This window comes from Gigantopelta aegis, chromosome 6 (assembly GCF_016097555.1).
Source record: "Gigantopelta aegis isolate Gae_Host chromosome 6, Gae_host_genome, whole genome shotgun sequence".
NCBI classification, from domain to species: domain Eukaryota; kingdom Metazoa; phylum Mollusca; class Gastropoda; order Neomphalida; family Peltospiridae; genus Gigantopelta; species Gigantopelta aegis.
In genome coordinates, this window is record NC_054704.1 from 27,617,340 (window position 1) to 27,672,853 (window position 55,514).

The window sequence follows — 55,514 nt, forward strand, 5'->3', positions numbered from 1 at the left end:
GTTACAGGTTTGTAGATTAAGTAAACTTAGTATTAATTTTCACGGGGTTGAAACTAGGGTCTGTCCCTTTTTTATTAAAGATATTACTAAGTATCTATTAGACATGCCGGTCAAAATTGTTAATTAATTAAAAATATCACATTGAGTTGTCTGCGTATATCAAACTGCCCCTTTTCCCCTTTTTGGGACTAAATAATAACTAAGGTTAGATATTAAAATAAAAGTATTCCCCAGTACCTGTCCCAGATCCGGCCGGTGGCTATTTCAGCTACCTGACCCGAGGTTGACACGACTGGACCTTCAGTGGACACGGACATAAATAACCATATAAATTTTTTCTAACAATTCATTGGAATAAGGTACAAAATAAAATTCTAATCTCTTCAAAATAAGTAGGGGAACCTGAAATATTAATGTTAATATCAACTATTAGACCGCACATACGTTCTGACCACAGACATCCTAGTAAAGAACGTTCAGGTCTGTTTATCAACACACCGAAACACATTCCATAGTTTGCATGTGCATCACGCAGTGGCCCCGTACACGTGCGTGGGGTGTCATTCTCGATTTTGACAATTTCCAGGAAGTTTGATTAATCACTGCGGAACATTATTTCTGTCAATCGTTTTCATTCTGTTGATCATACAGTTATTATTGTTTTGTTTTTAGTCATTTTTATTGTTTGAATATACGATTTACTGATAAAAAACCGTCTACTTTCAAATTTCACTTCTGACTCCAATCGTCCTTCATAAAACCTACTGTAATACTGAACTACCGGTTGTAATGTTTGCCCAATTAATTCACTATTATCATATAACCATTCCCCACAGCTAATATACCTTACAATGTTGGCAATTGTAAATTCTTATTAGAGTTCCCCTACTTTTTTGAAGAGTATATAAACTATTTGTAAGCAGGGGCTAATTTGTTCCACATTCCAATTTTTTGTTATATCAAATAAACCTGTTAATTCGATAAAAACAGAATATATTTGGTTATGCACTCACATGTACGAATACACAAATTGATGATGTGGATGGTGATTTGAATACTGTAACCTATTTTATGTAACCCAGCTCTTTGGGCCGCATGTTCGAGACAAGGGTTAACCCCAGTCATGCCAGCAACAGTAAGAAGTATTTTGTATACAGTGTTCCATAGACAGGATAATATATACCAAGAACTTGGACGCAGAACAGTACTGGAGATATATCTGTCTCACTCAGTTACATAAAACTACTACGCAGATTTCAATTATTTTCTCATTTTGATATTGTTGATATCGTATGCTATTGTTATTGATATTGCTCTTGTTCTTGTTGTTAAATTATTGTTACTATGACCAATCGTTCCTCAGACGGTGGCTATTGGACTCATTTAAATCCTATGGCTAGGCAATTTTGAGACTGTTTTCGCTTGTAGATATTGTTGCTGTTGCTGTTATTGATGATGATGATGATGATGATAATGATGATAGTGTTATTACTGCTGCTGTTATGTTTGTTCTTATTCAGCTATTGATGTGGTTCGTGTATGACATGCTATTAGTCAGCTATTGCTTGTTGTTGTTATTGCTATTGTTGTTGTTGTTATAAATCTGAATAACAAAACCATAATACGTTATCAATGCGTGGTGTGGCCTTTTTGTTATACACTGATCGTTGTAAGCAAGAAATGATGCACGTTTAATAGAAAGTAAATTCAGTGTATCTTTTAAGACTTCATATGAGGTTGTGAGGGTTTTTTGCTATTGAATTACTTTGTCAATTTTGTCTCACTAAAGTGATTAGAGATCATTAATGCGATCTAGTTTAAAACACAAGACAACAGTAAGAAAAACAAAACCTAAAGAGCCAAATTTATACAGCTTGTTTTTAGCTTACACGTATGTAACTACATGCATTTACAATGCTTAAAGGGACATTTCTGAGTTTGCTGCATTGTAAGATGTTCCCGACTAATAAAATATGTCTACGATTAAACTTACATATTACATATATTTTCTTGTTCAGAATATCAGTGTGTATAGTCAATGTGTTTCTGGTCGTCTTAATATTTCTAAGAAGCCCAAACTGGATTTTGTCTTTAAATAATTTCGTACGTACGAAAAAAAAACAAAATTGGAAATAAAATGAAATTTAACCCAGTACAAATATTAGAACGATCAGAAACATGTTTAATATACAGCCACTAATATTTTATGCAGAAGAATATATTTGATATGTAATTACAATCGTTAAAAAGTCTCTGTTAGTCGATAACATCTTAAAAATTGCAGGAAAACTCAGGAATGTCCCTTTAATCACTTTCGTTTAACAAAAACAAGCTTCGTAAATTCGGCCAATATTCTTTACACATATTTTCTAGGTAATGAGGAATGAGTAAGCTATAAAAAGAACATTTTGTGTATTAACTTTAAATTCATATTTTATTAGCCAATTCATACAAAATGTTCATGCAACTATATTACCTTGTTCTATGATATGACTTGTTGTACTTGAACTTCAGTAACATGCAGTTTAAATGCAATATATTATGTGAATAAAACATTTTCTTTGCTATTTGATTTTATCATTTATTCGAATAGATGTGCTTCTCTGTAAAACTACAATATATTTGACAGCAGTGTGTGAAACAGACAAATGTAGCACCGTGGTAGACAGCTCATCTGAGGTTAGATGCGTCACAGAATCGATCGTACTCAGTGGATTCTGTAGTCCTGCGGCAGAGGCTGAAAAAGAGCCTTAGTTTTTGAGTAACCGGGGCCGGAAGTATAACATTTGTCACTGTGGCTGGTATTAATCTCTAAGGTGTGGAGTTTACGAAAATATAAGATGATATTTTCTAAAGTTGTAACGAACAAGATGGCCGCCAGTTCATAATCAAAACTGTATATCTTCAGAACTATAGCACTTAGAAATGTGATCTTGGTGTTAAAACAGATGTTTATGGGCTCAATGAGTTCATTAAAACTGTTTCTAATACTGTCAGATATTGTGTTGACTAGTGGATGACCAAAAGGACGGTAATTATGGTATAAAAATCTAAAAATATTTGTAACATGACTCAAAAAAATATAATTTTATGTCAAATGTTAGGCTTAGATTGTTGATAAGTAGTTGACATGTTTAAACGGACATTCCTGAGTTTATTGCAATTTTTAAGATGTTATCGACTAACAGAAATTTGTTAACGATTGTAATTACATATCAAATATATTTTTCTGCATAAAATATTAGTGACTGTATATTAAACGTGTTTCTGATCGTTCTAATATTTTTACTAGGTTAAATTTAATTTCATTTTGGAAAAAAAATTGTTTCGTACGTACGTAATTGTTTGAAGACAAAATCCAGTTTGGGTTTCTTACAAATATTAAGACGACCAAAAACACATTGAATATACAGACACTGATATCCTAAACAAGAAAATATATTTAATATGTAAGTTTAATCGTAGAAGTATTTTATTAGTCGGAAACATCTTACAATGCAGCAAACTCAGGAATGTGCCTTTAAAAAATTATTAAAATAAACTATAACTGCAAATTGTAAATAATTGTATAAAATAATAAATCAAGATACCGACATCTATCATACTATTGATCATTGGTTCCCCAGTGAAAAACGTGGTTGTAATTATATACCCATCAGCATCCACAAACACCTAACCACTAAATCCTGAAAAAATAAACGAATGGATAAATTAGTGAGTGAGTGAGTGTTTGAATGAATGAATGAATAAATGAATGAATGAATGAATGAATGAATGTTTAGTAAATCTCCAGCACAAGAAACCTTGAGGGTTATTCACAAAGCGACCTAAGTGTGTTGTACATAATACATAGTACACACTACTGTCCTCAGATTAACACTCAAAAGACAGGGTGGGACGTAGCCCAGTGGTAAAGCGCTCGACTGATGCGCGGTCGGTCTGGAATCGATCCCCGTTGGTGGGCTCATTGGACTATTTCTCGTTCCACCACGACTGGTATATCAAGGGCTATGGTATGGTTCATATAGAAGATTCCTTGCTACGAATGGAAAAATACAGCGGGTTTCCTCTCTAAGACTATATGTTACAATTATCAAATGTTTGACATCCAATAGCCGATGATTTATAAATCAATGTGCTCCAGTGATGTTGTTGAACAAAACATACTTTAACTTAACTGACATAACTTGTGTTGGTGGATCTACAAATGCAACAAAATCATCTGGTACATCCCTTTGATACATCTGCATGCTGCTGTACACGGTTGTCCAATGTCAAGACATGATCACTTTGAAGTACATGTGTATATACAAAGGGTCGACTGGTGCACACCAGGATGATCAGCAATTTTGGATCAATTAATGCATGAAGAAAGTTGACCAGTTGCAGTTGATTGCAAACTTGGGAACACAAGAGATATTGTTTTAGGAAGTAAAGTTGGCAGCCACCAAATGTTGTGTCCCTGTATGAAAATGTATATTGCGCTTCGCTGAACAATCATGAATATTAGATTGCCAGTAAGACAAATATGCTTTCAAATGGTAATTCCATGATAAAGTTGCATTTTCACAAAGTTTTCAAATTTAGTTCACCGACAAATCTGCACATAAATGAAGTGTATAATTCCACTTTCTGAAACAAGCATAGTGTTCAGTTCATTTTTAAATTGGCTTACTAGAATATTGACAAACCATATTCAAAAACGTTTTATGGTTTTGTAGGGATAGAATCTTGTCAATCACATGCTTTTGTCCAATCAGTTACACTAGAAAATTAAGCAGTATTAAAAGTGAAAGAGATATGTCTCTCAAAACTTACCTAAATGCAGAATTGCAATATGTAGCTAGTCAAAGGGCTGTAAACAAGTATCATATCTTTCAAGCTGAGATAGTGATTAAAACGTCAGTTCGCTCTGTCAAAAGACATGGTCCGTAAACGTCCGATATGTCTTCCTGACAAGACGAATCAAGAAAAGGTTTTCTAATTTTTAGAAATATAAATACTTCCTATTTAATATGTGATAGACCACACCATTATTTGGTGGGCGTTTTTAAAAAAAAAAGATTCTCCTACAATTTGGGAACTATTGATCAAATGTCCCATAAGTCATGATGGAATTCACCAAATAAGCTGCCCAAAATGAAGACAGCTTTAACCTACATAGCAGTGACGCCTCTTCCGGCTGATTGCATTGCGAGACGTCACCAAACCCAAATGTGAGTTTGGAAATGCTGATAAGTTTGGCTCTGAAAAGATAAATGTTTTATGGGTGAGTGGTACCCAAGCTAATGAACCAGGTTTGCTGAACAACCCGATATAAAAGTGACTGATCATTTCTTGTGCTTCAAAATGATCATGCTTTGAGAATGGATAACCATGCACAGCATCAAGCAATAAATGAACCGGATGATTATGTTGTGTGTGAAGATGATAGAGAGATGACGCCGCCAGTGTTCCAGATGATAACTAGTACGTGGATATGAGGACGGTATTATGCATAGCACTGTGTACTCAATTTATATCTTACCCTCAGTGGCTTTCGTGTAATGGATTTGTTAACAATTCATTCATTCATTCATTCATTCATTCATTATTCATTCATTAATCATTAATTCATTAATTCATTATTATGAATGAATGAATGAATGAATGTTTAACGACACCCCAGCACGAAAAACACATCGGCTATTGGGTGTCAAACTATGGTAATGGAAACAAATAAGGTGATGATCAACATCAACAGAAAAATTCAAGATATAAATAAAAACAGTGTAAAGAACTGTGCAAAAATACAAATACAAATATCACAGACAGATACTGACTTTTACTCTAAACTTCAATTTGTGCTGTATTGGCCATTCTCAAAGAGAATTTTACACCCCTGCACCATGGTGAGGTTACAGCACGCGCAGGGGAAATTCATTATTAATTCATTCGTAGTTTAGGATTGTAGTTGTGGTAACTTGTGAGTGCTAATAGCTCTATAATGACAACAATGCTTACTCAATGACCAATCAATTGATCAATGATATAACATATATACCTCATCTTGATTTATCATTTTAGACGAACAGTTAAAATTTTAGGTTAAATTTTGTTTTAGTATTCTTCAAAACATGTCTACTAAATTTATCAACCATTAAAATTTAATATTTAACATAAAAGGTGTCTTTCCAACACAAATTATTAGATTTTCATGCCCCATTTTCGTCAGCCATTTTAACTGTTTGACAACCAATTACCTGACAGTATAACAAACCGTTTTGATGAAATTACTGACATTATAAACATTAGTTTTGATACCAAGATCACCTTTCTACGTGTTATAGTTCTATCAATATGCAATTTTGTTCGCACCAACTTTATAAAATGTCATGAACTCTACATCCCAGAGATTAATTTCTACCATGGTGACAAATGTTATACTTCCGGCCCCGGTACACTTCACTTTTTGGGGCCTCTACTGCAGAACTACCTGGGGGGGGGGGGGGGGGGGGGGGGGGGGGGGGGGGGGGGGGGGGGGGGGGGGGGGGGGGGGGGGGGGGGGGGGGGGGGTGGGGGGGGGTGTGGGTGGGGGGGTGGGGCGGGGGGGGGGGGGGGGTGGGGGGGGGGGGGGGGGGGGGGGGGGGGGGGGGGGGGGGGGGGGGGTGGGGGGGTGGGTGGGGGGGGTGGGGGGTGTGGGGGGGGGGGTTTGGGGGGGGGGGGGGGGGGGGGGGGGGGGGGGGGGGGGGGGGTGGGGGGGGGGGGGGGGGGGGAAGTTTCAGTCCTAGGCAGTACGTCACGGCTAATGTTACAAATCCCATGATATGTACTGTTCTTTATACGCTAGAAGCTAATTTATGACTATTTTAACTAAATATGGTGTGTCCAGGCGCTTATGCATACATTTTAGAAGAGGATGAGGGGATAAACTGTGGCTAGCGAAATTTATGAGTGGTTAAGACATGCTTTCCCGGAAAGGTATTGAAAAAAGGTTTTGCTTGATCAAAGGCCCAGCAAACACATAACATTTGCAAAAGATTTTAGTCACAACATTTTGCATATTATAACATTTTAATAATGTCTTAGAAATGTGTTAGGTTTTTTTATGACATTTTCAAAAGCTTGATTCAAAACATTTTCAGTATAACATTTTAGTGATGTAATTGAAATGTTTTGATTACATTTTTAAAAGGTTTCATTCGAATCATTTTCAGAATAACATTTTAATAATATTATAAAAAACGTTGACATATATTGTTTCCTACAGTTTTGGCTTACGACACAAGTCCGTACGAATGATATCTGAAGTTGGAGGGGGTGCGTGTGGGGGCACAGTCTCTAGTGGTTGGCACAAGCCAAGTTTTATCTATATGTATATAGTAGGAACAAAACGTACATTTTCGCCCTCAAGTGGGGGCATAGCCCCCTTCCGACCTCGGTTCATACGGACCTGCAACAAAACGTTTTTTCGAGCGCCCTCGTTAAGAAACTGTATGATCTCTGATTTTAAAATGATCGCTCGTTGCTTGGTCCGGCATGCGTACAAAACCATCCTGAAAGTTGTATTTTTTTACGCGGGATTTGACGTTTTTCTTCAGCTTAGATCGCGGAATCAGACTGGATATTCTGCATATTTAAGTAAGTATATATCGTTAAAAAACATGCCGACACGAAAACGCGTGACGCCGTCTGCTCGTCTTGTCACGTGGAAATGAACATTTTAGTTACTGGGGACGTCACTTTGCATATAATGATATATCCCAAATAACAATAAACTAAGGTCACGACGCTTTTGTGTTCAGAACTCTAGAAAACTTTCAATGTAAAACCATTATTGGAAGTTTTTTTCTTATGATTATGAATGCACATAACTGTTTTTGAAGAAATATTGTAGCATAGCACTTTCTATTTCCTTGGTACTTGACGAAAAATCGACTCCGAATAAAAAATTGTTTTCAAACATAACACACTTTTTTGTTGTTTTACTATTAAATGATTAATGTATATTGTAATACTAATAGCACACAAATCGCCTTAAATTATAGCTTTTAATGAGAAACACTCTTGATGCTGTGATTTACAGATGCACAGCCACAGGGGGAGAACTCTTAATTACCACGGTAATTAAAAATTTGTACAGAGGCCCATTCCAAATTTTTTTTTTTAATAATGTTACCTTGCCATTAAGACTTAAGAGTGATCATCCAGCAAGTCATTGGATAAGTATTATTAGAAATGATAATCTATTTTTTATTTTGTTTAACATCCAGTCAGCATGGTGAGAAAATGATCATGTGTTAGCATACAATTTTATATTAAAATTATGCAACCTTTTTTATTGTGGCTCCATACAAGCTGTACACATCATTACAAAACTGGCGTCAGACAAAATGTCAACATTATCAATCAGACAACAGATTTGTTGCAACAAGAAACTTGGGCAGTAAATTCAAAGGGAAATATTCTCATATTTTTAATCAATCATGATTGCAAGGTTTGTCAAAATCGTGGATGATTTATATTTATGTATGGTTTAAACAATATTTATTGCCGTCAAACTGCGGTTTGGGATTGGCCAACAGGCAAGAGCCTATATTAAGGCCTCTCCCTACATTTATAAATACAAGTTTGATACATCAAGATGACAGAAATAGTATAATAATTTAAATAAATTCAAATTAGCTAAGATGAGAAGAATGGAAGAGAGAGAGAAGAAAGGAAAAATAAAAATAGATAGTTGATATGATATTATTTAGTCACAGTAGGGAAGGGAGAAGGAGGAATAATGAATGGTTAGTTATCGAAACGTTTGCTATTAATTATAAAGTCTTGAACAGATTTAAATATAACACTATTTTCGTGGGTACTAAAATTTGTGTCACCAAATAATAAAGTCTTGCAATTAAGATTGTGATATTTTGACAGGTGAGTATTACGAATTACATTATATAGTGGACAATAACATAAAAAATGTTCTGCATCTTCAATAAGATGTCCACAAGTACAAAATGGACTGGCACTTACGTGTCTTGCAAATTTATAACCATTTAGATCGCTAGTTCCCAAGCGGAGTCGACTATGTAATATCTGTTGCCTTCTATCACCATCGTAAAAGTAGCACGGTACAATTGGGTCTGATTTATTTAATTCTGATTTAAATCTATTTAACGATGAAGAATTCCTAATATCGGACGTTATATTATTCCATAATTTAACTGCGGAAGGAAAAAAGGAATTCGCGAAAAGTTTAGTTCGACAAAAGTATGTAAGGAGGCGATCTACATTACGAGTGTAATATGGGTTTTTTTGCAGAAATGGGGCGTGGTAATTGTAATGTGGGGAGCAAGTTATTAGAGAGTTTATACATCATACATAGTTTATGGCGACTTCTCCTTTCTGATAAAGATATAAAACCAGTTTCGCTATATAGTAACTCATGAGATGTTCCCCGAACAGAACCACAAATTGTACGCAAAGCGTCCAAGTGTATATTTTCAAGATTGTATGCCTGTTGGAGACTACAATTATCCCAAAGAATATCGGCATAATCAAAAATGGGAAGAATAAATGATCTATAGATTTTTACTAATGATTTTCTAGATAATCTATATTTAAAGGATCGAAGACAATTTACCATTTTACTGGCCTTACTTACAATATTTTGTATATGGAAATCCCATTCCGCAGATTTCTGGAATGTAAGGCCCAAGTGTTTATGGACATCAACCTCTGATACTTGTACGTTGTCTAAAAATAACTTAGGATTGCTGGGTTTTTTAATTTTTCGGCTAAACAACAAGGTTTCGGTTTTTTCGGGACTGAACTTAACAAGCCACCGTTTAGCCCACTTGTTAATATGCTCTAAGTCAGAGTTTAAAATATTACAACATAGTTCAGGATTTTCAACAGTAATAAATAATGAGGTATCATCAGCGAACAATCTAATATTTGAAGTAATCCCATTAACAATATCATTTATATATACCAAGAACAAAATAGGACCAAGAACAGAAGCTTGCGGAACACCTGCGGAAATGGGTTTAGTATGAGAGAAATGGTTTTGTAGTACTACACATTGACTTCGATCAGATAAATACCTTTCAAACCATAATAAGAGTTTTCCCGAAATCCCAACAGTTTCTAATTTATAGATCAGACCCTTATGCCAAACTCGATCAAATGCTTTGCTTATATCGCAAAATACTGCTCTAACTTCTTTCCCTTCATCCATAGAATGACAAATAAAATGATAAAAATCAATTAGTTGATTAACAGTTGAATCGCCAGGAATAAAGCCAGACTGGAATTTTGTTATGGTGTTATTTATTCTAAAGAAATTGAAAATGAGCTTAAAAATGCATTTTTCGAAAAGTTTGGAGAGATTACTTGTAAGTGAAATGGGTCTATAATTACTTGGTTCATGAATACTACCCTTTTTATGAATAGGATTTACGTTAGCAAGTTTCCAAACTGAGGGGAAAATGGAATGGTGTAATGATAGATTAAACAAGTGTGTTAGAGGGTATGAAAGTTCTTTAGCTAGTAACTTAAGTAATCTATTGCTAATAAAGTCGGGGCCGGATGATTTGGATGTATTAAGGGTGTTTAAGATATCTTCTACTTCGGATTGTACTAGCTCTATTTCTATAAGTGGATCAACTGTAAGGTCTACTGTCGGAAGCTCTCCTTGCGGGCAGTGTAAAGTAGATTGTTTAATAAAGAATTCATTAAAAACATTGGCTATCTCCTTAGGATTATCAATAACGTTACCATCGACAAGCAGCGGTGTTATAGTTGAACTAATACTCCCACGATTTTTAAAGTGAGAATCAACAAGTTTCCACCAATATTTTGTACCAATATCGGTTGAACTGTTAATTTTATTGTCTATTTTCTTAAAATATTCTGATTTGGCTTTGCGTACCTCCGATATTACCAAGTTACGTGTTTTCCTAAAGTTGTCCCAGTCATTAGGAGTATTATTGTTTTTAGTTTAGCTTTATTGTGAAGTTTATGTCTTTGTCGCATTAATCTTCGAATGTTGCCATTCATAAAAGGTTTATCTCTAGGTCGGACAGTAACTATTTTATAAGGAATAAATGTTTTCGCTGAATTTAATAAAACGTTAGTTATATTTGTCGTTATTGTATCAATGGACTCCGATTGGAAAATGTTATCCCAGTTAAAACTTGAAATAAATGTTTTTAGACCACAAATATCGGCAGAAGGGTAATCCCAGATAGTTCTTTGAAATGCATGTATTTTGTTCTCGTGAGGTCTAGGACCAATATGAAGCACAACTGGAGAATGATCACTACAGAAAGGAGTAAGAACATTGGAAGATACTATGTATAATGGACAAGAAACGAATATCAGGTCGAGCGTACTTTTACTATTTTCTGTAATTCGTGTGGGTTCTTTAACTAATTGGGACAATTGAAATCGGGCACACAAATGATCAACTTTAGGATGGGCACGTTCGAAAACATTTGCATTAAAATCACCAATCATAATGACTTTGTTAATACGATCATCAATACCACTACTAAACGATTCTTCAATTAAAATCCACGATTCGGTAGTACTAGATGGTGCGCGATAAAAAGTACCTAATAGGATTTCACATTTATTACGGTTCAATTCCACCCAGAGAGCCTCCAGACCGGGGACATCCATATCTTCTCTATGTTTAGGTATTATATTGTCTTTTACATAAACCGCTACTCCGCCCCAATTATTATATGTCCTATCGTTGCGATATGGTTAATATTTATGTATCAAATTATATGAAGACTTGGTTCATAAATAGAATCGCATATATAAAGAAATGTTAGGTGGGGCTTCAAAATGTTTATTCCGTAAATAGTAGATACCTCGGTAATTTGTAGCCCGTGCTGTGTGGCTAAATTGTACTATTTTATAAAAAATGGATCCAAGGTGAAATTACCGTAAGATATATTATATTTATTGGGTACGAAGCACAAATGACGGTCCGAAAGATTTCTGTCGTCGACTATGAGGTTCAAGCTCGCTTTCTTGGGCACACACCTCAGCTATCTTGTCTGTCTGTCCAGGACAGTGGTTGTTAGTAGTTAGTGAGAGAGAAGGGGTGTGATGGCCTTGCATCTACCCACTGAACCCTTAAAAACTCTGCATGTAAGTTGTTATTCTTTGTGTTGATGTGTACAGATTCAAAGCAAATTGGAATTAAGAAACTTATAAATAATATATCACTTGCGCTATATGGGACCAGATTATATTAATAATATGGGACAACAAAAAATTAGATTTTTGATAAATTGGCCTGCTGGGGGTACATATTTTGTAAGTAAGATTTACCAGTTTACGTACTACTAAACATACTACAAGTATTATGAAAAACCACGAACCGGTCTATTTACATATGATATGACTTGTTTGTAAGGAATGCAGACACGCGTGAACCCTGAAAACAGAATACTGGAATTGAACACAGGTGACTGGCATGGCTACACCATAACATTCGGAGACGAACTTATAATAAGAAATGGATATTGAACAAGATGAGTAAGTCGGCAGCTGGTGAAAATAGTTTTCATTCATCATCTGATTCATACATTTCTGAAAATGAATCTTCAAACCAGAATGTGGCAGAAATTATTCGTGATGATAATGACATGGTTGAAATTTATCATCAAGTTGATAATGTTAGCAGTAATTATCTCAGCAATGGAGAACATTCCATAGATGATGACGATATAAATGTGGGCAATGAACTGCAAGTTGGTTCAGACAGTGACAGTGGGTTGAGTGATGAAGTACAACACACTGGGAGAGCAATTAAAGGAATGGGCAAATGAGAGTGAAGTGAAAGCGTCAACTGTGAACAAATTACTAAACATATTGAATGAACACAGACATCAGGATATTTCTGGGTGTACTAGAACTCTACTAAAAACACCAAGAACTGTAGAACTTGGATTTCTTTCAAACATGGAATACTTTTTGGGTTTTTTGTTGTTGCAAAAAACATGCTGCAAACACAGATCAGAGATGTGGACAATCTTGTTTTGACACTCAACATTGATGGGCTCCTCTTTTCAAAATTATAAATACCTCCCTTTGGCCAGTTTTGATTTACAAATGATGTAACGACGTATTTGAAACTTTATTGATAACACCTAACAGTTTGGTATTTTAAAATAAAACTGAGTCCATGAAATGAGTATTGAACATTTGTTTAAGAAAGTATATGATACCTTTTTGAACAATTAATTAAAAACAAAACAAGGTATGTAATAAATACAGCACTTCCCACACGTTTGTTTAGCTTCCTATTTATTGCACTTGTTTATTGTGCAAAGAACCTATGCTACGCGGTCTCGTGGTACATATTCTTGCATACAATAAAATTTGTGCAAGAAATAGGAAGCGAAAACAAAATTTGTGAAGTTCTGTATATATATATATACACACACTGGTGAAATTGCTTTTGTGTATGAAATACTAGTTACAAAACATATATTTATAAAATAAGTTCTCATTTTAAATTTGGGCAACATTCTAGACCTACGGTCTATACCAATAAAGTTGTTTATTTTTCAGTACCTTCCAAGCTTAAAGATCTTGAGTCATCTGTTGAAGAGATAAAGGATATTCTACTTGCAACACAGGCTGACCATGATGATATAATTGTTACGGATCAAGAGATGATTGAATCATATATATATGCCATAAACATTTAACACAGAGATGATGATAATGAGATGAACGGTAAAACCATAGTATTTCCCTTTTAGGTATGGAACTACTTGACAGGACCGTGTTCCACGTTTGCTGTCAGTTGAGCTATCTCGGTATCATCCCCATTGGGGTCATACAATCAGGAGACACACCCATAATTGCACCCATGAAGTGGGTGAAACTGTGTATGTGGCTTTAAACCTACCTATTGAGCTTAGCAGTGCACTCACTCTTGGTTCGAGCTGGTAGTGGAATGAAAAATCTCTCACATCTTTTGGTGTCGGCATGAACCCAGTTCCTGACAGCCTTTAGTGCGATGGTCTAAATTATATGTTATTAGTCATGTTAGTGTATATCTTGTAAAATATAGCTACTTGAAATGTTACCATTTACTTATAACGCACAAGATTCCAAATATTTGTTCAGCAATGCAGTCAATAATCTGCAGCCTGTCATTCAAAAGGAAATATTTATATAGCTGATGTTTTGTGAATTTACAAAGGTTCACAGTATGGCTAGTCTACAATGAGGCAGTGACCTCGGAAAAATATGTCGATGTGTGATGAGATCCGTAATGACGAACATGCTGATGAACAGATACAGTGTTGTAGGACAAACGGGAAAATTGGCCTTTAAAAAACAGCACAGTTTGCAAAGTAGTTCTGAGTGAGTCTTATTCTGCTGTGCCCTATTGAAAACTACGCGTACAGAATTGATTATTTGATTTATTGTATCTCTCTCTCTCTCTCTCTCTCTCTCTCTCTCTCTCTCTCTCTCTCTCTATATATATATATATATATATATATATATATATGAAGGGATCTAGCTTAGTTGGTAGAGCGCTCGCTTTGAGATGCTTCGGTCAAATTATCGAATCCGCTCGGTGGACCCAATTCTCTGATTGGGCTCTTTTTCGTCCCAACCCGTGCCCCACGACTGGTGTACTAAATGCTGTAGTATGTACTGTCCTGTCTATGGGAAAGTACATATAAAAGATCCCTTGCTACTAATGGGAAAATGTAGCGGGTTTCCTCTGTTTACGTGTTACAATGACCAAATGTTTGACATCCAATAGCCGATGATTAATAAATCAATGTGTTCTAGTGGTGTCGTTAAACAACACAAAACTTTAAACTTTAAATTATATATGTATCAGTGTATAAATGTGAGTTGTATTATATCAATTACCCTTGTGTTTATTTTTTTAAGATTCGAAGTTTATTGTACATTATTCTTTCGCAGACGCAATGAAGAAATCCTCATAGTCAGCATTCATGGACAATGATATTCTGACTGAAATAGGTTAAAGAACTCTCCAATCCAGCCTGGTGGTTCCAACTACAAGAAGGTCAGTTTTGCCAGGGAATTTGATTTGCCAGGGAATTTGATTTGCAATGGATCTTCAATGGGCTAATTTTAGAAATGGGTTTTGGGCATATATTGTTCCAAATAAACATGTATATTATTGTAAGTCACATGCTATTTTTACTTTTTGGTTCACACGAAAGATTTGAACTTTGTCAAAATTCATTGGTGTTTAGCACAATTTTTAAGGAAAAATATTTTCAAAGGCTATAAGTAGTACCAATTTGAATTTTATTTTAGAGGTAGCTATAGGGTCAGGACCTTCTTTTTTTTTTTAATGTTTTTTTTTAAGTGTTTTGCTGAGTTTGGGTTTTATAAAAAAAAAAAAAAAACTATGGGGATTTCTACCTCTATTATTGTAGAAGTCTGCAACATTAATTGAGGATTTATTATTGTTTTAAGTAAAGCATAAAACAGAGGACTTCGAAACAATGTATATCAAGCATTTCAGCTAGTGGAAGTGCTGCCCCAATTTAGCGATATTCGGATGAAAGGAATGATCTGTAAATATATACACTTAATGAATTTATTATTTCAGCAAAATTAAAAATGTTTTTATTTCAACAAATTTTAAATAAACATGTTCACTACTTGAAGTATATCGGCAAAAATAAATATATTTTATTTAAACCATATTATATGTCTTGTGAAAAAACTGAAACATGTTCAGGCTAAAGTTAATAGGGGTATTGCTTGCAAAATTTTGGAGGTATAGTGGTGGCATGAATATTATTGTCTGGTGGGGTTTGTGCATTATTATCACTTGTGGTGATGAGGATAGTCCAAGTCTGCTTTCCATACGTTCAGGGACGCATGGACGCATCTTAATGCGACCCCTGGACCAGTAGAGCTAATTTTAATCAGATCGGTAGTGAAGGATTTAAAACAAAACACCTCAGAAAATGACGTCATTACGTCAAATGGAACATCATCATGTAAAGCAGATAATGGGAAGATCGTTAGAAACTGATTTATAAATTATGTGTAGTTTTAACTAAATAAGTTGAGCTGTTTGTAATTATAAGAATTGTTCGTCATTTTGTTTGCGAATTTATCGATGTATAATACTAACCAATTTAGTATAAAATCTGTGATTGTTATACATCGATAAATTCGCAAGAAATTACGAACAATTCTTATATAAACCTATTTAATGATCACGTTTAATATTCTATCCTCATCACTAAAGAAATATACAATTATCAATATTGTTTAGATCACGAATCGGCAAGTAACATAACACTAGCTTTTCTGTATTTTGATATTTTAAATTTCCATATTCACAAAGAGTATCGTTGTTTTTATATGAGGAGGCGCAGCATTATTTTTGGCATATATGGCGCTGTTGTTGCTATTTAGTAAGAGTAGCCTAGGCCTACTTGGCGGTAGTGGGATTTTTTTTTAAAAGGGACATTCCTGAGTTTGCTGCATTGTAAGATGTTTCCGACTAATAAAATGTTTCTACGATTAAACTTACATATTATGTTCTTGTTTAGAATATCAGTGTTTGTATGTTCAGTGTGTTTCTGGTCGTCTTAATTTTGTAAGAAGCCCAATACAAACTGAATTGTGTCTTCAAATAATTTCGTACATACGAAAAAACAAACATTTTAGGAAATAAAATGAAATTTAACGTAGTACAAATATTAGAACGATCAGAAACACGTTTAATATACAGCCACTAATATTTTGTGCAGAACAATATATTTGATACGTAATTACAATCGTTAAAAAGTCTCTGTTAGTTGATAACATCTTAAAAATTGCAGCAAACTCAGGAATGTCCCTTTAAAACTCTAGAAAAGTTTGTTTTATTTAACGACGCCACTAGAGCACATTGATTTTTAATCTTATCATCGGCTATTGGACGTCAAACATATGGTCATTAGAGGAAACCCGCTGTTGCCACATAGGCTACTCTTTTATGACAGCCAGCAAGGGGTCTTTTATTTGCGTTTCCCACAGGCAGGATAGTACAAACCATGGCCTTTGTTGAACCAGTTATGGATCACTGGTTGGTGCAAGTTGTTTACACCTACCCATTGAGCCTTGTGGAGAACTCACTCAGGGTTTGGAGTCGGTATCTGATTAAAAATTCCATGCCTCGACTGGGATCTGAGGTAGATTTAGTGAGCAAAACATTTTTTTATTTTTACATTTACAGTTACGTGTGCAGAGATGATGGAGATCTAACCCCTGCTCCAACCGAATATTCTGTTTTTGATGTATTTTCCGCCTCCCCTCTCCCCCCACTCCTGACAACTTAACTCGTCTTAGTTTGGACTCACATTCGCAATTTCCTGACTTGTTGAAAAACATTTTTTATGCAAGTTAGTATAGAACTTAATTAATACCATTCATACAGGTTTTATTGTTTTATTTCATAAAAGTTATTATAATTGTTTGTTAATACATCGGTCTTCTTTTCACAAAAACGTAGGCCTACTGTTTACCCTATACTGCACAACAAACGATTTACCTAAAGTCGATTAAAATAAACGTTTTGAATAGAGATTATTCCATGTTCTGCTTAATAAACTAATTGGTTGGCTGGCTTAAAAACATACAGTTTTAATTATATCGTTACACGCATACTACGTCCTAGTTCATTAATTAAGAGTATCTACTGTGAACGTGTTTAATACCATAAGCCTACTTAATGATCAGATTTAATATTCTATCTTTATAAAAAGGAAATATACATTTATCAATATTGTTTAGATCACGAATCAGAAAGTAACATGACAATAGCTTTCAATATTTTGATATTTAAATTTTCATATTCACAAAGAGTATCAATGTTCGATCTGATTAAAATTAGCTCTACTGGTCTCACCAGTAGATCTAATAGCATTGTATGGACTCCCATGTCCAGGTGACATTTCATCTATAAATAACAATTTAAATATCGACCAATTACACTTCGCCTTTTATAACGTTATTCGGGAGCATACAAATTCTAAAAATATCGGTCGAGACTATTTACGCAATAGACGAACTTGTTGGTTTATTTCAACATTGAAAAAAACAGGGGGGAAAATGCAGTTATAAACTCTGGATTGTATACTAGTATAAACAGATTTTATGGCTATACCATCACGGTTTTTTTTGTTGTCTTGAAACGAATTTTATATAAAATATTATATTGAAATTAGTTTCCGGAATACTTCGTAATTCACCCGAATCATTTCGTATACCGTCGGCATAATCACGAATGTTTTCAAATTCTTTTCAAATCACTGGCATGATTTTGCAAGTAAGGTTTTGATTGGTCGATTGAAAGGTCAATTGGACATGAGCTCCAACGGGCTGCTGTTATATCCACATGTAATAGTTGAGCTAATTTTAATTAGATTGATCAATGTTTTTATACTTGCTATGCTGCTTTTTCTTTTGTTTTCTTTTGTTTGTTTGATTGGTTTAGTTTTTCTTTGTTTGTTTTGAGAGTGGGCTTTGGGGGCACGTTTCTTTATATTTTATTTATCGGTCTTCTTTTCAGAAAAATTCATCATACGTACTGTTTACCCTATACTGCACAGGAGAAGACTTACCTATAGTCGATTAAAATAAACTTTGTGAATAGAAGTTATTTGTAAGGAAATGTTCTGCTTAATGAAATAATTGGTTGGCTGGTTTAAAAACATGCATTTTTAATTTGCTGACTTGTTGAAAAACAAAATTGCAATTTAGTATAGAACCTAAATAATATTATTTTTTCATAACATGACCCTAATTGTATGTCAATACATCGGTCTTCTTTTCACAAAAACGCATCATACGTACTGGTTACCCTATATTGAAGATCGGAAGACTTACCTAAAGTCGATTAAAATAAACTTTGTGAATAGAAGTTATTTCTAAGGAAATTTTCTGCTTAAGGAACTAATTGGTTGGCTGGCTTAAAAACATACATTTTAAATTATGTCGTTAATAGCAAGCTGCATCCTACTCCATTAATTAAGAGAATCTAGTGTGAACGTGTTTAATACTATAAACATATAAATCCATTTAATGATCACATTTAATATTGTATCATCATCAAAAAAGAAATATACATTTATCAATATTGTTTAGAACACGAATCGGCAAGTATCATTACGATAGTTTTTCAGTCCTTTTATATTTGTAATTTCCATATCCACAAAGAGTATCGTTGTTTTTATGTTTGTAATTTCCATATCCACAAAGAGTATCGTTGTTTTTATACTTGTAATGCTCCTTTTAATTTTGTTTTGTTTTGTTTCTTTGATTGTTTGGAGTTTTTGTTTGTTTAGGGGAGTGAGGTCGGTGGCACGTTTCTTTATATTTTATATATCAGGGAATGATGATAGAGAGCTATGGTCGCAATCGTTCTCTTCGTCTTTCATTGGCCATAGTGCTACCTCATTTGCTTTAGTACCTACCCTAAACGTTTTCCTTCATATTTTCCAAGCCAACCTTTATGACCTCATTTGGACATACACTGTCAAGGTGCGTTACAATATTATTATATGAGGCGGCGCAGCATTATTTCTGACATGGATGGCTACCGTGCAAGGTTAAAAATCAACACTTGTACTGACCAGAAACAATGTATGTGTGTGTGTGTGTGTGTGTGTGTGTACTTTTTATGTTTTCCAATTGTTTTTCTTATAGCCATATAGAGGCACCAGAGTTTAAATATGAATCGGCGATCATAAGAAAAACACATAACCCTAACAAAAAGGAACAAAACGATAAAAAAACAAACAGTAACACTTCCATTCTAACACGTCACCTAATCACCATGTTATTGTGCATGATTCTCATCATACTGATTTACCCTGATTATTTCAAAACTAATCAAATGACCAAGTATGAAACTACTTGTACTTATAGCCAAATACACAGGCGTATCCAGAGGGGTCCATCCCCCTACCACTGCTCTTTTCTTCCTCACTGTGTCCTTGTCGACCCATAACATGACGAATAGACAATGTAGTCCCCCAACATGGGTGCCCACCCTCCATTATAAAATCCTAGCTACACCAGTGAACAAAATTTTATATAATCCCAGATTTTATAATCCAAATGCAAATGTAAATAATGCGATCATTCTTTTGTGGTCAGTATATTTTCATTTGCTATAGACGACACAAAGATGTAAGAGAACAAATACCAATATATTAGAACATTGTGATTCTTAACTTATAAAGAGTAAAAACATATTGTTATCTAAATCACTGCTTACAGTCATAAATAATAAATATGAAATGTTTATAGGATAAATATTGAGATCCACTTGCATAGCAGGTACTCGTGGTTGTAATCTCTGAAGCGAAAGCACGATGAACTGTTTTCAGAAGGTAAAAGTGAAACGCATTGCAATAAGCAACGTACACCCATGACAGTTCCAAAAGGTGATAGGAGGCTTGTTTCTGCCTTTCATTTATTTATCTTAGAAATATAAGAAATATGCATTAGTGGTGGTTCCTGAAGTGGCTACAAGGGTCTGGTGTCTGACTTTTATTTATCATTAATGACGTACTTCATTTTATATTAGTCTTTTTGTTTGTTAAATAATTTTTTTTTGCTGAAAAAATGCCCTCAAATGCTCACTTCTCGTGAAATCATTTACTGGTAACATTACGCATATTTCAAGTTAACTTAATAATACTAAAGTAAGAAACAAATTTCGAAACTGTTTTCGGCCAGATATATTTAAACATAAGGTTATACATGTGTATAAATTTACATGAACCTGGTAAAAAAATGTTCATTATTTGTTTTCGTTATTTAGATTTTCTGCTTCTTCGTCGCAATGATAAGTGGAGGAGGTGAGTAAAACAAACAGGCGTTGGACACATGGAAGGGTGTGGTGGAGGGGTGCAGTTGTAACGTCTCCGAACTCTTTAGATTATGTGTACCCAGTTGATATTCAAATGAATATATAAGTGCTCCTCCCAGTTACTATTATCATCCGACGTCTACCTGCTGATATTTTCCTTTTTAATCACAATTTGACCTAGTACAAATATTAGCACGATCGGAAACACATTTGATAGATTATTGATTCTATAAGTAATCAAATGTAATTTATGTGTAAGTTTCCCATACTATTCTGTTTATTTCTGCATTTTCAATTACCTGTACATAAATGTGGCTGTATCTTGTAGTTTCGTAAATGCATTTCAGTTATGTGAATTTAACTTGTTTAAATGTGTATTAATACGTCTATGCTGTTGCTGCTGCCTCGTATTGTTGTTGCTGTTGTAGTTACTGTCGTTTATTTAAAGAATCACAACATATATACTGAACTCCTTTAGAAACGCACCACCTAGTTTTCTTACGTATATTTTAAACTTTAAAAATGATGGTAACGATATCAATTTCAACTTAATATAAACATGTTAGACAATGCGCCCAAACACAACATCACAATAGTTTAGATGTTTGTGAAGCAATATGCCATGAAAGAGCCTTTGAATACCGATCTGTGGTGATTTTCCCTCGAAACATTCGTAAAACAGAGTAAATGATGCCGCCGCGATTGTCAGAAAACCAACGCAATCAAAAAGTAAAGTTTGTTTTATTTAACGACGCCACTAGAGCACATTGATTTTTTTATCTTATCATCGGCTATTGGACGTCAAACATATGGTCATTCTGACACTTTTTTTTAGAGGAAACCCGCTGTCGCCACATAGGCTACTCTATTACGACAGGCAGCAAGGGATCTTTTATTTGCGCTTCCCACAGGCAGGATAGCACAAACCATGGCCTTTGTTGAACCAGTTATGGATCACTGGTCGTTGTAAGTGGTTTACACCTACCCATTGAGCCTTGCGAAGCACTCACTCAGAGTTTGGAGTCGGTATCTGGATTAAAAATCCCATGCCTCGACTGGGATCCGAACCCAGTACCTACCAGCCTGTCGACCGATGGCCTAACCACGACGCCACCGAGGCCAGTCCCAACGCAATCAAGCTATAGTATTGCTACAAGGTGGAATTTCCATTCTAGTTCAATCAACCAGTTTACGACAATCCGCGCTTTTTATTGGTTAAATGAACTTGTCGTTTAGGTCTCACTACACAGATCACTTCCGGGTGAGAGTTGATTCATCACGGTCAACTATAGTTCCTAATTGGGACACATGTTATGGTTCACATATTCACTTCTAGGAAATGGTGAAGAATTAAAACAATGGTAAGCCTTCTGGCTGTATTTTCCCCATGTTATTTTGTAATATTGTGCATCGACCTTTATGGACATGGGTATATAGCGCAAGTGACAGCCGGAGTGAATCGGTTAATGAACCACCTGTTCGGACCGGTACTACAGCCAGATGCGGTCATATAGCAAAAAACTGAGACGGAAATGTTCTCAATTTTGGAGTGAAAATAATTGCTTATATAATGTATGTTTGCAATGGTGTATGTTGTTAGTGCCAACGAGAACCCGTTCTATGGGCAATCTCCGCTTGAAGTTGGGCAGTTTAACATGGGTTTGAATGGCAGATGACATCTGTGTTGTGAGACCATAATGTAAAACATGAAATTACTGTTTATCCCAAAATATATAAGTTTAGCAAGCCAAAATGAAAATGTACTAGTGTAGCATCCTTATAAAAGGTAATTACATCGATGTGGATTTCAGCCAAGTGTATGGGGGCCCTATTTGGATAAATATTGCAAACATGTCAATTTTATTTATTTTTATTATTTTTCTTTTTCTTTTATTTTTATTTTTTAGGGGTGTGTGTGTCAAAATGTATATTCTAATGTTCTTACATGTAATAAATAAATTGATCTGAGTGTCTAACACTGAGTTTCTCATTGTAAAAGGTCAAAATTCAAGGTCACAAGGTCAATATCCAAATTCACCCTAATTTCTGTGATTTTGTGCATAATGATTTTTTTCGAATGTACAGTCATAGTGACAAACAGTTTTGATGGTATTGTGAATATATAACATAGTATTCTACTATGAAAGTAGAATTTGTGTCTGCCATTAATAATATGTGGATCTTCATGCTGAAATATCCAGAAAACCCCCAGGATTTCAACACTTCATTATGAAACAATTGTTGCCCATAGCAACAATTGATGGAAACTAATATTTTTAATGAACTAACTAGATAATTAGCTTCTTTGTATGTTCCCCATATCAGAACTACCAACAAGGTAATACATTACCATATAGTGGCTGCTTGTTTGATGACCAAGGAGTAACAATGTAATATGAAGTTTTATTGGATGGTATTGTGCATCTATCTTTGGTGTATTGGTTAGAGTTCATAAGTTACACGGCTCTAGTATAGCTTTTTGTGGTGTAAATGACCCAAATTATCAAACTGACTTCAAACCAAGTTTGACAAAATCGGTCACTAGACTTTAAGGTCTCACTACACAGATCACTTCCGGGTGAGAGTTGATTCATCACGGTCCACTATAGTTCCTAATTGGGACACATGTTATGGTTCACATATTCACTTCTAGGAAATGGTGAAGAATTAAAACAATGGTAAGCCTTCTGGCTGTATTTTTCCCATGTTATTTTGTAATATTGTGCATCGACCTTTATGGACATGGGTATATAGCGCAAGTGACAGCCGGAGTGAATCGGTTAATGAACCACCTGTTCGGACCGGTACTACAGCCAGATGCGGTCATATAGCAAAAAACTGAGACGGAAATGTTCTCAATTTTGGAGTGAAAATAATTGCTTATATAATGTATGTTTGCAATGGTGTATGTTGTTAGTGCCAACGAGAACCCGTTCTATGGGCAATCTCCGCTTGAAGTTGGGCAGTTTAACATGGGTTTGAATGGCAGATGACATCTGTGTTGTGAGACCTTAGGGGATAGACAGCCATTGCTAACTGTTCATTACGTCATTCCATAAATCAAAGGTGGTAGGTGACGTCAAGTAATACATGACATATCATGCATTCCTTCTAGTGACGTAATATATATCAGCTGTGAGCTGGGTTGTGACGTCACGGTACAAACATAATATGCAGTGAATTTTATTAATATAATATATCACCGTTTTGAGGTATAGATAAGGCTTTTCTTGCCCACTGGGCAGAGTTATCCAGCTTTTTCGTAGTGCTAGAAAAATATGTCTGACCCGAGGGCTAGACGATTTCTACATATGTGTGACGTCATAACTCATGTTTTATTACGATTGACGTCATAACTCATGGTTTTCAAAATTCTGTTTGCCATTTCACGTTGTATCATTGTGCTAAATTAATATTTTCAACTTTATATTGATTGGTAAGTTGTTACATATTTATGTCGTTGCATAAAGTGGACTATATTTTTCCGCGTATGATTAAATGTTTTTGTAGGTGAAATGTATACGAATCATTCTACAATAAATAAACCGTAGCTTACAAAATTAATGTTTTGTACTGTAATTAAATGGGCAAGAAAAAGAATCAATCACCTTTGTGAGGTATAGATGAGGCAATTCCAACCCTCGGGACAAAATGTTTTGGTAAACCTCGGTAAACCTCGGCCCTAAAAAAAACCCCAAAATTTTGTCCCTCGGGTTGGAATAGCCTTATCTATACCTCACAACGGTGATAGATTCTATTAATCTACACGTCACAGCGGTGTATGATTCTTTTCTTGCCCATTTAATTACAGTAACAAAACATTAATTTTGTAAGCTACGGTTTCTTTATTGCAGAACGATTCATAAACATTCCACCTACAAACTCCTTTAATCATACACGGAAAAAAACTATAGTCCACAAAAATGTAGCAACTTACCAATAAATATAAAGTTGAAAATATTAATTTGTTTAAAAAAAATTAAAACAATGATGTAACGTTAAATGGCAAAACATGAATAATGACGTCAATCGTCGTAAAACATGTTATGACGTCACGCGTATGTAAAAATCGTCCAGCACCGGGGTGCTAGACAGATGACCGAGATGTATAGGGACGTTCTCATTATGCGATTATTCATACCGACTTGTCGCATGCGACGGAATCGTACTGAAATCACACACGTCGGAACGACATTAGTCGTATACGATAAGTCGTGTCGGAATCGTACCGATTAGAACATGTTCTGTTTCTCACGAAAAATCGTAAGCTCTTAGCCAATGAAAATCACATTAAAGTACAAACTGTTTAGTTTTGTCACTTACGTGATTTTTCATTTGCTAAAGCTCGCCCCAAGGATTGATTTTCTTGAGACTTGTGTCAAAAAACCCCATCTACAAAAGGACTCGTGCCAGAAACTAGTATTCCAGCTGTTGCCAAACAATTCAATTGGCATCACTCCACAATAACAAGGTTAAATGGAAGATTCAGACAAACAGGGTCAACGTCCATGGCAACCACGTGTGACGACTCCAGCGAAAGATGGATACATCCTACTCCTTCATTTGCGTGATCGATTCCATCCAGCTACCCAAGCAACTGCAGCTACACATGGTCCAGTGGGTGCATCCACCATAAAACGCCGTTTAGCTGTAGCAAGACTTCGATCCTATCTTGACCAATCATCATCGTCAGGAGCGACTGCAAACTTGGCGAAGACGTGATTGGAGAGCGGTCCTATTCAGTTATGAAAGTCGCTTTCATCTGCACCGTGTGTGGAGACGTCACAGAGAACGTTATGCGGATTGTTGTATGCGCCATACCAATCGATGTGGTGGCGGAAGTGTGATGGATTGGGGTGCCTTCACAAGACACCCTTGCACATGTGCAGGGAACGGATGAATGCGATAAACTACAGCGATTCAGTAGAATGAATGAATGAATGTTTAACCGTTAATTATTTTTAAAATATCACATAAATTGGCAAAAACATTAATAAATAAAGTTTAGGAACACAAAATCATAAAATAGATAAATTTAACTAAGTACCTACAGTGAAAAATTACAACTTTTGTGTGTATGGGGGGGGGGGGAGGGTGTGTGAGTGTGTGTGTGTGTGTAAGCCTTAAACTAATACATGTACACTTTATGCTAATACAGGTTCTTGTTTCTTTTCTGTTCTTCCTTTTTTGGGGGAGGGGGCGGGGGGTGGGGGGGGAAGTTCCCATTCATAAGTAAATAAATAGTGCTGTTAATTGTTGTAATAGGTAACATGGATTATTTTTATAACTTAGGTGGTTTTAGTGGAAACAATTATTTTTAAATTTTAAAAGATAACCTTATTTAAACTGATGAAAAGTATTTCCATATTTTCCTAAATAAACCATTGAGCCTATCTGTTGTATAGATTGACACATTGAATAAACATGATCTCAGTATGAAAAATGTACATCAAAAAGTTAATTATTTTAACTTACTGGTTGTTGTTTGTTGTTTTTTTTTGTTTTTTTTATCAAAACTTACAATTGTGCAAGTGAATTTTTTACCATGGCCAGTGAATTTTAAAATACACTTGCCCTATGATAAATGAATTTTTTGTGTAATTGTAGAACCCCTGTTAACAACATCCCAGCTCAAAATATACATCGGTTATTGGGTGTCAAAATACGGTAAATACAAATATGGAGTGGATATGCTACTCAAGAATGATAGCAATATCATTTCCAGGAATAATTCTATGATAGTAGGGCGGGCTCTAGCCGAGTCGGTATTGTCTGGTTGTGTTATCCCCATCACAGGCAGTGTTCCATAACTGGTATTTCAAACGCCGTGGTATATGCTGTCCTGTCTGTACTGTGCATATGCAAACATTTAGCAGGTTTTCTCTAATACCATATGTCATAAATATCAATATCCGATGGTTAATAACTCAATGTACTCCAGTGGAGTCATTAACTATACATATACCGATGGTAATTTTGAATTTATCTGAATCTGTTATAACAACATGTTCTATATCTTGACAACATCTTTGCGGCTCTACTTTCAGATTTTACAGCAGTGGATTACACTGGAAAGGAATTCCTCATCCCATTCAGAGGAAAAGGTTCTCTCTGTATTCTTCTCTCATCGGAATACAACGCCATGGTAACAATAAGGAATAATGCTAATGGGAAACACACGTTTCATGTTGTGGTGAGTGGGACATCAGTATCAACTGAATTGTATTATGATGGTACTGACAAACCAACAATTGAAACTTATTTGATTCGTAGTAAAACTGAATGGCCTGAAGATAGTTATGGTGGTAGAAGTAAACTGTCACTACATATTGTATCGTCATCTGCAATCAACGTGTATTTCATTAACAAGAGACCGCATTCTTCAGATGGGTACCACGTGATACCATTAAAGGCATTGTCTACAGAATACATGGTGGTTTCGTACACGTCCGACCTTTGCTGGATAATGACGTCAGCTGTACACAATGATACAAAGATTACAATCCAGTTTAAAGCCCATATTCGTGGTACAGTTATTTCACAGACTTATTCACTGAATCGATTTGAAGTCATTCGAATTTCAAGCCGATATGATATAACAGGGTCAGTCATCTCCAGTAATAAACCAATTGCAGTGGTGTCTGGAGGCGAGGGCACATTTGAGGAAATGCTCCCTCCTACGGAAGCTTTTGGTGAATCGTTTGTTCTGCACCGTCTTGCAACTGAAGATACTGCTACGGTGTACCGTGTCGTTGCCAAAACCAAAGGCACAAATATTCATGGTTACAAAACACTGAACAAGACTATAAATAGAGGTGATTACGTCGACCTCCGTGTTACTGATCTTCGGTGTATAACTACTAGCAGACCAGTCCTGGTAGTCTTGTTTGGTTTGTATAAAAACATCCCCATTTTGCTATCCATTGTGCCGTCTACTGATCAGTATAGTAGGAAGACCTATCATATTGATTTTCTCAGTTCTGATTACTCTTTAGTATACTACATTATGATTGTGACGAGTATGAAAAACAAATCTAGCTTGAATGGACTCGGTGATAATATCGAACTTGTTGATATAGATTCTTGTGACTATGCAGTGGCTACATTGACACGAACGTCAAATAATCTTATTATAAATGGTGGTGGAACGGCCTCTGTTGGAATCATATTGTACGGTTTGGTAAAGACAAATGATGACTTAACGGTAACAGGATTCGGATTCAACCTGGGAATCGAGTTTGGTGAGTTTTTGTCATTAAGTTTAAATATTTCATTTAATTTCATTTGAACTTATTCCCGTGCTTATATCCAATTAAGCTTCAAACACGCTGTCCTGGGCAAACACCTCAGCTATCTGGGTTGTCTCCCAGGACAGTAGGTTAGTTGTTATTGGTTAGTGAGAGAGAAGAGGGTGTAGTGGCCTTACACTTATCCAGTGGATCGTTAAAACTCGCTCTGGGTGGGAGTCGGTAACAGGCTGCGAAACCTGAACCTACCAGCCTTATGTCTGATGGCTTAACCGCGACACCACCAAGGCTGGTTTTAAAGGGGCATTCCTGAGTTTGCTGCAGTTTTTAAGATGCTATCGACTAATAAAATATTTCTACGATTAAACTTACATATTAAATATATTTTCTTGTTTAGAATAACAGTGTCTGTATATGCAACGTGTTTCTGATCGTTCTAATATTTGTACTAGGTTAAATTTCATTTTATTTCCTAAAATATTTTTTTTCCATACGTACGAAATTATTTAAAGACAAAATCCAGTTTCGACTACTTACAAATATTAAGACGACCAGAAACACGTTGAATATACAAACACTGTTATTCTGAGCAAGAAAATATATTTAATATGTAAGTTTAATCGTAGAAATATTTTATTAGTCGGAAACATCTTACAATGCAACAAACTCAGGAATGTCCCTTTAAATATTTTGCAGTGCTGGCCTTTTGTTTTTCGTAAAATACTTGTCTGGACAGGGCGCGCTCGAACATATACAGACTGTCTGTCTGTCTGTATAGGGCGCGCTCGAACATATACAGACTGTCTGTCTGTCTGTCTGCCTGCCTGTCTCTCTCTCTCTCTCTCTCTCTCTCTCTCTCTCTCTCTCTCTCTCTCTCTCTCTCTCTCTCTTACACCGATATATACAGAGAGAGAGAGAGAGAGGAATACAAAATTGCTAGCCTTTGGCTAATAGATGTTACTCGTTGGTTCGTAACGATACTTTTGTCATTTTGTTCACTCTAAATTGTTGTTTAAATCAGTAATTCTAAAATCATGCCACATCGTTCACATCTTATAACGGAACAATCAGTATTTTCGTTTCCTATATTAATTTTTAGAGAAAAATGCTGAAAATATCTAATGATCCTCAATTAATGTTTTGAGTATATAAATATCTCGCAATAAAAGTACATGTATTAATAAACAAATATTCATGGTAGAAATGGATGCAACAAGACTATAGAAAGAAGTTATTTCATCGACATACGCTACTCATCCTTTACGTAGAACTACTATCAGACCAGTTTTAGTCTATAATTGACGTGATGTACTGACATGATGATGAAACAAATATTCATGGTAGAAATGGATGCAACAAGACTATAGAAAGAAGTTATTTCATCGACATACGTTACTCATCCTTTACGTAGAACTACTATCAGACCAGCTTTAGTCTATAATTGACGTGATGTACTGACATGATGAAACAAATATTCATGGTAGAAATGGATGCAACAAGACTATAGAAAGAAGTTATTTCATCGACATACGCTACTCATCCTTTACGTAGAACTACTATCAGACCAGTTTTAGTCTATAATTGACGTGATGTACTGACATGATGATGAAACAAATATTCATGGTAGAAATGGATGCAACAAGACTATAGAAAGAAGTTATTTCATCGACATACGTTACTCATCCTTTACGTAGAACTACTATCAGACCAGTTTTAGTCTATAATTGACGTGATGTACTGACATGATGATGAAACAAATATTCATGGTAGAAATGGATGCAACAAGACTATAGAAAGAAGTTATTTCATCGACATACGCTACTCATCCTTTACGTAGAACTACTATCAGACCAGTTTTAGTCTATAATTGACGTGATGTACTGACATGATGATGAAACAAATATTTACAGAACAGCTGCTTCACACACGAGTATGGCTAGAAGACCGATGTGACTTGCTCATCAACAAACATAATTTATTTTCTGAACTGATGAATTGTATATCCGATAATCAGTTCATCTCAGAAAAAGAGTAGCTGTTCGTAGACAACAAATTGTTCATGTAGACATAGACGTACGGACTCTTGTTTTTGTAGGGGGCGGGCTGGGTTTTACCCGAATTAAACGAAAATGCCCGAATCTGGATAACAATATATATTCATATTATCATTACTACTAAGCAGCTATATAGGGTTGTAAATGAATCAATACGTATCATTACTAATTTTGTTGGTAGAATGGTGGAAATACATGGTATAAAGGTCTCAGGTTAGTGAATTTTGCCCGAATATCTATAATGTTTGCCCGAATTCGAGATTTCTCTCCAGCACTAGGGGGACAGTTGCCCCTGCCCCGTCTCGTACGCTTATGCATGCAGAACACAGACATCTGCATGTTTCTAAAAAACAAAACAAACAGTCATTGTTTGGCGGCTGATAATTTTAATATACATCTAATATACAAAGTATTTGCCAATCAAGAAGATATGTTAATCTACTTTTTGACCCTCCATTGAATCAATAGTTACAACAGCCTAACGCCAATTGTGTACATGTCACATGTCAGTTACATTTATTTTATTTTTTTGTAATGATTCTCCGTGTTACAATGTTTGTTTGTGTCTCTATAGCTACACCTACACCTATGTACATTAATGTATACATACTGTAATAAAAAGGTAGACTATTTATGCCTTGTGATGAAAAAAACAAAACAATTGTGTTAAAATGGTATACTATCAAGGTAAATGAATTGATAATAAAGGAACATTGCAAACAAGCGATTTTTGTTTAACTATTATTCTCTATGACAGAATTATTTAAGAACATTAATTTTAGATAACGTTACTTTCTTGTTTAATTAAATATTACGTATTGAATTATTCTAGACATTGATGGCTGTATGAGCAACCCCTGTCACAACGACGCCAGCTGTCTGAACGGCGTCTACAGCTACATCTGTCACTGCAGTGGCAAATTTACAGGACGTTTATGTGACACACGTGAGTTTAACGATGACTTCGACACGTTTTAATTTAATTCCGTGCTAAAAAGCTAGTAAGTTTCAAACAGGGAGTCCTTCAAACACAGTCAGCTACATTAACCGACATCCCGGTACACAAGTTAGTAGTTATCACCCCTTTACAGGCAGTCCATGAAACACAGTCAGCTACATTAACTGACATCCCGGTACACAGGTTAGTAGTTATCACCCCTTTAAACACAGTCCTTGAAACACAGTCAGCTACATTAACCGATATCCCGGTACACAACTTAGTAGTTATCACCCCTTTACAGGCAGTCCTTGAAACACAGTCAGCTACATTAACCGACATCCCGGTACACAAGTTAGTAGTTATCACCCCTTTACAGGCAGTCCTTGAAACACAGTCAGCTACATTAACCGACATCCCGGTACACAAGTTAGTAGTTATCACCCCTTTACAGGCAGTCCTTGAAACACAATCAGCTACATTAACCGAGATTCCGGTACACAAGTTAATAGTTATCACCCCTTTACAGGCAGTCCTTGAAACACAGTCAGCTACAGTAACCGAGATTCTGGTACACAAGTTAGTAGTTATCACCCCTTTACAGGCAGTCTTTGAAACACAGTCAGCTACATTAACTGACATCCCGGTACACAAGTTAGTAGTTATCACCCCTTTACAGGCAGTCCATGAAACACAGTCAGCTACATTAACCGACATCCCGGTACACAAGTTAGTAGTTATCACCCCTTTACAGGCATCGGGGTCACTAATGTTGTAAGGTTCAGAATCAGTCTTTCTTCGCCTGGGTATGTCGCGATGGTTCGGGCATTATATTTATGGCAGATAGATACTGGGCTTGTATTTAAGTACCAGCTAAAGCTCAGTAAAGAGCCGTGCAGCCTCTTCTGCCATCAATCGGTAACCATTAGTCCTTGTCCTCACCAGGGAATTTAGACAGCCGAGGCATGTGTCGAGGGCATCGTGCATAATATTATACATGAGTAAATCGCCATTGAAACTATATAATTTGAGATAGACAAAAACACTTTTAACCAGAGTCCAATTAAGAGCGACTAAAGTTTAAAATTTTCAATTTAACTGATATTCCATGGACGAGGCAGGGACGAGGGTAAAAAAAATAAATGCTTGTACTGATCACAATACTCAAATGGATACTTCAGCAGATATTAATGTTTGGTTTCTTGGACTCGTCAGCAGTATGAGCCAAGGGAGTGTGAATGAGACGTGCAAACACTCTACATCTGATATTCTGTTTTTAAATGAATATGAATGAACCTACTGTCCCTTCTGTTTTTCAGCTCTCGTTGTTGATCCATCTCCGACCACAACATTTGACCAACATGTTTTGACTGTGACAGATAATGAAAAGTTCGATACCACAAGCACAGTCAAATCTCTTGGAAAAGACAGCGGAGAAAACAGGCCACCTAGCGTTACTAGTCTCATGGCTTCAACTCCACAGCCAGAGAGTGATGACGCCATGCTGCAGACACGCATCACTGAGTTCTCACAGCAGCTTGAACCGAACCCTGTACAGGACTCTACAGAATCAAACAACAGGCCACCTAGCGGTACTAGTCTCATGGCTTCAACTCCACAGACAGAGAGTGATGACGTCATGCTGCAGACACGCATCACTGAGTTCTCACAGCAGCTTGAACCGAGCCCTGTACAGGACTCTACAGAGTGGAACACGCCACCTCTCAACTCTGAAGAAGGAAATTTGGCTTCATTGTCTGTAGCTCAATCTCTCGGCTCAGAATGTCCAACACCATGGACTTCGACCACTACTCTTCCTGGGAGCTCGACGACTCGTGTCTGCAGATGTTCTTGTCGTGGACAAGGAACACAGACGAAGGAGTCCGCGTCACAGTATGCAGAAGAGACGAGGATGAATCTGACCGTAGAAATGGCTACTCTGAGAAAGACGATGAGTAAACGCGTCACTGTGAAAGATGGCCGATCTTCCGCACATGCTATAGGGTGGATTGCTATTCTGATGGTCCTTGTTCCCGTGGCTTTCTTTGTCATTTCAGACATCTTCTCTCTCTGTATACATATTCGTGAACTATACGTTGGAATAGAAAACAACTGACCGTAATCATAGTCAGAAATGTACACCGAAAACCAAATGATATGCAAAATTCTGGCTGTTGATAGTTTGTAGTTAGAACAGGGTTACTTGATTACAAACGCTCAGTTCTGTGAAATGATAAACGGTATATTAACCTGTAATTGTATTGAATCTCAATGCGTTAATCCCTTGTTAAAAACCAATATTTGATGTTACAGATTAAAATAATATTCGCGTAAATTTGGATGGAATATGCTCTTATCCTTCTCTTCGATAGTTGCGTTGCAAACAATCATTGAAAACTCTTCTGGCACATACTTGCAGAAACTTGACGTGTCTGGAATTACTCCGCAGACCATAGGCAAGAAAGGTAATGGGTTAATAACATTACAGATCTTAGTAATGGTGATAATGCAAAATAACAAAATATTAAATGGAAACCTTTCACAAAAATATGGAATATGTAAAACTATATTCACAGCTGAATATATCCCATTGACCTTTAACCTGTCTACTATTGGGTTTTCTAAGTAGTCTTGGGTGTGGTAGTCTTCCTAAGGCGGTGCAGGAGGGATGCAACATACAACTTTGATATCTAGGCAAGTGGCGGTTCTCCTTAGGACGAATCCGTGACGTTATCAAAATGAAAGTCTAAGGCTAGTCCAAACTATAATCCATTCTGATTTCCTATCGAATAAATATCATTGATAGTCATTTGTAGATAATTGATATTAGTCAAGACCTAGCCCGAGTACTTTGCCGTTCGAGAGCTAGACGGACATTTGGACATACTGTCTAGAAATGAAACTAGGAAGGTGAAATAAATACTAATAGTGCATTCCATTACCAATTATAACAGAAGTGGGTTCAACAAATTGGTGGCTTTATTTTCATTTTCAAAAGTGAGAGTATAATAATAATAATAATAATAATAATAATAAAATGAAACAATAATTAAAACAAAACAAAAACATTTGTGTTCGTAAAACAACCATGGTAACTAATATTTTATCTACAAGCTTCGGTAAAACAGAATACTATCTTATTACAAATACACAAAACGACACTATGAAGATGATCATGTTAATACTGTAGCCTGTTTCGATAACTGGGAGATGTGGAGGAAGAAATTACTGTAATATATTTTCGTGATTACACCAAAATATGGTTCAAACAGGCTGCCCTGGTCATGTTTGGGTTGCATGTGCTGGGCAGAGATTAATGTGTCAGTGTTAGAAAAGAAACCCACTACACCCGCAGTGATACCAGTAGGAGTAAGAAGTCTTTTGTGTACAGACTGGACAATATATACCAAGAAAGTTGATACACAACTAAGGCTACTAAGCAACTTTGGATTATTTTCTCATGTTGATAATTGGCCTTGTTTTTGTTGTTGTTAAGCTAGTCTTGATATGACCAATCGCACCTCAGGTTGTGGTTCTAGTATTCCTTTAAATACTGTGTCAAAACAAGTTTGTGGCTGTTTTACATTGTAGATGATGTTTTCGTTGATGTTCTTCTTGTTATTCGTATTGCTGTTCTTTGACTCTTGTTGGTGTTGTTTGGCTGCTGTTGCAGTTGTAGTTTTTGTTTGTTTACTAGTATTATTTTTGTTTTTGTGGGGTGGGAGGGGTTGGATTTTTTTAACTTTTGTTTGTTTCGTTTTGGTTTAGGTATTTGTTATTTTCTGGTTTATTTGTTTTGTTTTGTTTTTCCTGCTGCTGTGCTACTTATTATTCAGCTGGTGTTTGTTATTATTATTATTATTTATTGTTATTATTATTATTTAATATTATTATTATTGTCATTGCTGTTTTTGTCGTAATGAATGAATGAATGAATGTTTAACGACACCCCAGCACGAAAACTACATCGGCTATTGGGTGTCAAACTATGGTAATGCAAATAAATAAAGTGATGATCAACATCGATATAAAAATTCAAGGTTGAAACAAAAACAGTGTAAAGATCTGTGCAAAAATACACATACAAATATCACAGAATTTTACGGACACCGAATTTTACTCTAAACTTCAATTTGTGCTGTATTGGCCATTCTCAAAGAGAATGTTACACCCCTGCACCACGGTGAGGTTACAGCACGCGCAGGGGTTTTAGACATCGTTGTTGTTATAACTGTTGTTTGAATGTTGTTGCTCTTGAGGTTGGGGACAGTGCAGCTGACAGCTTTATTTGACTTTTAGTGTCAGACCTAAACGTATGCCTTTGCCCATTAATGTTTATCTTAATTTACAGTATATATATATTATATCCCTCTTCAGTTGCTAGCAATAATTACATTTATTTAAAGCTGTAATCTCGAATATATTCTCATTATCATCCATATCATTTTTGTTTTTTGTCTTCAAATGCAGTCATTAATATAAGTCACATAATATATATATATATATATATATATATATATATATATATATATATATATATATATTATTTCGCCGTTAGCAATCGTCACTGTTTAGTATAGCTTGGTATTAATAAAATAATTTTTGTTGTACCAAGACAGTTGACCATACTCGCTAACGAGGAATACTAACGAGTATATTATTTGACTGTAATTGCATTTGTATTTTGTAATTGGAAAAGTCGTGAGATTGGAAATCGAGATTGCAGCTTTAAGTAACTAATTATGGGAACCGATGTGTTATGGTGAATCTGTAAACATTATTCCGTTAGACGCCCAGTGTACCACGTAACAGTGGACAAACTAAAACACGTTGTAGCGAATTGTACTTTACATTTTATTAACCCAGGTGCGGATTTAGGATGGGCCAAAGGGGCTCGGGACCCCTCTAATGCGTCTATTTTTGATCGGAGATGGGGTTTAGTTCCATGTCCCCTTCTTGTTAACCCAGTGTTATGAGTGGGTTAAGTTCAATCTTCATTATTTGATTCATTTAATCTCATTTTAGGACAATGTCTATTTATTAATCACACGACACTTTAGCAAGTTTATTTATATGAACACAACCACATACAAAGAATAGATAAAAGCGTAGGGGCTGGGGTGGGTGGTTAGGGTTGTCCCACGTTTTTTACATAAAAATAAAAATAAATCTGGCTTGTGCCCCCACCCCCTCTACACACACAAATACCATATATCGTTGACATAGACCTGAGGTAGACTTGTATCGTCCCTGTGAATGTAACAGACACATATTTGCTTTCCCTGTGCAGGCCCATGTCAACAATATATGAGATATAGGGTGAACTAACACTGGGTGAACTGGACTAAGGGCGAAACAACACAGGGTTTGGAATGGTTTCAGGGCGAAACAACCCAGTCTCGAATCAAAGATGGCAGATATTAGTGTATGCACGTGCAAACGCAACACTGTTGAACGCAATTTATGCAATGCTCTAAAAACAACGGTGAAGCTATTTTCAACAACCACAAAAAGTCCATATGGTTTTTGTTTCAATTTTGCACGCATGGTTTCATTTTAATATAGTTCCCACTGAATTCCGATCGCTCAAACAAGCACTCCCAATGTAGCTACATACTGGTAACAAAATTAGCCGAAGTGTTCCAAATACGTATTATTTTAAAGGGACATTCCTGAGTTTGCTGCATTGTAAGATGTTTCCGACTAATAAAATATTAACTTACATATTAAATATTTGTTCTTGTTTAGAATATCAGTGTCTGTGTTTCTGGTCGTCTTAATATTTGTAAGAAGCCCAAACTGGATTTTGTCTCCAAATAATTTCGTACGTACGATAAGCATATGTTTTTAGGAAATAAAATGAAAATTAAACTAATACAAATATTAGAACGATCAGAGACACGTCTAATATACAGCCACTAATATTCTAAACAATAAAATATATTTAATATGTAAGTTTAATCGTAGAACTATTTTACTAGTCAATAACATCTTCAAAAATCGCAGCAAAATCAAGAATGTCCCTTTAATAGACTGGTTAGCCCCAAACATTTCCCAGAAATCATGTATTATACATACCAGAAGACCAGTAAATTGAATTATTTTCAAAACTAACTTCTTGGTTGTTTTACAAACTTTACATTTTGGATTTTTCAGACATAATTCGCTGCAACGAATGCGCGAAATTTCGGTCGCTAGGCGGGCGACTCACGATCGGGTTTTGACTTCCTCGACTTTGTTTTCACTCGCCCGGGGCGACTGGTTGACAGTAAAATGCACACCCTGCATGCCTGAAACTTTACAATAATTGTATGAAATATTTTCATTAGGCTTCACTGAAGATCCATTTAAATGTACGTGTATTGCAATATAAATATTGGAATAAAACATTTTGCTTCTTTATTTGGCTAGTTGTTTATAATTTAAGTTAATTTTAGTTAAATCTGTCTTTTGTATCAACATCTCCTGAATAATGTAATATTTTTTATGAAACACTTACAATTCCTTGATTGAAATATTACTCTATGGACTCCGTTCGCGCATTCAGACATCCCTTTGCTTACAGATCCTGCACTGGTGTGAGCTATAAATATGACAGTCCTCCTTCTGATGGAGTTACTTGGTGATGCAGCGACCAGAAGCGATAAGGCCCTTTATAAGGGCCCTATGGGCAACCTAGGGAGACACCACAGCATCGTAAAGGTCTAAAATTAACGAGCTACTCTCGATTCACTAATATCAAAACCTATATTAGCTCAGCCATTTACCTTTCGACCGACCGTTCAAAATTGCGCCAAATTTCCTCAATCAAAATTGCGCACCCTTTTCTCTTTGGCATTTAACTGCTTCATTCAAATTCCATAGCACCACCACCACCCCACCCGCCTGCTACCGATTTGATCGGGCTGCTGGTGCTCCCTTGCACCTGCCAGTGCAGGCGGTCCCTCCTCTCCCCTCCCCCCATCTTTCCTGTCATGGACGGAGGAGCCGGCCAAGGCCGGCTCTTGTGCCCACGACAGGCGTGCGCTAAAACAGCTTGTTCTGAATGTGCACGTAAAACCCTATGACCTGACCTGACCTCAGATGGAGTTGGAACCATATACCGTGGTAAAAAACCAAACAAAAAACATGTTCTCTTCTGTAGACAAATAACCTGATGGTGAGTCTTTGCTGTATACTTTCACGACTCGTATCTTCTTTTGGGGATGAATTAATGTTTAACAACATCTCAGCAAAAAAACCACAACACACATCGGCTATCGGGTGTCAAATGTATATGATGATTAACATCAGTTTAAAATTCTAAAATTGTGTACACATCTATGAAACATTCATTAATTCACATTTATGAAAAACATAAAGGGGCATATACCAAATAATAATAATAATAATAACGTGTTTTGCAAACAACTGAAATGTTATGATTTATAAAAACTTTGGTCAAGGTATAATTAAAGCAACAATATTTACCCATATTGAATAATGTCGTCTGCTTAAAGGGACATACCCTAGTTTTTAAACACTACGGTATATTTTTTTTACTATTATAGCCGTTTTTGATAACTGAAATTATACTTTACTTAGATGTTATGGTTTAGATTATCAATTTTCGTACATTCGAAGTGTTTATGGTCTTTCTGGTGTTTTTAATATCACAAAATGCATTTCTCATATTTTTAAAAACGCACGGGCGTCCGAGAAGTAACAGTTATGGAGTCGAGTCTTAGTTTATTTTTAGAGGGTATTTCACTATTTCAAAGTCAAAGACTCATGTTTTACTCAATTGCAACTGTATCCAAATGTGTTACAGGTTTGTAGATTAACTAAACTTAGTGTTAATTTTCACGGGTTGAAACTAGGGTCTGTCCCTTTAACGGATGATATAAAATCATATTCTGTCAAACGGCTTATTCATCATCCATAAACACGTTCATAAACACATCGGCTTATTCATCATCCATAAACACGTTCATAAACATATCGGCTTATTCATCATCCATAAACACGTTCTAAAAATCAAATCTTCAACTAATAGACAGATTAACAAAAGAATCCTAATGATCAATTACAAACTAATAGAATAAAACAATCGAATAAAAATCATTTCATTTTCTCGTTATAATCCTAGCATTTTAATATGCAGTGTCATGCATCGTAGCACATTTACAATTATATTATGGTATCATTTTGTTTCTATTACAATCGTAAAGGTGGCCAAAGTTTAATCTTTAAAATAACAAGAACGTATTTACCAAACAGCATCTGTTTATATTTAACAGAAATTCGAGTAACAACATAATTTCACTTTTAATTAGTGCTTTTACTTTAAAACCTAGGGGATATTCAACACGGTTTCTAAGAAAACGTAATTCTGAAACTGTTCGAGAATTAGAAAACCCCTTAGTACAACTGAAGCCTGTGAACCATACACACTTCAACAAAACCAACCACACGAGGTAAGCACCGGATCCTCTGATACTTGTAATAAAAACAGACCTGTGTACACTTCAAAACTCAGCAGACCAGAATTATATGTGTGTGTGTGTGTGTGTGTGTGTGTGTGTATATATATGAATTAGAGCAGTTTATCACAAGTATGAATCGACACCCAGGTCTTCAGATGCAAATATACCCCATAAATAAACACTTGTTTTTATTTTACATGTTTGAATATCTGATGTACATGTAAATCATTTTATAACGAATGTGCCGTCTTGTCACTTATTTATTTACGTATATTTTTACAATTTAGTTCATATGCCGTTGAATTACGGCCAGAGTGTAAATAAAGTTCAGTTCCGTCGTCAATCACTCGATCAACCTGATCATTCATTAGATGAAACTTTTGAAATAATTCCAACTGAACAAACCCCGACACTTGGTTCAAAAGACAAAACAAACATCTTGAAACTTGAACCAAAGGCCTCTGAATTTGTACATTACACACGAAAAAGCCATTTGGAATCCATGTCGAATTTGGTAAATCCATAGAAAGAGATAAAATTATTTTCCCAATAATTTACAATCAACGTAGCATTGATTGGTTATGAAGGAGGACATTACTACTTCCGCCTAAGCCTGCTTGTAACCCTCTAACCCTATCCATTTTTCAGCGGATAGGGTGTGTTTTTTTTATACCTTTTCCACACAATCTTCTAAAAACAAATACATGGTATTCAGCTAATAAACACAACATAGTACTAGCGAAACAAATTAAAGGGACATTCCTGAGTTTGCTGCACTTTTTAATATGTTGTCGACTAATAGATACTTTTTAACGATTGTAATTACACATCGAATATATTTTTCTGCATAAAATATTAGTGGCTGTATATTAAACCTGTTTATGATCATTTTAATATTTGTACTAGGTTAGATTTCATCTTATTTCCTAAAATAATGTTTTTTCGTAGTACGAAATTATTTGAAGACAAAGTCCAGTTTGGGCTTCTTACAAATATTAAGAATACCAGAAACACATTGAATATACAGACACTGATATTCTAAACAAGAAAATATATTAAATATATAAGTTTAATCGTAGAAATATTTTATTAGTCGGAAACATATTACAATGCAGCAAACTCAGGAATGTCCCTTTAATAATTCTATAAATCAATTAATTAATTATCGGTTATTGTGACAGTAAATGTTGACACCCATGCTTCATATAAACTTAGTGGTGTCATATTGGAACTGAGCGTCCTGAAAAACATAAGATATCATATATTACAAGCTACAGTATATTGAAAATGCATATGTGAACAATGTATACCTTTTTGGCCGCCATTTTGAGTTTTTGCCATTTACCGATATCATACCGATAGATAAAAAAATTCCACCAAATATGGATTCTACAGACAAAATGTCCATATACACAACTCTGATATATAAAAGGTGTCATAGCTCGCACAACCCTAGTATTAAGCACAAACTGGCGGGGTATACCTTTGATTATGACTTTAATAACAATTCAGGTCCAACCTTCACTGTTCCACCATATGCCTTTATCCCTAGTAAAACAAATTTAATTAATACACTTGGATAGTAATTCGTGAAGTTGTCCTTACATTACAAACACCTCTTTATTGTTTAAATTTACCCACATATATCTCTGAACGACAAAACCGTATTCTCTTATCACAATCGCATCTCTACACAAGGCAGAGTCGAAAGGAGGTCCGTAACAGGTTGATTCATCCCTCCTGCACCGCCTGTAGGAGGACCGCCACCCCAAGACTAGCCTGTTACTTTAAACTCGTTCAATATCGTTTAAAGGGACATTCCTGAGTTTGCTGCATTGTAAGATGCTCCCGACTAATAAAATAGGTCTACGATTAAACTTACATATTACATATATTTTCTTGTTCAGAATATCAGTGTCTGTATATTCAGTGTGTTTCTGGTCGTCTTAATATTTTTAAGAAGCCCAAACTGGATTGTGTCTTCAAATAATTTCGTACGTACGAAAAAACCCAAAATTGGAAATAAAATGAAATTTAACCCAGTACAAATATTAGAACGATCAGAAACATGTTTAATATACAGCCGCTAATATTTTATGCAGAAGAATATATTTGATATGTAATTACAATCGTTAAAAAGTCTCTGTTAGTCGATAACATCTTAAAAATTGCAGCAAACTCAGGAATGTCCCTTTAAATATATTTTCTTGTTTAGAATATCAGTGTCTGTATATTCAATATGTTTCTGGTCGTAATAATATTTGTAACAAGCCCAAACTGGATTTTGTCTTCAAATAATTTCGTACGTACGAAAAAACAATATTTTAGAAAATAAGATGAAATTTAACCTAGTACAAATATTAGAACGATCAGAAACACGTTTAATATACAGCCACTAATATTTAATGCAGAAAATTACAATCGTTAAAAGTCTCTGTTTAATCAATAACATCTTAAAAAGTGCAGCAAACTCAGGGATGTCCCTTTAAAAAAAACCCCAATAATTCCAGTTCACTGTTTAGGTTTACAAGAAACCGACACACGCTGTCGGACCTAAACGTATGCCTTTGCCCATTAATTCCGTATTTCCTCTAATAAGCGCCCGGACGCTTATTCATTTCAAAACGGTCGCAGACCCGGCGCTTATTGCAAAACCGGCCTTTAATAATTTTTTTGAGACAGGAAGTGATAAAAAGGGACCCGCCATTGTTAGTAAGTTTGTTTTGTTGTTTTTTTCTGGGTTTTTTTTTTTTTTATTATGTCAGGGAGTAATTAGTTTTGGGCTGTCGTACCCGGCGATTATTGGTGGCCCGGCGCTTATTAGAGGTCTGACATTTATTTAAGGCCCGGCGCTTATTGCAGGAAAAACAATGTACCTCATATGCCGTTGAGTTACGGCCAGAGTGTAAATTAAATAAAGTTCAGTTCAGTCGCCAATAATTTACCATCGACAATTTGATATTGTTGATGAAGGAATTTTTAAATCTGCAAACGGTTATGAAAATCCCCATTACACGACGTCCGGTTATTGCATACAGAAAACTCTTAAGTCTCAAGGATATCTTAGTCTCCACATAGCTATCTGCCGCCTAAGTCTGCTTGTAACCTTCTAACCTAGTCCATTTTTAGTGGATGGGTTTTGTTAAACCTTTTTATAAAAATCTTTTAATAACAAATACATTTTATTCGGCTAATAAACACAACGTAGTACTAGCCAAACAAATTAAAAACAAGAATGATTCGGGGGTGGGGGTGGGGGGTGGGGGTAATATTTTGTATATCACAACGGTCAATTTAAAAACAATTTTGAATCCCTGGGGCAAAATTAGAAAACACACACTAGCTTATCGTTACTGCAATCCGATTAAAATTAGCTCTACTGGGTCTACCAGTAGATCTAACAGCATTGCGTGGACTCCCATGTCCAGGTGACATTTCATCTATAAATAACAATTTATTGGGGTTGGGAACTTTATTAACGTACCCACATCCTTAAAGGTTCAGGCACGCCGACCTCGGATATAGTCTCTGACATCGCCAGTGGCTGGTTCCGGGGCAGGAGGGAATAACAATTTGAATATTGGCCAATTACACTTCGCCTTTTATAGCGTTATTCGGGCGAGACTATTTACGCAATAGGCGAAATTGTTGGTCTATTTCAACATTGAAAAAACATCTTGAAACGAATTTTATATAAAATTTTATATTGCAATTAGTTTTCGACATACTTCGTAATTCACCCGAATCATTTCGTATACCCTCGACATAATCCCGAATGTTTTCAAATTGTTTTTAAATCACTGGGTTGGATTCTTTTTTAGCGAGATTCCTTGCCTCCACGTCATTTCTCCGTCTGACTGTCGACTTGGGTTTTTTTCGTGACTCGTATGATGGCCATTCTGCAGAACGCCACGGTTGTTCGCGTTTAGTCTCTACATGTCCTAGCTTGTTTTAGCAGCACTGGAAGATTGACCGCCCCACTCTAAGAAGAAACAGGAAGCGGGGTCGGCCCCTACTACTCTTTTTCTAGACTTTACCTTGCTTTATAGTGATACCATCTCGTATCCTCCGGAGTCGGGCCCGTCCGCACCACTATACCAAACCATGACGACTGCACTATAGTCTGATACTCTCTCTCGTTCAGACGGATCCGGCTTCTCAAGATCTGTATTTCAGCACAGCACTACACCTTCAACGTCTATCGACTGTCAATCTAGGGGTTTTCTTGACGGGATGCAACCCATCTCGTCCCTTTAAGCTGTGCACCCAAACGGCCTTAACGAGGCCACTCGCGTGGACATATCGATCGGACTTTAAACTTTTAGATCTGCGTTCAAAATTTTATGTCGAAATTACTTCTTTATTTTTAAATATTATTAAATAGTCCGATCCTCTCTTCTTTCTCTTATTTAATTTTGGACTGTCCTTCTAAAATGCTCCAAATTATATAAATATTCGGCCGAGCAGTCAATTCTTTTTTTTTTTGGCTTGTAACCTTTTTATTTTTTTTATTTATTCGATTAACTTTTTTACTAATTGCTATTTTCAAAATTCTGCCCATTTTCACCCCCCCCCCCCCCCCCCCCCCCACCACGTACCGGTTACTCTCTGCACAACAAAACACTTGGCTACAGTCGATTAATATAAACTTTCGGAATCGAGGTTCTTTCGCATGACATTATCTGCTTAATGAACTAATTAGGCTGGATGGTTATAGGACAAACAGTTTTTATTATTATTGTGAACGTGTTTGATAATATACGCAGATATGAGCCGATTTAATTATCTCATTTGATATTCGATCCTTATAAAAAAAAAAGTACATTTAACAATAATGCATCAGCAAATAAAAATATTTACCAATAGTTTTTAATATTTCAACATTTATCCATATTTACAAAGTGTAATGCTGTTTTACATATTTGAAATGCACTTGTTTTGTTTTTGTTTTGTTCGTTGTGTTTTTATATTTGGTGTGGGATAGTTTCGTTACATTTTATGTATTATGGAAGCATGATAATGAAGTGTTGTGGTCGTTTAACAGGATCCATGTAATAAAAACGTTAGATATTATTTCACATATATATTTTTGGTTTCTGTGTTTTCAGTTTTCTGTTGTTTCTTTGTATACAGAGGAGTTAGCGAATTATTTGTTTTAATTTTATTTTTACATTTTTATTTTCAAAAACAACATAGAGGTGTCCGAGATAAAATATAAATTGGCAACCATAAAAAAATCACAAACAAACATGAAACAAACAAAAACGAACAAAACGGAACAATGAAAACAATAAAAAAAAAACCCACATCATTATCCCAACACATCACCTAATCACCATGTTATGATACATGTATCTCATCATATTTTATATTTTTAGATAATCAGATAAGTAATTAAGTAATTTAACACCTTTCTCTCTCTGGTGAAAGAGGATAAAATTTGAAATCGGTAATACACCAGTCTTTAGACCATTTAGAAATGTAAGACTCTAAGTTTTACGTGTGAGTAAGTAAGGAACCCTATGTTGGCAATATCCGCACTCGTAAAACACCAGTGTTTGGAGGCATTTAGAAATATAAGACTTTAAGCTTTACTTGCGTGTAAGTAAGCAAACTACTTGTAGATTTCATAATCCAAATACAAATTCTAAGTCATGCATTGATTCTTCTTTTTTTGGTCGGTATATTTTCATTTGCACAAAGATTTAAGGGAATAAATACCGACGAATTACTCTATTGTGTTTAAAAACTCACAAACCTTTACGATATCTTGTTATTAACGTCACTGCTTTCAATCATAAATAATAAATATGATGCAGTATAAATACTGAGATCCACTTGTATAGCAGGTACTCGTGGTTCTCATCTCTGACACGAAAGCAAGATGAACTGTCTTCAGAAGGTAAGAGTAAAACGCATTGCAATAACAAGTGCACATTAATGGCAGTTCAAGAAAGTCACAGGAGGCTTGTATTTGCCTTGTATTTATTTATGTTTAATGACGTACTTCATTTTATATTTATCTTATTCAAATAATTTTGTTTTCCTGAACAAAAGCTCACAAATTTTATCTTCTTGTAAAATAATTTACTGGAACCATATTAATAATACTAATGCAGGAAACAAAATTCCAAAGAGTTTTTGGCAACATATATATATAGACACCGAGTTTTTTGTTCGGTAAACCCTTATATTAACTGCTGAAGGGTCGAACACGTCCAGGGTCGACTATAAGACTTCGCTCGAACTAAATTGTCGGTCCCATATATGTTAATAGCTATATTTCCCTCGAACTGGTGATCCATCAAATATCAATTAGGCCAAATAAAATTTAAAAAAACGTTGGTGATGGTCCTTTTGATCACACAAATCAGGGAAGGGGGGGAGGTTGGGTTTTTTTCTGTGAAAAACTTTATAAAACCCTGGAGACCAGTAGTAGCAGTCAACAGCGCATGCGCCTGGATGTTGTAGTTCCTTCACTGGCCGCCAGATGGACCTGGTGATGGTTTAACCCGTTACGGTGCTTACGAAAGTTGAATTGCTGCTATCTCGGCGCATTTTAAACAGTTTTTAACAAACTAAAAAATAAAATAATTTCAGGGACGGGCGCATTTTTCAGGTACGGGCGGGGACGATCACCAACCTTTTTATTTATTTGGCCTTATGGTAAACCGCCAAACAGGACTAACAATTGCTGCGCTTGCGCAGTTGGTTATTATAACCTTCGGATTAATTATTTAGGCGGAACGAACTATAGAAAGAAAGAAAGTAATGTTTTATTTAACAACGCAGACATAGATGAATCGGGGAATTGCAACACTAGCCATGCAATCTTTTTGTCACCACACTTGTCATGTTGTTTGTTAAGCGACTATCGGTAATGATCTTTCAAGTACAGCTAGTGTTACTGCAACTGTTAAATGAACCGTGATACCAATCAAACAATTAGTGCACAAACGGGCCTCAGCATAAAGCGTTACTTTGAAAACGACTACATTTCTGAAAAGTGAACAGTGCTGCGTTTTTTATTGTTGAAATATTCAAATTGTTTAGTAATAAATTCATGTAAATACAGATTAAGAATTTGCCATTTATTTATTTGATTTCAGTGCATTTACGTGTATTACACAATTTGTATCTAATTCAACTTTCTAACTGATGTTACGGAAATGTCCGATGTTGACCGAATGGTTCGGTCGAACTACCCGATGGGTCGAACACTTTTCGAGCACCGACGGGGTTCGAGCCAACGGGATTTAACTGTGTGTGTATATATATATATATATATATGTATGTATGTGTGTGTGTGTGTGTGTGTGTGTGTGTGTGTGTGTGTGTAAAAGTATGTTACCACATATGTAGTTGTGCATACATGATTTGTTTTTTTGTTTTCAGATTGTGTGCTTCTTCGTCGCAATGTTAATTGAAGGAGGTGAGTGAAACAAACAACAGGCGTCGGAAGCAGGGGATGGGTGCGGGGGTAATGGTTATGAACTCGGAAGATTATGCATTCACAATTGAAATTCAAATTAATATATAATACCTCCCCCATGTTGCTAACATCTTCCGACCTCTACTAGCTAATATTCTTATTTTAGTCACAGTTTGTCCTAGTACAAATATTAACACGATCGCAAATTCATGTGATACACAAAAAGTGATGCTATAATTATATATAAGTAATTGAATGTAAGTATTATGTAAGTTTCCCATAGTATTCTGTTCAGTTTAGCATTTTCAATTATTCCTCCATACATGTTGTTGTATATAATAATTTCGTAAACTATATGACACTGCATTTCAGTTGTGTGAATTTAACGTCGTTGAAATGTGTACTAAAACGTCTATGGTGTTCCTGTTGCATCTTGTCTTCGTGCTGTCCTGTCTGTACCGTATAAAATATCCCTTGCTGCTATTAAAACATATAGAGAGCTTCCTCTATGACTAAATATCAGAAATATCAAATGTTTGTTAGTTAAATAGTCGACAATTAATAAACTAACGAAACAAATTATCTCCACTGGTTAATTACTATAATCTGTGGATCTAACAGCACCCCGTTGGAGCTCATGTCCAGTGGACCTTTCATTCGACCAATCAAAACCTTACTTGCAAAATCATGCCAGTGATTTGAAAAGAATTAAAAAACATTCGGGATTAAGACAAGGGTATACGAAATGATTCGGGTGAATTATTACGAAGTATGCCGGAAACTAATTTCAATATACAATTTTATATAAAATTCGTTTCAAGACGAAACAAAACTGTGATGATATAGCTATAACATCTGTTGATACTAGTATACAATCCAGTGTTTATTACTGTACTTTTCCCCCTGTTTTTTAATGTTGAAATAGACCAACAAGTTCGCCTATTGCATAAATAGTCTCGCTCGATATTTTTTGAATTTGTATGCTCCCGAATAAAGCTATAAAAAACGAAGTGTAATTGGTCAATATTTAAATTGTTATTTATAGATGAAATGTCACCTGGACATGGGAGTCCACGAAATTCTGTAAGATCTACTGGTAGACCAGTAGAGCTAATTTTAATTAGATTGAACTTTGCACCGATGGTAATGTGCATTTTATCTGAATATATTTTAAAGATAAATTTTATATTTTAACAATACCTTTGTGACTCTACTTTCAGATTTTACAGCACTGAATTACACAGGAAAAGAGTTTCTGATCCCAGTCAGAGGAAATAGTCTCCTTTATATCCTTCTGTCATCTGAACATAACGCCAATGTAACAATAATGGATAATTATAATTCTAAACAAAAGAATTATTCTGTTGTGGCTGGGACATCAGTTACAATTGACTGGAAGTATACTAGTGACAAGATAGATAAACAAACTGTTTTGAATTATGACAATATATTAGTTAAAACTGAATGGAGTAATAGTGGTAGCAATAAACTGTCACTACATATTGTATCATCCTCTGCAATTAACGTGTATGCTCTTAACAGAAGATCGCGTTCTTCAGATGGGTACCGAGTGCTACCATTTCAGGCATTATCTACAGAATATATAGCCGTTTCGTACACCTCTGGCGATTGCTGTATACTGGCGTCGGCTGTATACAGTGATACAAATATTAAAATCCAGTTTAGAGTCAATATTGGTGGTGAGCGTTCTACTGTTATCTCAAATGCTTTTGAACAGACGTATACGCTGAATCGGTTCGAAGTCATTCGAATCAGATGTAATCGCGATTTAACAGGGACACTCGTCACCAGCAATAAACGAATCTCAGTGGTATCTAGAGGCGTGGGAACATTTGAAGAAATGCTGCCTCCTACGGAAACGTTTGGGAACAGGTTTGTTCTGCCTGGTCTTAAAACGAAAGATACAAAGGCCGTTTATCGTATCATTGCTAAGGAGAACGGTACAAATATCTTTGGTGGCACTCGACTAAACAAGACCATAGATAGGGGTGATTCCATCAAGATAGATGTTACTGATCCTCTGTGTATTAATTCTAACAGACCAGTCATGGCTGTCTTGATCGCTGTCTATAAAAGAAATGCATTTTTCCTGTCGCTTGTGCCATCTACAAGTCAATATAGCAGCAAGATATTTGTTCAGTTTAATTTATCCATTTATTATGACTCATTCGAATCGTACATTACGATTTCAGCACGCAAGAATGAAACATCCAGATTAAGTCAAATCACTGGTTCTAAAAATGTTGTTGCCATCGAATCTAGCGACTACGCGGTGGTTACAGCGAATCTAACATCAAATGTTCTGACTCTCATTGGTGAATTAAACACTCCTCTTGGAATTATAATATACGGACGACAAAAGATTAAACACGATATAACTGGATTCGGATTTCCCTTGGGAATGGAGTTTGGTGAGTTTTGCTTAAAGAATAATTCACCGTTATCTTAAAATATGTTTAACGTTTTTGTAGTCTCTAGCATTTATGATGTACACGCACGCACACACGCACACGCACATTTTTAACTGAATGTGGTATTCCACTCGTTCGTATTTATAAACGTCATACTCATAGTCTGGATAGAGAAATCTATTGGCACCGTGGCTACAAATTGTTTTACCTGGTGGGTGTAGGAAAGATACTTATATTACTCCCTGTGCACAAGTAATGAGTCAATGAGACAAGGAAGCCCGCTCTACATAAGCTACTGTTACCAATTAGTAATATTAGGTATTCTAGACGCTTTTGCAATACATTACATTACATCGTTGTATTAAAATGGGAAATAGTCTGGTATTTTTACAAACTGAGTATGGATTCTATATTAACCTATCTTAGGCAGTCATCCACCCACAGAGCAATGTCGCTCCCTCCCCCAAAAAACCCACAAAAACAACAACGTTTTAAATAGAAATATATTTTGATTTTGGTCAAAAACTTGGGGGAGGAAAGGCGGTATAGAGACCTTAAAATATTTTACATAATACTCAAGCCCGTGGGTGAAACTATTGCGATAATGTCAGTTTGTTTAATGAAGTAGATGTTTTCTGTATTGAATTATTCAAAACATTGATGATTGCCTGTACAGTGCATCGTTGAGTACTAGTTCGAATGGGAAATAATGTGGTATTTTTACAAATGAGATGATTCTACGACCAATCTTAGGGAGATACCTACTGACTGACCTATATCTCCTTACCAATAAGCAAATTATAAAACGTTTAACATATAGGGATGTACATTTTGATTTTGTTTAGAAAGTGGGATGCAGGGGCGGTACAGTGATAATAAAATATTTAATATCTCAAACCCGTAGAAGAAATTATTCAGATAAAATCAATTTTGTATTTAATTAAAGCTGCAGTTCTTGGAATATTTTTATTATTTAAGCATTTAGAATAGATGACCCAGGTCTGTTTGGTACATAAAAGGTCCACCACATCGCTATAGTTTCGCAATGCTAGCTTATCTATATTATCTAGGTCAACTACAAACGCAATGGCCAGCTTTGTTTTTCTTCATTTAGCGGAACGCCAGTAGAACTGGGACTTTACGTGATTTGCGCAGGCGCTGAGCTTCTCATTTGATTTTGAACAAATTTAACTGTCTTGATTGAGGGGTCGTCTCATATCTCCAAAACATATTTATATCCACAGAGGTATGGTACCACGCCTTTCCAGGGGTTGGTGCCTTGAAATGTTGACAGTGGGCAGCTGTTGGCATACGCGTTACATGTAAGGGGGTGTTACTAATTACATAACGCTCTACGGGTAGAGGAAGAGGGTGTTGTGTTCGATTTACGTAAAAAAAATTAAGACTATATGTTATTTTTATTCATTACTTAGAACTAAAAAGATGTCTTTTGGAAATGCGCGGTCAGTCTAGGATCGATCACCATCAGCGTGTATATATAAGGTCGTGGTATGTGATATCCTGTCTGTGGGATGGTACATATAAACGATCCCTTGCTAAAAAAAAATGTAGCGGGTTTCCAAGGTACGTGTGCAGGGATTTCAGCGGGATTGGGGTTATAGACTGTGCTGAGCGAAGTTTATATTGGGCCATGCTCCCCCAGAAAATACACTTCAATTTTGTTAAGCTTGGGCACGTAAGGGTTTCGACCTCTAATACCCCCCCCCCCCCCCCCTGCACATGCACCCGATTCCTCTCTAAGATTATATGTTAAAATTACCAAATGTTAGACATCCAACAGCAGATGGAAGGAAGGATAGGATATGTTTTATTTAACGACGCACTCAACACATTTTATTTACGGTTATATGGCGTCGGATGATTATTCAATCAATATGCTCTAACATTGATGTCGTTAAACAAAAAACATATAACTTTAGCCTTTCCAAACGAAAGAATATTTATTTGAATTTGTCGATTTTAACACACGTAAAATTAAGAAGTGAAAACGTTCCTTGTCTACTTTAGTATACAAACTAAACTTTGCAAGTTCTGCTAACACTTTATAAAATATTAATGCTGAAATAGGAAGGTACGATTGTCGATAATACGTTGTCAAGATCAAACCGGTTTTAATGAAAGACCTTAGTACCGTACCCTCCGCTGAACGTTATTCGTACAGTGGAAGATTTCTCTTTTAATTTTTTGAGACGAACCCTACCATTTGAAATCGGCAAACGCACGTATTAACTGAAACTGACAACAGGCTGTCGTTTGTGCTTTGCCGAGCTATGGCGGCACAGGCGACGAATCGAGTGTATACTTTTGACGATCTCCGTTCATAGCCAACACACACGAGTTTTTTAAAAGTGCATTTGAGCTTGTATTTCATATTTGTACATGATGTTATAATATGGTAACCAGAAACGGTAACTTTAAATACATGTATTCTAGACCAATTAATGCTTGAGCAACCACTGTCACAACAACGCCAGATGTATGGACAGCTTCTACAGATACACATGCCTGAAACCTTAGTGGTATAGGGGCATGTAAAAATACTCAAAGTACAGCTACAGCTGTAACTGCAGTGGCAACGTTTCTGTGAGACGCGTGAGTTGAGTTTGATAGTGACTGCGTACTTCTTCTTTCATTCGTTTTGATTTGATTTTTGTCTAAGCTCCAGATTCTGTATGGATGCTATTTCTAGCTGGACTTGACATGGCGAGCTGCAAAAGATTTTTCATTATTTTATCATTTATACAGATCATTTTGTACTTAAAAAGCAAGCAGCTATATTAACTAATGTTCCGGTATAGCACCCTTATACAGGGTATTGTGCTCACTAACGTTGTAGGGTGTATACTACCAAATCAAATCCCATAGACGACAATAGTAACATGTGTGGCTAAAACTCCTACCTGCAGCGTATCAGTCAACATAAACACCACGGATATAAATACTACCACCCCTCACCCTTAAAGTGAATCAGAAAAAATTGGGGAATGAAGCTTCTCATTTCAGAAATAACGTGTAGCGTCTATGACTGCCCTAGTTCCGCACAAAATTTTAGTACTTTGTTTTTTACAGGTGCCCCAAACATGTTTCAATCACAAGCCTACTTGGCACAGTGGTACTAGATGAAATAAAATTGCATACGTTTTTTGCCCAGAAGAAGCTTTCTATTTACAACCAACACACTCTTATCACCAATCACAGAACTTGTGGTGTTAACTTCTTTATCAATAGTTCGGTGCACGTCGAACTTTGACCCAGCCGGAAGTTCGGAATCAGTCTTTGTTTACCTTCATGACTTGATGATTTGGCATTTACGTTTATGATTGACATGAACTGGGTTTGTATTTAAGTACCAGGGCCTCATCCCGTGAAAGTCACGTAGCTGAGGTTAATTGTAGTCTTTTGGATGGCACACGTGTACTTTACAGCTGTTCCACAAAACAATCTTGGTAGTCGTAAGTGGGATTAAGGATTAATATTTTCCTTGCGAAGAAGTGCGAATTAGTTACATAATACATTGGCTACTAATTATTCGGAACATCTTGGATGTATTCATTGGCATCGGACATCCACAAAACAACTGCTTATTTTTTTATCGAATGCTGAGGGGTTTTTTTAAAAAGTATTATGTGTATATTAATTCCTTTTTTTACACGAAAAGTTTATTTCCTTCTTAGAAAATAATCAAATCATTATCTAACTGCAATGTGACATCTACGTTAGTAGCTTATAACTGCCTGGTACCAATTCTAAATTTTCACCGTAATTTACGACGACAGAGAGCTACGCAGCAACAGTAGGTATTTACAACGATAGAAGTGCCAAGACTGCTCGAGAAACGAGGCCCAGGTTTAATTCAGTAGAGGCCCCTGGACTCGGTCACTAATGTTACAGAGGTTGAGCTGGCAGGGATGGGTGGGTGGGTCATGCCTGAACCTTTTAAGGATAGTGACAGCTTAATAGGTTAGCTATTCACATTCTCAGTAGAACGGTGTGGAGAATCGTTTCTCACCAGTGGCTAACCATCAGCCTTTGTCCTCGACAGAGAACCCAAACAGCCGAGAACTGTGTTCAGGACATCGTGCTCAACCTTATATTTAATAGAGTGTTAAATGCCTTCTGTGTACACTTTGAGTTGGGATTAAAAACAAAGACCAAGTCCAATTTTTATTTTTATTCTCTAAATAGACTCAATTTCTATGGGTACATCAAGGGCAAGAGGTAAAACAACATTTCACATACATGCTTGTACTGTTCAAAATAATCAAATGTCAAATGCAAATTCCAGCAGATTTGGTTTCTTTTACTCTTGTGCCGATATTATCAAACTACTGTCCTAACTGGAAATTATGTATCAGCTGTCATTACTTTATCTACACGGCGACCCAGTTTGAGACAGGCCAATTTGAATAAGATGTACAAAACCATACATCTAACAAGCTTTTTTTAAATGAATATGTATTAACCTACTTTTTCTTCAATTTTTTTTCCAGCTCTTGTGGTTGATCCATCTCCAATCACAAATAACTACCGGACATTAGACAAAAGTAAATTGACTATGACAGATAATGAAAATGTTGATGCCACAAACACAGTCGAATCTGATGTAGGCATTACAGATGCAATTTTAAACACTTCAGGTGACGAAACGGATACGGTTTTTACAGATCAAGCTGATTCAACATTGGCGTTCAGTGCTATGAGTTCCGTGGACAAACCTCCATACTACATTCTAAGTGATGTGCAAATGTCAGTGAGCGCTACATCTTTCATGGACATATCTCCACACATAGAACCTGTCTCCGCACTGTCCATCATGGACTCCATGCATCAGTATAATGACGGAACAATACCAGCTAGCTTTACCGATGTCACAGATATAACTCCTGGAATAGATAGTGTATACAACTGGCCCGATAGCATGTATAGAACTCCACAAACAGACAGTGATGACGTCATACTGCAGACAAGCATCACTGAGTTCTCACAGCAGCTTGAACAGAGTCCTGTACAGGACCCTACAGAATCAAACAATAGGCCACCTGGCGTTACTAGTCTCATGGCTTCAACTCCACAGACAGACAGTGATGACGTCATGCTGCAGACAAGCATCACTGAGTTATCACAGCAGCTTGAACCGAGCCCTGTACAGGACCCTGCAGAATCAAACAAGAGGCCACCTAGCGTTACTAGTCTCATGGTTTCAACTCCACAGACAGAGAGTGATGACGCCATGCTGCAGACACGCATCACTGAGTTCTCACAGCAGCTGGAGCCGAGTCCTATACAGGACTCTACAGAGTGGAACACGCCACCTCTCAACTCTGAACAAGGATGTTTGGCTTCACTGTCTGTAGTTCCATCTTTTGGCTCAGAATTTCCAACGCCATGGACTTCGACCACTACTCTTCCTGGGAGCTCGACGACTCGTGTCTGCAGATGTTCTTGTCGTGGACAAGGAACACAGACGAAGGAGTCCGCGTCACAGTATGCAGAACAGACGAGGAAGAATCTGACCGTAGAAAAGGCTACTCTGAGAAAGACGATGGGTAAACGCGTCACTGTGAAAGATGGCCGACCTTCCGCACATGCTATAGGGTGGATTGCTATTCTGATCGTCCTTGTTCCTGTGGCTTTCTTTGTAATTTCAGACGTCTTCTCTCTCTGTATACATATTCGTGAACTCTACGTTGGAACAGAAAACAACTCACCGTAACCATAGTCAAAGATGCACGCAGGTTTACTTGATTACAAATGTTCAATTCTGTGAAATGATACACACTATGTGTTCTTCCTTTGTTAAACAAAACCCCCGAAATTTAATGTTACAGATGAAAATAATACTCGCGTTTTCCTTTTTGGTATTCAGCATTTGTGATGAAGCAAATGTGTATGAAATCTTATCCTTCGCTTCGATAGTCTCCTTGCAAAAGACCGATCAAAACACTGCAGAACCTGGATGTATTGGGAATTGCTCAAAATACCACATGCAAGAAATGTTATGGCTAATAACATATATTAGTAATATACAGCATGTAAAATTACACAGATATA

At 36.1% G+C, this 55,514-nt stretch overlaps 1 protein-coding gene across 1 annotated transcript; it reads left to right on the forward strand.

The window, feature by feature from the left end:
• The first annotated feature begins 12,524 nt into the window (after nucleotides 1-12,524).
• LOC121374449 lies at nucleotides 12,525-33,676 on the forward strand. Its single transcript, XM_041501551.1, has 5 exons — nucleotides 12,525-12,762; nucleotides 26,923-26,979; nucleotides 27,871-28,116; nucleotides 31,009-31,122; nucleotides 32,433-33,676. Exons 1-5 carry the CDS (start codon nucleotides 12,525-12,527, stop codon nucleotides 33,227-33,229), a joined length of 1,452 nt encoding a protein of 483 aa, XP_041357485.1. The 3' UTR covers nucleotides 33,230-33,676.
• Nucleotides 33,677-55,514: the final 21,838 nt, after the last annotated feature.

Excerpts from the sequence above, each read along its gene's own strand:
- LOC121374449 (XM_041501551.1), top strand. The coding sequence starts at position 12,525 with ATGAGTAAGTCGGCAGCTGGTGAAAATAGTTTTCATTCATCATCTGAT. Across the intron at positions 12,763-26,922 it reads AGTTGGTTCAGACAGTGACA|ATTTTACAGCAGTGGATTAC; the intron begins GTGGGTTGAGTG and ends CTCTACTTTCAG. Across the intron at positions 31,123-32,432 it reads AGGACGTTTATGTGACACAC|CTCTCGTTGTTGATCCATCT; the intron begins GTGAGTTTAACG and ends TCTGTTTTTCAG.